Source organism: Bufo gargarizans, chromosome 4 (assembly GCF_014858855.1).
Source record: "Bufo gargarizans isolate SCDJY-AF-19 chromosome 4, ASM1485885v1, whole genome shotgun sequence".
In the NCBI taxonomy this organism is placed as follows: domain Eukaryota; kingdom Metazoa; phylum Chordata; class Amphibia; order Anura; family Bufonidae; genus Bufo; species Bufo gargarizans.
In genome coordinates this window covers 405,082,646-405,154,734 of record NC_058083.1, presented here as the reverse complement: position 1 = coordinate 405,154,734, position 72,089 = coordinate 405,082,646, and the positions used below count along the sequence as shown (strand labels likewise).

Here is a 72,089-nt window from a genome sequence, read left to right as displayed (position 1 = left end):
CTGCGTGAATGGAGGAGAGCATGTAAACGTCACGCTTGTCTCTCCATTTCACCGCGAGCAGTTCTTGGTTACACAAGGCAGCCCTATCCCCCCTTGCAAGACGGGTAGTAGCGAGCCGTTGGGGGAAGCCCCGGCGACTAGGTCAAGCGGTGCCACAGTAGCCAATCTGTTCTAGGAACAAATGCCTGAAGAGGGACACACTTGTGTAGAAATTGTCCACATAAAGATGGTACCCCTTGCCAAATAAGGGTGACACCAAGTCCCAGACTGTCTTCCCACTGCTCCCCAGGTAGTCAGGGCAACCGACCGGCTCCAGGGTCTGATCTTTTCCCTCATAGATCCGAAATTCGTGGGTATAGCCTGTGGCCCTTTCACAGAGCTTATACAATTTGACCCCATACCGGGCGCACTTGCTTGGGATGTATTGTTTGAAGCCAAGGCGCCCGGTAAAATGTATAAGGGACTCGTCTACGCAGATGTTTTGCTCAGGGGTATACAAATCTGCAAAATTCTGGTTGAAGTGGTCTATGAGGGGCCGAATTTTGTGGAGCCGGTCAAAAGCTGGGTGGCCCCTGGGACAAGAGGTGCTGTTGTCGCTAAAGTGCAGGAAACGCAGGATGGTCTCAAATCGTGTCCTGGACATGGCAGCAGAGAACATGGGCATGTGATGAATTGGGTTCGTGGACAAATTCATGCTTTTTTGTTAGACCCATGTTGAGGAGAAGGCCCAGAAATTTTTTTAATTCAGAAACTTGGACGGGTTTCCACCGGAAAGACTGGGCATAATAGCTTCCCGGGTTGGCGGATATAAATTGAGTGGCATACCGATTTGTTTCAGCCACAACTAAGTCCAAGAGCTCCACAGTCAAGAACAGCTCAAAAAATCCCAGGGCCGAACCGATCTGAGCTGTCTCAACCCGAACTCCAGACTGGGCGGTGAAAGGGGGAACTAATGGTGCGGCTGAAGTTGGGGACTGCCAATCAGGGTTTGCCAGCACCTCAGGGACTCTAGGGGGTCTACGGGCCTGTCTGTGCGGTGGCTGGGATGGGGTAACTATTGCACGTGCCACCGTACCAGCCTCAACTGCCCTTCTGGTGCTCGCCACTTCACCATGTTGTACGGCAGTGCTGGTACTAGGTCCAGGATGGGCTACGCTGCTGGTGTATGCCTCACCACGTAATCCGACAGCACCAGCCCCACTCTGCTGCCCTTGAAGCGGATCCTGCGCAACCTGTGGTCTAGAGACACGGGGCCGGGTACGCCTGATGCTATCAGGGACCTCAACCTCCTCGTCCGAACTTTGGGTCAGACTGCCACTGCTTTCTACAGTTTCATATTCTGACCCGCTAGATTCATCAGATGAGGGTTCCCATTCCTCATCCGACTGGGTCAGAATCCTGTAGGCCTCTTCAGAAGAATACCCCCTGTTTGACATTTGGACTACTAAATTTAGGGGTATTCCCTGAGACTACCCAAGAAAAAAAGCAAGCCTGTCTTACAAATGGGAGGCTAGCAAAGTACTGGAGGCCGCTGCGATTGATAAAAAATATCAAAAGTGATTGTGCAGTGATAAAAAATATATATATTTGTGGCGGGGCGGGCATGGGTGAACGCACGTGTGGGCGACCGATCAGGCCTGATCGGGCAAACACTGCGTTTTGGGTGGAGGGTGAGCTAAGGTGACACTAATACTATTATAGATCTGACTGTGATCAGTTCTGATCACTTACAGATACTACAAAAGTACAAATGCTGATTAGCGATATGCTAATCAGCGAATCAGTGACTGCGGTGCGGTGGGCTGGGCGCTAAACGATTGCTAAACTAGCTAACCAAGGGGCCTAAACTATCAGTCAATACCAGTGGAGAAAAAAAAGTGACAGTTTACACTGATCACTTTTTTACCTTTCACTAGGTGATTGACAGGGGCAAGAAGGGGTGATCAAGGGGTTAATTGGGGTGCTGGGGGGTGATCTAGGGCTAAGGTGTAGTGTTTGGTGCTACTCACTGTGATGCCTGCTCCTCTGCTGAGACCAACCGACCAAAAGGACAAGCAGAGGAGCAGAGAAGCCATTTAACACCTTATATTTACAAATATAAAGTGTTAACTGGCTTCTAATTTGGTTTTTTAAAAATCGCCAGCCTGCCAGCCACGATCATTGGCTGGCAGGCTGGTGACGAAATACTACTCTAATTTTAGCCGGCCCGCGATGCGCATGCGCGGACCGGCTTTGATCGAAATCTTGCGTCTCGCGAGAGGACACGCCGGCGCGTCCAGGAGGAATTACAGGGCCGCCGCCAGGACGCGATCCTGGGTCCGGCGGTCCTGTAGCGGTTAACAGTTGTTCTAGAGATGTGTCTGCTGCTAGAACTCTGTGTGGCATTGACCTGGTCTCTAATCTGAGCTGCTGTTAACCTGCGATTTCTGAGGCTGGTGACTCGGATGAACTTATCCTCCGCAGCAGAGGTGACTCTTGGTCTTCCTTTCCTGGGGCGGTTCGCATGTGAGCCAGTTTCTTTGTAGCGCTTGATGGTTTTTGTGACTGCACTTGGGGACACTTTCAAAGTTTTCCCAATTTTTCAGACTGACTGACCTTCATTTCCTAAAGTAATGATGGCCACTAGTTTTTCTTTACTTAGCTGCTTTTTTCTTGCCATAATACAAATTCAAACAGTCTATTCAGTAGGACTATCAGCTGTGTATCCACCTGACTTCTCCACAATGCAACTGATGGTCCCAACCCCATTTATAAGGCAAGAAATCCCACTTATTAAACCTGACAGGGCACACCTGTGAAGTGAAAACCATTCCAGGTGACTACCTCTTGAAGCTCATCAAGAGAATGCCAAGAGTGTGCAAAGCAGTAATCAAAGCAAAAGGTGGCTACTTTGAAGAACCTAGAATATGACATATTTTCAGTTGTTTCACACTTTTTTGTTATGTATATAATTCCACATGTGTTAATTCATAGTTTTGATGCCTTCAGTGTGAATCTACAATTTTCATAGTCATGAAAATAAAGAAAACTCTTTGAATGAGAAGGTGTGTATATATATATATATATATATATATATATATATATTTATATTTTTATATTTATCACTATATATTTGTCAAACATTTTTATATAGATGAGCACACATATCGTGTTTATTCTACATATGTGTCTTTTTATCAACCCTCCTTTTAGACTTGATAAAGGGGTCTCCAGTACCCCGAAACACGTTGTCTTTGAATAAACAGAAAATTGCTGAAACTGAAATATTGCTTATAACCGGTTGTGTTAGTGCGCCCTCTAAGGTCCATACGCTCGACGTAAAGTTTAGCATTTCTTCTTTCCTATCGTTCCCCGAGTGGCAGGGTGGCTCCTGCCCAAGGCGATCGGACGAATCTAGGCTGCACCAACCGTTCTTTTTCTTTACTTGGCCTTCATTGTGGTTGCATCCATTTGGTGCAAGCGCAATAGGTAAGCAAACCATTTCTTACATTAGAAATTCGATTTGCTGAACATACTTACCCTATGAGTGCCTTTCTCTATCCTATTGGCCACTATTTGCTGTACCCCACTAGTGACAGTGACCCAATCTGAGTGTGTACCATTAATAACCACCCTCTGTTTTCTATCACTCAGCCAGTTACTTACACACATACAGACATTTTCTCCCAGTCCGAGCATTCTCATTTTATATACTAACCTTTTATGTGGTACAGTGTCAAATGCTTTGGAGAAGTCCAGATATACGACATCCATTGATTGGTTGCTGTCAAGTCTAGAACTTACCTCCTCATAGAAACTGATTAAATTAGTTTGACATTACCGATCCCTCATAAAGCCATGCTGATATGGCGTTATTTGCTTATATTCACTGAGGTGCTCCAAGATAGCATCTCTAAGAAAACCTTCAAACAGTTTACCCACGACAGATGTTAAACTATAGTTTCCAGGCTCTGTTTTTGGACCCTTTTTTAATATTGGCACCACATTTGCTATGCGCCAAGTCACTGTTGTACTTCTTCCTGGGTCAGACAGGTCACTTTTAATGGGGAATTATAATGATATAAAAAAAAATATTTAATAGCTTTGCTTTCTCCTTGTCCCTCTCTGCAACTCCCCCCTCATCACTCTGTAAAGGGCCGACACCTTCAGATTTATACTTTTTACCATTTATATAATTGAAGAACATATAGGGTTAGTTTTATTCTCTTTGGCAATTAATCTCTTGGTCTCTAGTTTGGCCGCTTTTATTAGTTTTTTACATATTCAATTTTTTTCTTTATAGTTTTTCAGTGCTTCTGTGCAACCCTCCTGTTTTTTGTCATTTATTGCTTTATTTACAGTTCTGTTTATCCACATTGTTTTTTTCTTGTTCCTTAACCTTTTATTCCCATACGGTATGTACCTTTCACAATGAGATTTTAGGATGCTACTTAATCACTAATAAGTAGTCAGACCTGTTAAAATGTGATTTTGCACATATTGCGCCAAAATATTCGTATCAGTGATGCCGATTTTGCAATCGCGAATATATTGGAGTACTCTATCTGCATATAAAGCTATTGTAATGTTCTGCCGTGCCAACCATTTTCTCCAGTCTCAGGAAACTTCTAGCAGCTTGAAAAATGTAGCTATAGTGACCCACACCTGTATTTCGAGTGCATTACACGAATATTACATTGCCGATTTTTTGCGATCAAGAAAATAATCTCGAATTCGCGAATATATGACAAATATTCACAAAATATCGCAAATTCGAATATTGCCCCTGCCACTTATCACTAGTCTTAAGACCTCTGTATACATAATTGGTGGTAATGTAATTGAATGTCTCAGGACCCCTTTTTTCATGATCAGTGGATGTTCCAGCAGTCAGACCCCAGCAATCTGATATTTATCCCCTATCCTGTAGATAGGCAATTGGTCATTATGGTAGGACAACCCTTCTAAATATACTGTAGATTATGTGTAATCTGAGGAGGTTAAGATTTGGTCAATTTCATGCCAGACATTTATGCTTAAAGGGGTTAAAGGGTTTGTCTCACTTCAGTAAATGGCATTTTTCATGCAGTTAATAACTAGCGTTATTCTTTTCCGGCATTGAGTTCCGTCTTAGGGGCTTAATACTGGAAAATAAGTGATCAGTTTTATGCTAATGCATTCTGAATGGAGAGCAATCTGTTCAGGATGCTTCAGGATGTCTTTAGTTCAGTCTTTTTGACTTTTCAGGATGGAGATAATACCGCAGAATGCTGCGGTTTTATCACAGTCCAAAATTTCAGAACACTTGCCAGAATGCCGGCATTTTTTTCCATTGACATGCATTAATGCCGGATCCGGCCCCGAGTGTTCCGGCAAAACAGATTCGGCATTGTGCAGGCTCAGTGAGGAAGCTGGCAGCAGGAGAGCATCCTTCACTCACTGTGCCTGCGCCGAATACTAAACGGGATGGCGCAGGGATGGGATTTACAGGACCATGAGGAGAACTCGACAGTCAATCAACGGGACCTGGGCGTGCCAAAGGGTGTATAGACCGAGCCTCTAGGTGCTGAAGCAACGCCCCAGTAGCACCTAGTGGCTCATTAGCATATTATAAAAGTCTTTATTTTAAGAGAACGGCGGCAGGCAGGGAGTTATACAGCATACTGTTATATACTGCTGACATTAGCACATTGCTAATGTCAGTCAGCTACATAGCGTTATTTCTGATGACAGAAACCCTTTAATAGGGTTAGGCATAAATGTCTTGGTGTGTGCATTGCGTGTTTCTATGTATCAGTAGTGACATATGCATCAGTAGCATGTGACCCATGTATAAGTGTCTTGTGTGTCACATCTGTCCAATGAGTAATTGGTGTGGGCTGCGTGTGTCTTGTTTCTGACTGACTTAAGAGCAGGATACCCATGCATGTGTAAATTCTGCCACATGTATATTGGTGCATTTTGCTGTGAATGTCTCCCATCCCACTTCATCTTTAATATTTCTCTTATCACTGTATGTGCTCATGAATAGAGATGTCCTTGCGGGTCGCCCGGTGGTCGTTTTGCGACGAACTTTGCTCGTTCGCTGTTCGCCGAACCGGTGAACAAATGGCGATATTTGTGCCCGCCATATTCTTTTACATTGTGAAGAACTTTGACCCATGACACATCCATCAGGTGGTACAGGACAGCCAATAGAGACGTTTCAGCACATGGACACACCCCCTACCTTATAAATAGATCTGATCTGGGCGCCATTATACATTCAGTCTTTTGTCAGTGTAGGGAGAGGTTGCTATGTGGAGCAGGGACAGGCTGTTAGGGACACAAATCACTAGCTAATAGGGCCACAAAAGTCCTTTTAAGGAGTACTGTATAGGTGTGCTATTGATAGGTGTGACTTACTGAGGGGTGTAATATACTAATAATATACTTTCTAACATAGAAAGTATATTATAGTGCATTTGTATTGTGCAGCAGTTGTGTGCGGTTCTGCTACGATACCTCAGCTACACAGCATGCTAAACGCTATTGGAACAAATAATTTCTACTGGTGTGATATACCAGTTGCCCCCCCAAAAAACTGATTGAAGCAGGGGTGTTATATACCAATAGTATACATTCTATATAGTGCATTTAGGTAGTGCAGCATTTGTCTGCGGTTTTGCTGCGTTACCGCATCTACAAAGAGTGAAAAACACTATTTGAAGAAATAATATCTACTCGTGTGATTAACCAGTTGCCCCCCCCAAAAAAACACTGATTGAAGAGGGGGTGTTATATACCAATAATATACTTTCTATATAGTGCCTAATTTTTGGGGCCTGTACTGGCCGACAGTTCCATTTTTATCCTGTGACCTCCTAATGTACCTCCAGCCACAGAATCCAAAGTTCTGTGCTGTCAGGTGAATGTCTATTACCTAATTTTTGGGGCCTGTACTGTCTTGTCTCACTCCTCTGTTTCTCATTATGGTGGCGTATGAACCACATTCACCATAAGGACCTTCTAATGTCACAGGGTCATGTGACTGTGCCCCCCCCCCTGTACTGTGCTCCTCACCCTGTATTGTGCCCCCTTATACCTTGCATTGTGCCCTCTTACCACACCCTGTGCAGTGCCCCTAGTCATTCCCTGTACTGTGCCCTCTTATACTCTTTTAACCGGTCACGGTATGGCGGTGTTATCCGGTCAATGTATGGCGGTGGTATCCAATATCTGGATGGCCATAACTGTATCCCTTTCCCTACCATCCTTTTTTAGACCTGGCATGAGCGGAAAAAATTTGCAGATTGCGGTGCTAAGAACCTTTGCGCCACAACCTGTGTCAGAAATACGCCTAAGGGCTCTTTCACACTTGCGTTGTCCGGATGCGTCGTGTACTCCATTTGCCGGAATTACACGCCGGATCCCGAAAAAAAGGAAGTAAACTGAAGGCATTTGAAGACGGATCAGTCTTCAAAATGCGTTCAGTGTTACTATGGCAGCCAGGACGCTATTAAAGTCCTGGTTGCCATAGTAGTAGTGGGGAGCGGGAGAGCAGTATATTTACCATCCGTGTGGCTCCCGGGGCGCTCCAGAATGACGTCAGAGCGCCCCATGCGCATGGATGACGTGATCCATGCGATCACGTCATCCATGCGCGTGGGGCGCCCTGACGTCACTCTGAAGCCCCGGGAGCCGCACGGACGGTAAGTATACTGCTCCCCTGCTTCCCACTACACTTTACCATGGCAAACAGAACTTTAGCATGCTGGCAGCCATGGTAACCATTCAGGAAAAGCTAAACGTCAGATCCGGTAATGCACCGAAACGACGTTTAGCTTAAGGCCGGATCCGGATTAATGCCTTTCAATGGGCATTAATTCCGGATCCGGCCTTGCGGCAAGTGTTCAGGATTTTTGACCGGAGCAGAAAGCGCAGCATGTTGCGGTATTTTCTCCGGCCAAAAAACGTTCCGGTCCTGAACTGAAGACATCCTGATGCATCCTGAACAGATTTATCTCCATTCAGAATGCATGGGGATAATCCTGATCAGTATTCTTCCGGCATAGAGCCCCGACGACGGAACTCTATGCCGTAAAAGAACAACGCAAGTGAGAAAGAGCCCTAACATAGACGCAGGGCCATCTGTAAGGCGACCTAGGCAGCCGCCTAGGGCGCAATTTAGCAGGGGGCAGTTTAAAAAAAAAAAGCGTTGCCGCAATATTTTTTTTTTTAAGTACAGCGGCGGGCCCTCCCCCGCACCGGGCGGCTGCCGCACTGCCCGGGCTGGTGTGTCTATGATTGTGCACTGCCCAGGCACAGCCTGAAGAGAGGGACTGACAGGAGGGAAGCACATTTAATGTAGTGTGGCCGAGCTCTGTTCAGTCCGCGGTACAGGAGCTTTTGTTTCCTGTACCCGGCGGGACTGACAGGAAGTGCTCACTTAGTGTGCACTTCCTTTCAGTCAGGCTGGGTACAGGAATCAAAAATGCTCCTGTACCGCGGACCGAACAGAGCTCGGCCACGCTACACTAGAGGTGGGGGGGGAATGAGAGTGACAAGGGGGGGGGAGTAAATGAGAGTGACAAGGGAGGGGGGGCAAGGGAGAAGAGAGTGACAAGGGGGAGAAGAGAGTGACAAGGGGGGGGAGAAGAGAGTGACAAGGGAGGGGGGGAGAGAAGAGAGTGACAAAAGGATCCGCAAAACACGGAAAGCAGCAATTTTGTGGACCGCACATTGCCGGCACTAATACAAACCGGATTCCAAAAAAGTTGGGACACTAAACAAATTGTGAATAAAAACTGAATGCAATGATGTGGAGATGGCAAATGTCAATATTTTATTTGTAATAGAACGTAGATGGCAGATCAAACGTTTAATCCGAGTAAATGTATCATTTTAAAGGAAAAATACGTTGATTCAAATTTCAACAAAAAAGTTGGGACAAGTAGCAATAAGAGGCTGGAAAAAGTAAATTTGAGCATAACGAAGAGCTGGAAGACCAATTAACACCAACTAGGTCAATTGGCAACATGATTGGGTATAAAAAGAGCTTCTCAGAGTGGTAGTGTCTCTCAGAAGCCAAGATGGGTAGAGGATCACCAATTCCCACAATGTTGCGCAGAAAGATAGTGGAGCAATATCAGAAAGGTGTTACCCAGCGAAAGATTGCAAAGGCTTTGCATCTATCATCATCAACTGTGCATAACATCATCCGAAGATTCAGAGAATCTGGAACAATCTCTGTGCGTAAGGGTCAAGGCCGTAAAACCATACTGGATGCCCGTGATCTACGGGCCCTTAAACGACACTGCACCACAAACAGGAATGCTACTGTAAAGGAAATCACAGAATGGGCTCAGGAATACTTCCAGAAACCATTGTCAGTGAACACAATCCACCGTGCCATCCGCCATTGCCAGCTGAAACTCTACAGTGCAAAGAAGAAGCCATTTCTAAGCAAGATCCACAAGCTCAGGCGTTTTCACTGGGCCAGGGATCATTTAAAATGGAGTGTGGCAAAATGGAAGACTGTTCTGTGGTCAGACGAGTCACGATTTAAAGTTCTTTTTGGAAATCTGGGACGCCATGTCATCCGGACCAAAGAGGACAAGGACAACCCAAGTTGTTATCAACGCTCAGTTCAGAAGCCTGCATCTCTGATGGTATGGGGTTGCATGAGTGCGTGAGGCATGGGCAGCTTGCATGTCTGGAAAGGCACCATCAATGCAGAAAAATATATTCAGGTTCTAGAACAACATATGCTCCCATCCAGACGTCATCTCTTTCAGGGAAGACACTGCATTTTTCAACAAGACAATGCCAGACCACATTCTGCATCAATCACAACATCATGGCTGCGTAGGAGAAGGATCCGGGTACTGAAATGGCCAGTCTGCAGTCCAGATCTTTCACCTATAGAGAACATTTGGCGCATCATAAAGAGGAAGGTGCAACAAAGAAGGCCCAAAACGATTGAACAGTTAGAGGCCTGTATCAGACAAGAATGGGAGAGCATTCCTATTTCTAAACTTGAGAAACTGGTCTCCTCGGTCCCCAGACGTCTGTTGAGTGTTGTAAGAAGAAGGGGAGATGCCACACAGTGGTGAAAATGGCCTTGTCCCAACTTTTTGGGGATTTGTTGACACCATGAAATTCTGATTCAACATATTTTTTCCTTAAAATGGTACATTTTCTCAGTTTAAACTTTTGCTCCGTGATTTATGTTCTATTCTGAATAAAATATTAGAAGTTGGCACCTCCACATCATTGCATTCAGTTTTTATTCACGATTTGTATAGTGTCCCAACTTTTTTGGAATCCGGTTTGTAGAATATGCCTGTTCTTGTCCGCAATTGTGGACAAGAATAGGACATGTTCTATTTTTTTGCGGAACGGAAGTGCGGACCCAGAAGTGCGGATCCGCAATTCCGTGTCTGGGCAGCACATCGTGCTGCCCCATAGGAATGAATGGGTCCGCAATTCTGACTGGAGCCTAAAAGGACGCTATAGTCCCAGAACCACTACAGTTTAATGTAGTGGTACTGGTGTCTATACCCTGTTCCTGCAGAGAAAAGACACTGTGCAGTACTGGTGGTAAAGGAGCACTATAGTGCCAGGAAAACAAACTCATTTTCCTGGCACTATATAGTTGTTAAGAGTGGGGCACCCTCGTGTCCCCCTCCCACTGGGCTGAAGGGGTTAAAACCCCTTCAGCCACTTACCTTTCTCCAGCGCCAGCACCAGGAACTCTTTTCCCCGATCCTCCTCTCAGCTGCGCATGCGCACGCATTCAAAACTATGTTCTGCATCTTCCCACTTTAACTTTCACAGTGAGAATCCCGGAAGCACCTCTAGCGGCTGTCAGGGAGACAGCTACAAGAAGCTTGATTAACCCTAAGGGAAACATAGCAGTTCTTTTAATTTAAATGCTGAGAAAGGGGTGGAACATATGTGTTGTCATGATATGGGCAGATCATCTGATAAGGGGGGGGGGGGGTGGCAATTTTTATCTTGCCTAGGGCGGCAAAAATCCTTGCACCGGCCCCGCATAGACATATTTCTATATTATATAGATTCTAGTGTATAATACTGTGCCCTGTATTTCCCAGTAGAAAATTATCCTTGGGAAACACAGTCCTCATCCTTGACCACCAGGACCAGGTAGTGCTCTGTCAGTACATGGCGGCCTCCCCTCTCCGTCACGCTGCTCCGATTTTTACTGGTGCTTATTCTGATACTAGGGCTGGGTAACCATCCTATTTTTGCCATCCATTTAATGCATACCAAAAATGTATGCGTTAACAGATGCCTCAGACTGATGCCGGAACGGTGGGGTCCGTTCACCATACAGTTCCATGGTAGAAAAAAAAGTTATGCACATTTGTATACATCAAACCTATAGGAAATAAAACATTCTAGGCTCCAGCAGGGCACATTTTTGAGAGTTTCCCTTTAAGATGCATAAAAATGGCCCCTGATTAAAATACATTTTTTTTGTGGGAATTTTTGGCAATGATACCCCTCTGGTACATCACTGTCAATGTTGTGGGACTATTTGTGTACTTTAAGTGTTTGCTGGCTGCAAATATGAGCTGAAGGTTTTTCAGGTTCGCCTGCCATTAAAGTGAATGGTGCTCGCTGCGAACTTGCGGTTCTCGAACATTTGACCGTGTTCGTGCGATCGCGTTCGCAAACCGTCCTGGCCGATGTTCATCTATCACTACTCATGAACACGACTGTTGGATGTTGTGCAGTCTGCAAATTGCAGATCCGCAAAACCTGGATACCGGGTGTGTCCATTCCACATTATGAGGAACAGAACAGCCGGCCTCTAATAGAACAGTCCTATCCTTGTCTGTAATGCCGACAATAATAGGACATGTTCTATCATTTTGCAAAACGGCCATGCGGGCATACAGACATGGAATGCACACAGAGTCTTTTTTTTTTTTTTTTTGCTGCCCCATTGAAGTGAAGTGAACGGTACAGACAAAGAAAAAAAAAAAAGTTTGTATGCAGGAGCCCTAAGGTGGGCCCCCAGAATCAGTTACACTGGTGGGCCCTAAGTACCCCAGTCCGACACTGTCTGCATTTGACCGGACATTCTGGGAGTTGCAATTTCCAGTTGGAAAGGCAGAAAAACCTGAAAATTACTGTTGCTTTAACCTATAACTGTCACCCAGCGCCTAAATACTAGGCCTCAAATTTATAGTCAGCTAAATCTGTCGTTACTGTTGTGGCTGGTCAAGTTATTTAGTGTCTGTCAAAGCACATTTTTTGTTCTGGGTTGAAATACAATTCCCAATTTAGCAATTTCCTAATTTAGTGGTTTCTGCTGTATCAGGCCTACTTTAAATTTATCCCTAAAAGGGTATATCAGATTCAAGGTGCACATAGGGTCATTCTGAATAACTTCACACACATGCTACTGTGCATTTCCAAGTCGAATTCTGTCAGTAAACCTATACCTGTCACCCAGCGCCTAAATACTAGGCCTCAAATTTATATCCAGCTAAATCTGTCGTTACTGCTGTACTGTTGTGGCTGGTCAATTTATTTAGTGTCCGTCAAAGCACAGTTTTTGTTCTGGGTTGAAATACAATTCCCAATTTAGCAATTTCCTAATTTAGTGGTTTCTGCTGTATCAGAGCTATTTTAAATCTATCCCTAAAAGGCTATATAAGATTCAAGGTGCACATAAGGTCATTCTGAATAACTTCACACACACGCTACTGTGCATTTCCAAGTCGAATTCTGTCAGTAAACCTATACCTGTCACCGAGCGCCTAAATACTAGGCCTCAAATTTATAGTCAGCTAAATCTGTCGTTACTGTTGTGGCTGGTCAAGTTATTTAGTGTCTGTCAAAGCAAATTTTTTGTTCTGGGTTGAAATACAATTCCCAATTTAGCAATTTCCTAATTTAGTGGTTTCTGCTGTATCAGGCCTACTTTAAATTTATCCCTAAAAGGGTATATCAGATTCAAGGTGCACATAGGGTCATTCTGAATAACTTCACACACACGCTACTGTGCATTTCCAAGTTGAATTCTGTCAGTAAACCTATACATGTCACTAAGCGCCTAAATACTAGGCCTCAAATTTATATCCAGCTAAATCTGTCGTTACTGCTGTACTGTTGTGGCTGATCAATTTATTTAGTGTTCGTCAAAGCACATTTTTTGTTCTGGGTTGAAATACAATTCCCAATTTAGCAATTTCCTAATTTAGTGGTTTCTGCTATATCAGAGCTATTTTAAATCTATCCCTAAAAGGGTATATCAGATTCAAGGTGCACATAGCGTCATTCTGAATAACTTCACACACACGCTACTGTGCATTTCCAAGTTGAATTCTGTCAGTAAACCTATACCTGTCACCGAGCGCCTAAATACTAGGCCTCAAATTTATATCCAGCTAAATCTGTTGTTACTGGTGTGGCTGGTCAAGTTATTTAGTGTTCGTCAAAGCACATTTTTTGTTCTGGGTTGAAATACAATTCCCAATTTAGCAATTTCCTAATTTAGTGGTTTCTGCTGTATCAGGCCTACTTTAAATTTATCCCTAAAAGGCTATATAAGATTCAAGGTGCACATAGGGTCATTCTGAATAACTTCACACACACGCTACTGTGCATTTCCAAGTTGAATTCTGTCAGTAAACCTATACATGTCACTAAGCGCCTAAATACTAGGCCTCAAATTTATATCCAGCTAAATCTGTCGTTACTGCTGTACTGTTGTGGCTGGTCAATTTATTTAGTGTTCGTCAAAGCACATTTTTTGTTCTGGGTTGAAATACAATTCCCAATTTAGCAATTTCCTAATTTAGTGGTTTCTGCTATATCAGAGCTATTTTAAATCTATCCCTAAAAGGGTATATCAGATTCAAGGTGCACATAGCGTCATTCTGAATAACTTCACACACACGCTACTGTGCATTTCCAAGTCGAATTCTGTCAGTAAACCTATACCTGTCACCGAGCGCCTAAATACTAGGCCTCAAATTTATATCCAGCTAAATCTGTTGTTACTGGTGTGGCTGGTCAAGTTATTTAGTGTTCGTCAAAGCACAGTTTTTGTTCTGGGTTGAAATACAATTCCCAATTTAGCAATTTCCTAATTTAGTGGTTTCTGCTGTATCAGGCCTACTTTAAATTTATCCCTAAAAGGCTATATAAGATTCAAGGTGCACATAGGGTCATTCTGAATAACTTCACACACACGCTACTGTGCATTTCCAAGTCGAATTCTGTCAGTAAACCTATACCTGTCACCCAGCGCCTAAATACTAGGCCTCAAATTTATAGTCAGCTAAATCTGTCGTTACTGTTGTGGCTGGTCAAGTTATTTAGTGTCTGTCAAAGCAAATTTTTTGTTCTGGGTTGAAATACAATTCCCAATTTAGCAATTTCCTAATTTAGTGGTTTCTGCTGTATCAGGCCTACTTTAAATTTATCCCTAAAAGGGTATATCAGATTCAAGGTGCACATAGAGTCATTCTGAATAACTTCACACACACGCTACTGTGCATTTCCAAGTTGAATTCTGTCAGTAAACCTATACATGTCACTAAGCGCCTAAATACTAGGCCTCAAATTTATATCCAGCTAAATCTGTCGTTACTGCTGTACTGTTGTGGCTGGTCAATTTATTTAGTGTTCGTCAAAGCACATTTTTTGTTCTGGGTTGAAATACAATTCCCAATTTAGCAATTTCCTAATTTAGTGGTTTCTGCTATATCAGAGCTATTTTAAATCTATCCCTAAAAGGGTATATCAGATTCAAGGTGCACATAGGGTCATTCTGAATAACTTCACACACACGCTACTGTGGATTTCCAAGTCGAATTCAGTCAGTAAACCTATACCTGTCACCCAGCGCCTAAATACTAGGCCTCAAATTTATAGTCAGCTAAATCTGACGTTACTGGTGTGGCTGGTCAAGTTATTTAGTGTCCGTCAAAGCACATTTTTTGTTCTGGGTTGAAATACAATTCCCAATTTAGCAATTTCCTAATTTAGTGGTTTCTGCTGTATCAGGTCTACTTTAAATTTATCCCTAAAAGGGTATATCAGATAAAAGGTGCACATAGGGTCATTCTGAATAACTTCACACACACGCTACTGTGCATTTCCAAGTCGAATTCTGTCAGTAAACCTATACCTGTCACCCAGCGCCTAAATACTAGGCCTCAAATTTATATTCAGCTAAATCTGTGGTTACTGCTGTGCCTGTATTAGTGTAAAACGGTACTAAATAGATAGCCAGATAGTGTTAGGTGTCTGAAAAAAAAAGGCCTGAATTTGAATTCAATACATTGGGCCAAATAATATTTTTGTTGTTGTGGTGAACGATAACAATGAGGAAAACATCTAGTAAGGGACGCGGACGTGGACATGGTCTCCAAGAGAGCCGTGCCTTCCCTGCACAACCAAGTATCCGATAAAATCAAGTGTGCACTGCGCAACGCTATCTGTACCAAGGTCCACCTAACCACAGATACGTGGACCAGTAAGCACGGCCAGGGACGCTATATCTCCCTAACTGCACACTGGGTAAATGTAGTGGCAGCTGGGCCCCAGGCGGAGAGCTGTTTGGCGCACGTCCTTCCGCCGCCAAGGATCGCAGGGCAACATTCTTTGCCTCCTGTTGCCACCTCCTCCTTCTCGGCTTCCTCCTCCTCTTCTTTCACCTGCTCATCCAGTCAGCCACACACCTTCACCACCAACTTCAGCACAGCCCGGGGTAAACGTCAGCAGGCCATTCTGAAACTCATATGTTTGGGGGACAGGTCCCACACCGCACAGGAGTTGTGGCGTGGTATAGAACAACAAACCGACGAGTGGTTGCTGCCGGTGAGCCTCAAGACCGGCCTGGTGGTGTGCGATAATGGGCGAAATCTCGTTGCAGCTCTGGGACAAGCCGGTTTGACGCACATCCCTTGTCTGGCGCATGTGCTGAATTTGGTGGTGCAGAAGTTCATTCACAACTACCCCGACATGTCAGAGCTGCTGCATAAAGTGCGGACCGTCTGTTCGCGCTTCCGGCGTTCACATCCTGCCGCTGCTCGCCTGTCTGCGCTACAGCGTAACTTCGGCCTTCCCGCTCACCGCCTCATATGCGACGTGCCCACCAGGTGGAACTCCACCTCGCACATGCTAGACAGACTGTGCGAGCAGCAGCAGGCCATAGTGGAGTTTCAGCTGCAGCACGCACGGGTCAGTCGCACTGCGGAACAGCACCACTTCACCACCAATGACTGGGCCTCCATGCGAGACCTGTGTGCCCTGTTGCGCTGTTTTGAGTACTCCACCAACATGGCCAGTAGCGATGACGCCATTATCAGCGTTACAATACCACTTCTATGTCTCCTTGAGAAAACACTTAGGGCGATGATGGAAGAGGAGGTGGCCCAGGAGGAGGAGGAGGAGGAGGAGGAGGAGGAGGAAGAGGGGTCATTTTTAGCACTTTCAGGCCAGTCTCTTCGCAGTGACTCAGAGGGAGGTTTTTTGCAACAGCAGAGGCCAGGTACAAATGTGGCCTGCCAGGGCCCACTACTTGAGGACGAGGAGGACGAGGATGAGGAGGAGGTGGAGGAGGATGAGGATGAAGCATGGTCACAGCGGGGTGGCACCCAACGCAGCTCGGGCCCATCACTGGTGCGTGGCTGGGGAGAAAGGCAGGACGATGACGATACGCCTCCCACAGAGGACAGCATGTCCTTACCCCTGGGCAGCCTGGCACACATGAGCGACTACATGCTGCAGTGCCTGCGCAATTGACCCTTGTGTAGTGCCCACTCCTACCTAGTGGGACACTACAGGGGCAGTGGGAGGATACAGAGAAGAGTGGTGGGCGTGCAGCAGCACTGCCGGGAGGGGCAGAGGGTGGATACGGCTAAGAGTAGTGGGCGTGGAGTAGCACTGCCGGGAGGGGCAGTGGGAGGATACAGAGAAGAGTGGTGGGCGTGGAGTAGCACTGCCGGGAGGGGCAGAGGATGGATACGGATAAGAGTGGTGGGTGTGCAGCAGCACTGCCGGGAGGGGCAGTAGGAGGATACAGAGAAGAGTGGTGGGCGTGCAGCAGCACTGCCGGGAGGGGCAGAGGGAAGATACGGATAAGAGTGGTGGGCGTGCAGCAACACTGCCGGGAGGGGCAGAGGGAGGATATGGATAAGAGTGGTGGGCGTGGAGTAGCACTGCCAGGAGGGGCAGTGGGAGGATACAGAGAAGAGTGGTGGGCGTGGAGCAGCACTGCCGGGAGGGGCAGAGGGAGGATACAGATAAGAGTGGTGGGCGTGGAGTAACACTGCCGGGAGGGGCAGTGGGAGGATACAGAGAAGAGTGGTGGGTGTGGAGCAGCACTGCCAGGAGGGGCAGTGGGAGGATACAGATAAGAGTGGTGGGCGTGGAATAACACCGCCGGGAGGGGCAGTGGGAGGATACAGAGAAGAGTGGTGGGCGTGGAGTAGCACTGCCAGGAGGGGCAGTGGGAGGATACAGAGAAGAGTGGTGGGCGTGGAGCAGCACTGCCAGGAGGGGCAGTGGTAGGATACAGAGAAGAGTGGTGGGTGTGGAGTAGCTCTGCCAGGAGGGGCAGTGGGAGGATACAGAGAAGAGTGGTGGGCGTGGAGTAGCACTGCCAGGAGGGGCAGTGGTAGGATACAGAGAAGAGTAGTGGGTGTGGAGTAGCACTGCCAGGAGGGGCAGTGGGAGGATACAGAGAAGAGTGGTGGGCGTGGAGTAGCACTGCCAGGAGGGGCAGTGGGAGGATACAGAGAAGAGTGGTGGGTGTGGAGTAGCTCTGCCAGGAGGGGCAGTGGGATGCTACAGAGAAGAGCAGCTTCATCACTGCTGACACTCCTACAACCAGGAAGTACAGAAACAGAAAATGCTGGCTGCATGGTAGACATGAGAAAAGCACAGCCTGATCAAAACATGTTTCAAGGTATTCAGCTTTATTAGTCTGTCATATTAGGAGCTATTGTAGTGAGTTTTATAGACCCGGATAGCACTTTTAAATGCTCATATATAATCATTTTGCATTTCTTCTCAGTCAATAAATGTAATTCAAGCAAAAGTGTTCAATGTATATTTGACAATCCTTCAATCGAATGCACACCAAATTGGATGTAACCTGTCGATTTTGCCACCATCTTACGTTTATGGAGTCCCAACTCTCCACTCACAGCAGGGTACACAAAAGGATATACTGCATAGACAAAGGTTTTGGGACACCTACACATTACACCTACAGGAAATTTAAAGATATCACATTATAAATCCATAGGCAATAATATGGAGTTGAGTGTAGACCTACACTACTAACAACAACCAGCAGATGGCAGTGGTTTTATTTGAGTGTAAAATCATGTTTCTCTTTTTTTGCTTGTTCAAGAAATTTCATCCACAAGCTGCAAAAAAATAAATATGCAGTGTGTATAAATAAATATATCCGTCCCGTTTCCGTTATGCACAGGAGGACTCCCCTGCATAACGGAAACGGGACGGATCTGTTATGCAGCCCATAGACTTCTATTATAACAGTATGAATAACGTTATGCATTCCGTCATAGAATTGCGTTATGGTCTGTGGTAACGGAATCCATAACGCAATTCTGCTTTTACCAGTAAACGAATCACTCATCTCTAATAATAACCAAAGTAAACACATCAGTCAAACATTTATAGACTTGGTCATTTATTTATTGTGGAAAAGTGTCCAATATCACATGTTTGTGAGTGGTAAAAGTATGAGGACCTTTAGGATTAGCAGATAATTTGAAGGCGGAATTAAAATCAGGTGTTTTTTAGTTAAAGGGAACCTGTCATCAACTTTATGCTGCCCATACTAAAGGCAGTATAAGGCCTCATGCACACGACCGTGGTGTGTTTTGCGGTCCGCATATCGCGGATCTGCAAAACACCGATGGCGTCCGTGTGCGTTCCGCACTTTGCATGGACAGCCTTTAAAATAAATGCCTATTCTTGTCCGCAAAGCACGGACAAGAATAGGACGTTATATTTTTTTAGCGGGGCCGAGGAACGGAGCAACGGCTGCGGACAGCACATGGCCGTGTGCATGAGGCCTAAAGTAGAGACAGGTGAGTTGATTTCAGCGGTCTGTCATTTAAAAGTTAAAAGTAAGTGGTTGCCGAGAACCAACATCACAATCATTGCAGACTGGGCCTGGAAAAGAGTCACGGCCAAGAGTCATGATTATTCATAACTTCCTGCTCACCTGCCCACCTGCTGATGATTGACAGTCTTCTACCTAGTTTTCTCTCTAGGAAAGAACTGTCAATCTTCAGTAGATGGGCGAGGAGAGCAGGAGATTATGAATAACCATGACTCTTCTCAGGTAGATTTCACTCTTTTCAAGGCCTGAGCTGCAATGATTATGATGCTGGTTCTCAGCAACCACTTACTTTTAGCTCATGAGTGACACACCGCTGAGATCAGCATTTCTGTCACTATTTTATGCTGCCCTCAGTGAGGTCAGCATAAAATTGATGACAGGTTCCCATTAATAGGATGACATTCAGCTGTGAGTGCGCAACTTGTATTAGTTAAAGTACTGGGATCTATCAAAGTCTGATCTTCACATGATGATTTCTGAGGCGCTCAGAAGAGTTGTTGATGCTCATCAGGATGGAAAAGGTTACAAAACTATCTCCAAAGAGTTTGGGCTCCACCAATCCAATCAGACTAAACAAATAGAGGAAATTCAAGACCATTATTACCCTGCCCAGGAGTGGTCAATCCACATAGATCACATCAAGAGCATACCTTCCAATGCCCAATGCTTGATGAGCTGCGGCCCTTCCACAGAAAGGCAAGAAAGTTCTCCAGATATGTGAGTAAAAAATTCATGGGCTAACCCTTTTAACAATGAAAGTTTTCCATTTTCTGGACTCGCAGGTCTGCATGTGTTCTTTAAGCTTCATGCAAATTGCAAATTAACCCACACATACTTTACATCGCCTTACGGTGCCTTCATAAGTCTAGCGCTACTCAGCAACATGTGTAAAAGTTGTCAACATTTTTTATAATGAGAGTCAATGGTGTCACACTGCGACATGCTGTCAATGTGGTGTGACAATCGCAAGAAATTAAAGTCGGATTTTTGTGTGACTGTCGTATCGTAGTCACAGCATGTCACCATTGACTCTCATTATAAAAAAAGTCACGCGACTTTTGTGTAGCTGCACACTTTTTTGTCACGTGACACGTGGCCCGGTGCAGACCTAGCCTAGCGCATATCAGTTCTATTTGGTTACAAATAGGTCCATTTAATAAACAATAGAGGATATTTACTAAGCTAAATGGTCCCAAATTGTTTGATTCCCTATTATTTTCAATGGGAATCTATGCTGTCAGAACTCCTGTTTTCAATCTGCAAGTGGCAAGTCACTTTTTGATGTACTATCTGTTTATTCGTTACGGAAACCGCGACTGGTAGCTGCACACAGATTAGCCTCATTGAATAGGTGCAGTCTGTGGCATAGCATACTGCGAATCTGCAGCCTCAGATTTCTTCTGCAGATTCTGCTGAAAAACCCACTGTATGAGCATATCTTCAGATTGTCAACTCTTTGCTAAATGCCCGTGCGACGTGGTGTCATGGTGAAGGTATGGCAGAAGCCAGACCAGGGCTGGCTAATCGGCCCTGGCACATTCACACACATTATTATTATTTATTATTAAAGCGCCATTCATTCCATAGCCCTGTACATATGATAAGGGGTGCACATACATTTATGCCATTTCCATGCGCAAAAGTTGTCAAAAATTACACCACTCAGGGGGCAGAGTAAAATTTCACCCCAGGCAGACGGAATGTAAGTGGGCACCTTTAATTTATAACGAGGTGCATCAAAGATGGGTGTAAAAATCCAGTCTTTGATAAACAACCGCTCTTAAACATTATTTTGTGATGGTTTATATACAAAAAAAAGTTTTATTGTCACATGCAATACAGAGAAATTCTGCAGACATGAACATTTGAGCTTTTATTGTTTTGGTAGCAGTTAGCACTCTCCATGTAAGCTCAGCCAGCTCAGTGGGTGTGTCTGTGTGCTTATGTGAACACTCCCTTGCTTGTGCCTCACATAAAAAGGAAGTGTCCGTGAAAGCACTTACTTCATATCCCTTACATACAGCAGAAAAATGGCAGGATCCGAGGAGCAAAAGAAAACTAACCTGGAAAAATTCCGGGCTGAAATGAAAAGGACTGTTGAGGAGGCGAAGAACATGACTCCTGAAGAACTGCAAGTTGCTTATAAAGGGATTTTATATCCCAGCCTCCTATGCAGTGAGGCCACTTTTCAGGCTCTGGAGTCCTTTGAAGCAAGAGAAGATGATGTACTGATTGTGACATATCCTAAATGTGGTGAGTGGGGGAAGGGACTATGTGAATTTCCAGGAGGTAGCACTATGTTTATCTAGCTCCCATTCATAGAACATCCTTAGGCCTCTTTCACGTGACCGTATGGCTTTTTCAGTGTTTTGCAGTCTGTTTTTCACGGATCTGATTTCCATTTCTGTTCCGTTATTCCGTATGGCATATACAGTATACAGTAATTACATAGAAAAAATTCGGCTGGGCATAGCATTTTCAATAGATGGTTCTGCAAAAACGGAACGGATATAGAAGACATACGGAATACATTCCATATGTGTTCCATATTTTATTTTAGTTTTTTGCGGACCCATTGACTTGAATGGAACCACGGAACGTGATTTGTGGGCAATAATAGGACATGTTCTCTCTTTAGACAGAACGGAAATACGGAATGCATATGGAGTACATTCGTGTTTTTTTTTCATTGAAATGAATGGTTCCATATACGGAACGCAATAAAGGCCCGTAAACGGAAGAAAAAAAAAAAAGGTCGTGTGAAAGAGGCCTTATGTGAAAGAGGCCTTAGGTCTCCTTCATGTGGTGTTTTATTAAAAAAATTCAGATGTGTGATACATGTATGAGGAAAAAAAGCATTCTAACCCCTTAATACTATATAATAACTTCCTTTTTTTTTCCACTGAGAGCTGTGTCAGGGGTTGTTTTTTGTGATTAATTGATTAAATATCATAATTTTGGGATGCATACAGTTTAGCATTAATTCATCTTTTGGGGGGAGGGATGCAATAAAGTGCTATTTTACCATCGTTTTTTTTTTTTTTCTTTTTTTTTGTTCAACGTTTACCAAGCATAACAAGCTAACGTAAAAGCTAACTATATTCTACAGGTTGGTATAAATACAGTGATACCGAATAGGTAAGGTGTTTGTGTTTTATGCTTTAGAACTTTTGTATAAGGCCTCATGAACACAGCTGTTGCCCAGCCGTTCCATGCATTGGGGACCGCAATTTTCAGTCCCCAATGCACAGGAAACATCAGTGCAGCTACCGCAGACGGATCCAAACCCATTCAACTTGAATAGGTCCGTGATCCATCTGCACCACAAAAAAAAATATAGAAAATGCTCTATTTTTTATTTTTAATTTTTTTTTGCTGTGTGGAGGCACAGAGAGAAATCCCTGGGGTTCTGTGCCTCCATTCAGCATCACACCTTATGGATCAAGTGAACGGGTTCGCATCCGTGATGTGGTGCACAAACGGCCGGTGACAGTGCTGTCTGTGGGTCGCAATACAGGCATGGCCGAGCAATGGCCGTGTGCATGAGGCCTAGCAAAAACTATTTTGGGGGGGATGAAAAAAGTCTGTTTTAACGTACAGTATGTGTGTTAGGGCTCATGCACATGACCGTTATTTTGTTCACATCCATTTCTCCGTTCAGTAGCCCCGCAAAAAAAGAAAATAGAACATGTCCTATTCTTGTCCATTTTGCAGACAAGAATAGGCATTTCTATTATGGGCGGCCTGTTCCGTTTCGCAAATGGCGGCACAGGAATGACATCCGTGGTTTGCCTCATGTGCATGAGCCCTTATTCAGAGAGCCATAATATATTTTTATTTTTCAGTCGATCTAGCCGTATGAGGACTTTTTTTGTAAGACAAGTTGCAGTTTTTTATTGGTAGCATTTTGGGGTACACATAATTTAGCGATTTTATTTGTAATATTTTTTGGGAGGAAGAATACAAAAAACAACAGTTCCACCATGGTTTTGTTTGTTTTCCTTTCTAATTAACTTGGTAAAAAATAAAATACCAACTTTATTCTACAGGTCATGACTACTGCAGTTGTAGAAAAATAAAATTATAAAAAATGTATTTTCTATCTTTTTTATTTTTTGAGGGAGGGGGGAAGCTCACTCCTATAATTTTTTTGAATGACATAGCATTTCAAAGCATTATGGCCTATGTTAACAGGCAACCTATTTTGGCACGCTTCATAGGGTACTTTCACACTAGCGTTTTTCTTTTCCGGCATAGAGTTCCGTCCTAGGGGCTCAATACCGGAAAATAACTGATCAGTTTTATCCTAATGCATTCTGAATGGAGAGCAATCTGTTCAGGATGTCTTCAGTTCAGTCTTTTTAACTTTTCAGGACGGAGATAATACTGCAGCATGCAGTCGGATCCCGCATTTTTTTCCATAGGAATGTATTAGTGCCGGATCTGGCATTCAAATTGCCGCATTGACAGATCCGGTATGCGCAGACCTTGTGAAAAATAAATAAATACCGGATCCGTTTTGCCGGAAAAACTGATCCGGTATTGCAATGCATTTTTCTGAACAGGCATTTTTCAGACTGATCAGGATCCTGAAAAGTCTGAAAAATGCCTGATCAGTCAGAAAAAATGACATACGTTTGCATACAGGCAGGCAGTCCAGTCAACGGAACTGCCTGCCGGAATCAAACAACGCAAGTGTAAAAGTACCCTAAGATGGTCCTATAGGCAGGTGCTTATGGCAAGCCTGGGGCCTTAGTTCGACCTCCGGATTCCACAGTAATGCATTGGTTCCGGTTCCCTCCCTCTGTTAAGCCTCATGCACATGTCCGTGAAACACGGACCGTGTGATACCAGTCTGGATTTCTTCTGAGTGCAGGAGCGCACGGCATCATTGGTTGCTATGACGCTGTGCGCTTCCTGCTGCCGCAGCAGTACAGTGATACACTGGTATGATCTATACCAGTGTACTACTGTACTGCGGCGGCAGCAGGAAGCGCACGGCGTCATAGCGACCAATGATGCTGTGCGCTCCTGCACTCAGAAGAAATCCAGGCCGGTATCACACGGTCCGTGTTTCATGGACTTGTGCATGAGGCTTTAATCAGCTTAGATTTTATTTGTCTTCAATTAGTGACCAGTGCCTGAGGCTGTTAATTAAAGACTCATCACGTAGATTGCAAAGCACACAACACTGTATTCTGCTATGAAGTGCCGCCATAAGAAAAGTGGCACATCAGAAACAATGCCCTCAACGGCTGCCATAAAAAACATGATACAGTGGTTACATTTTACATGAATTTTTGAATTGTATAATTTTATTCATGCATAAACATAAAAACACAATGTAATGCTGTGTATATCCAGCAATGCTATGCACATGGTGCTTGAGCAGACCCAAGGCACTCTGTTTGCCTTTGAGTGACCATATTCTACCCAGGCGAGAAAATACCTTCAGAATATGGCACATGATAGAGCATGGCACAAGTTTTAGTCCTTATGGATTTACTGTATAAGGAATTGAGGAGTAAAGAGCTCAGAGTGGTTCCATATTAAAGTACATATATACTGTTGTATACAGTATGGGCCCATAACATTCCAAGGGTGCTGTATTTTGGATCCCTAATATGTACAAGTAAGGTCATGTGCATAAGGCCTTAAGCCTTGTTTACTCATTTGGTACTGTTTTTTTTTAAAGCGTTTTCTGTTTTTAAAGCTAAAATCAGGAGTGGAAACTAAAAAAGAAAAGTTTAAAGGGGTTGGCTAATTTACATAATTCCCATACTGTACTGTTCTTCAGCTGTCATAGGGAAGGCCCTCAGCTGTCCAGGTATAGGTGGAGTAAACATTGAACATCATCCTACGCATCCATAGGCTGCAAAATGGAGCAGATTGCGTGACTTGTTCACGTGACCATGCACCAGACACATCCACTTGCTATGAATGTCTGCTGCTTTATACAAATGGGGTAACACCGGCGCCTGTTTTAGTGATCGTGGGTGCCCCAGCAGTTGGAATCTCACAAATCAAACACTGAGGGGGTCATTTACGAACATATGTGTGCCATTTTTGTGGTGTATATCTGGTGCCAGGTCTAAAATAGCGCGTGCGGTATAGTCGGGGACAGGCCAGCAGGCCCATCTCATTCATCATTTTCTACGTTTGGTTTAGGCATAGAAAATGGTCTACATGTAAGACAGCAAGGAAGCTGTCTTATATTTAGAATCGGCGGTTATACGCCAAAATTACATAAAGGCCGGAGCCTCTACATAGCTTCGGCAATCCACCGCCAGTGCAGGGGCTTATTAAGACCGGCGTTTAAAACTCCTAACCTCTAGATGGGGGATAAGCTGTTGTCATGGAGCACGCCCTTTAAGGTTTACCAATAAACTATATAAATAGCCAGTTAGGTAAAATCCAATAATGTTCGATCCTGATTAATAGCACATGCAAAAGCTTCAGAAATAATATTTTCCTCATAACCCCTTTGCCTAAGCCTATCAATCAAATCCATGGCTTCATAATCACTATTGATCCTTCACAATCTCAGAAATTGACCATAGGGTTAGGATTTCTTAGTATGTGGTGGTTGGTAACTATTATAATAGTAGTAAGTTACTGTAGTTTACGTTGGTTTCCTATATCCCTGGGTAATCAAATCTTTATATCCAGAAAGTCTACTTCCTCACCTCCAAAGTTAGCTGTAAACTGCACGTTGATATCATTCACACTCAAATATGACATAAATCCATTAAACTATTCTTCTGTGCCGGCCATCATTGAATTGTGTCCAGTAACATGTGTCTAAAAAAGTATTGTTCACACTATAAACATACCACTCCTCCCGAATGGCCCAAAAAAATAATGAATAGGTAGGTAAGTAGGTGCCACTGGCATACCCATACCAGTGCCAGTGCATTGGGTATACCAGTGGGCACCAAAACAAAAAGCATTATGGGATAACAAAAAGCCCAAGGCTTCACATATGTAACTGGGATATGATACTAAGATAGGAGATAAGTTATGGGGCAAGCCCTTTAAGGTTTATGGTACTAATAAACATCATAAATAGCCAATTAATTAAAATCCAATGACCTCTACAGCAGGCATAGTCATAAAGACTCAAGTCTGTAATTGCAAATACAATATATATCAAATTGACCTTATCCACCCATTTTATTAACTGGGCAACAACCCCACTAACACATTTGTTGACTTCTGGGTTGGAAGGAGGGCACTACTCCAATGTTTCTTCAGAGCTTTGCTGGCAACAATGGTGTCCAGTCAGAAGGGTCCAGAACTCGGCTTGATTCACCTGGAAATAAACAGTAACTGCTAAAACAACTGACCCCTGCCTGAACTCAGAACAGGTAAGTACCACATGGCCCTCAAATAGAGTGAATACAGGGAGGAATAAATCAAGGTAATAAGGCCGATGTGGCACTGGTGCAGAAGGCTCATGCCCTCCAGAATAGGCACACATCTTTCCATTACACCTTATCTCTGTGTAGGCTCCACTCCTGGTTTTGGCTAACGATCACTAATGGAAATCTCTCATCACCAACATTGCCATGTGAACTATGCCTAAGGCCTTACTATTGTAAGTCCTGTTCATCTGACTTGTCAGGTTGTCACAGCAGTCATTAGAAGTGCAGTCCCATTATAGATGAAAAAGAGTAGATGTTTCCCAGAAAATTCTTTCTTTTTCACACTCTGCCACTCCTTCCAAAGAAAGCATTGTGATGGTGCGTCCACACCCTTTTGGCTTAAAAAAAAAAAAATGCCATGAAATTCTGACAGTTTTAACAAGTGTTTTTGTGGCTGGCATTTTTTAGTCACAGAGTGATATTTATTTTTTTCTAATAAAGACGTCTATGACAAAACATCTGAAAAAAAAAAAGGCACAAAAAACTGTATAAAAAAAAATTGCAAAACCATCCTTATCTGTTGATAAAATGTTCATGCAGAGAGCATTTTATAGTCTATTCTTTCATTTTTGAAGTATATTTTTATGAATTGGGCCAGTTATGTAATCAGCATGGGGGGATTTATAATCAAGGGGCTTACTGTGATTTGCATTCAATTTACCAAAAGTTGCATGTTTTTTTGATAAATTTGCTTTGTCTTTAATTCTCTCTTTCTCTCCAGCACAATTATAGGAAATTCTTTGTACATTGCATCATTTATTTTATATAGGGAATTCCATGTTAGTATGCTGACTTGAAAAATATCTAAATAATTTTTGTTTTATTGTGTTTCAGGAACAAACTGGTCAATAAAGATACTTCATCAAATGCTATTTGAGCTTCACAACAAAGAACCTACACTAGACCAAGCTATGCTTGAATTTGGCAAACCAGAAAAATATGATGTTAGTTATTTTATAATAAGATTATTTTGTCATTTAAAGGTCATTTGTAATCTATTCAAATGAGCCTATAGGAGCAACGGGGCATTGCCGTTACACCTAGAGGCTCAGCTCTCTCTGTAATTGCTGTGCCCTCTGCACTTTGACAGGGCCAGACATTATGATGTTTTCACTGCCTGGCCCTGTAAATCAGAGTGGAGAAAAAGCAGCAGTTGCAGAGAGGGCAAAGCCTCTAGTTGTGACAAAAACACCCCTGTTGCTCCTAGACGCTCATTTTCATATATTAAAACATTACTTTTCTCAGCAATGTGGGCCATGAGAACAGCATATGAACATAGGTCATATTTCAGAAAGATCAACACCATCCACTTCTTTGGGTCTACTTGTATAAGGAGCTCAGTGCTCACCAGCAAAGTCCTGTGAAAGCTTACAATCTGACAATGAGTGCTCAGTAGGAGTCAAGATCCTCAGCAAAAGTCCACATAAAGAAATATTATAAATGGCACTTCATTCACAGTTCTTTATTATTGTGCAAGAGGTTGTAAATTCAGGGAGGTGATCAGCAGTATAAGGTGACGTCCGTTTTGCGTTGTATAACACTTGTTCATGGGATCCAGCATTCCCATTTAAAGGTACAGTGTACAAATAAAAACGTCAATACAAAACACTACAAAATTACCTAAATATAGAAACATAGAATGTGTCGGCAGATAAGAACCATTGGGCCCATCTAGTCTGCCCAATATACTGAATACTATGGATAGCCCCTGGCCCTATCTTATATGAAGGATGGCCTTATGCCTATCCCATGCATAAATATATTTAAAACATCTCATATTTTAAAAAGGCAAGGATTGGCAGGATCATAAGATGGTATCTATTACAAAATCAGAATGGCACGTAATGAACTGATTTACCAAATGCTGAACTGGTTCCAAACTCACATGTTTACCATATCGCATGTGTGTGCAGAATGAGCAGTGGCCACATTTATACTGTGGTTACTAGTGTTGAGCGCGAATATTCGAATCACAAATTTTAATTGTGAATATCTCCACTTCCAGAATTCGCGAATATTTAGAATATAGTGCTATAGATTCGTATTCGCAAATGGTGCTGATCGCGAATATCGTCACTTAGCAACATTCCTAGCAACCAATAGGAAAGTTGCCTACCCCTTAGTGTTGATCGTGAATATTCTAATTGCGAATATATTACATTGCCAATTTTTGCAATCAAGTAAATGACTGGAGATCACGAATTCTCGAATTTGCGAAATTATGGTGAATATTCGGCCAAAATTTTTCGAAACATTGCGAATTCGAATATTGCCTATGCTGCTCATCACTAGTGGTTACGTACCTTTTAGAAGTAGTAGTACGTAGCTAGTTCTTAATTAGATTATAATATATACCCCTCATCCCTCAGGTTCTTACACCTACAAAATTTAACTATGGGGGGGTTGGTTCACTCTTCAATCCAAATATTCATATTCACTATTGATCCTTCACAATCTCAGAAATTGACCATAGGGTACAGATTACTAAATATGCAATGGTTGATAACTATAGTAGTGAATTACTGTAGTTGACTTTGGTTTCCTATATCCATGGGTATTTAGATGTTTACCTTCTACTCAAATCTTTACATCCAGAAAGTCCACTTAATCACCTCCAAAGTTAGCTGTAAACTGCCTGTTTATATCATTCCCATTCAAATATGCCATTAATCCATTAAACTGTTCTTTCGTGCCCGATAAACATATCACTTCTCCCAAATGGACAAAAATAAATAAAAAAATTGAATAAGTAGATGCCGCTGGCATACCCATAGCAGTGCCAGTGCAATGCATATACCAGCAAACCCCAAGGCTTCACATATGTAACTGGTATAAGACTTCTCTTTTCCAGCTCCATCCAAAAAGCGTCCTTATAGCTCATAGTCATATATCATCAGAATGCTGTATATGGGTTTATAGACTGACAACATCAACAGTTGCCAGCCTGCATGTTCCCTGTCAGTTAAAATGATTGAGGTCATGTAGGATTGTTTTTCTGTCTGTCAAATATGATGGAACACTGTTGAGTAAAGGTTGCAAATTCCAGTTCAAGTAATGTAACATGACATCTTACCGAGCCCCTCCCCGCACATATGGGTCTGCCCAGAGGGCCTTTTAAAGTCTTATGTACTTTAGGCAAAAAATACTAGTTAGGTTTTATAATAATTATTTATATAGTGCCACCATATTCCACAGCGCTTTACAAATTCAAAGGGTTCATGTACAAAACAAAAGTAACTGGCTAATATACAACTGAAACACTAGGAGTCAGGGCCCTGCTTGCAAGAGCTTACAATCTATGAGGAATTGGTGGTGACACATAAGGTAGTTGATTGTGATAAGTAGGATTGGAGCCATTATTGAACTGACAGGAGTGGTGCCGGCCGATCTGCTTCGGGACTGGTGGTGGCCCATCTTGCCACTGTTGCTATCTGTTTGCCTAACTACCAGCATGTTCTGTACGACTGCTGCTGCCTGCATCATGCCACTTATGCCGCTTTCCAAGCAAATATTAATAAAAGCTGAATGAAAAGAGATACATTTTTGTAAAAAGTCCTAGGAGGCTAGAGAGGGTTATATACCAACTTTCAGGGCAATTGGAGCATCTTTGGTTTGGCCCGAATCGATGGCGGTCCAAACCAAACTTTTTTTAAAAAATTCGGCTGCTAGAGATCCAGGATACATCTGCAGAGCTTGATAGTAGAATAGTGCTGCAGGTCACTAGTAGCAGATCTTCCAGTTTGACTAGTGAGGTAAAAGAGGAGTCAGTAAACAGGGTCACAAAACCAAGAGGGACAAACACACTGAATGCAATACACGAGACATTAAATTCAGAAACTGGCCAAGTCAATTTCATGGAGAGCAGGTGTAAGCGGTGTCACCATCCACAAGGATAATTCTGAAAACAAGCCAGAAGTAAGAAACCAGAGAAGTCTGTAGGAGGTCACAGTACGGAGCCTAGAGAAGACAAACACAATCGCAGGCAATCACAATGACAGTGAACAGTTGACTTAAATCCCCCCACCTAGCTCTAGGATTGGACACAGAGACAGAAACCTAATTGGCTCAGTTCCAAAATAAGAAGCCCCTTGTTCCAGCCAAATGACCTACTGTATTGAGTAACTCTTTTGCTCAGTGCACATTAGGGGAAATTTACATATGCTGAGCAGTAGCACCACAGTTATATGTTTTAGGCTACTTTCACACTAGCGTTCTGCTGTCCGCTCGTGAGCTCCGTTTGAAGGAGCTCACAAGCGGAGCAGAACGCTTCCGTCCAGCCCTGATGCAGTCTGAATGGATGCGGATCCGCTCAGACTGCATCAGTCTGGCGGCGTTCAGCCTCCGCTCGCCTCCGCACGGCCAGGCGGACAGCTGAACGCTGCTTGCAGCGTTCGGGTGTCCGCCTGGCCGTGCAGAGGCGTGCAGATCCGTCCAGACTTACAATGTAAGTCAATGGGAACGGATCCGCTTGAAGATGACACCATATGGCTCAATCTTCAAGTGGATCCGTCCCCCATTGACTTTACATTGAAAGTCTGAACGGATCCGCTCAGGCATCTTGCGCACTTTTTTCTAAGTTATTAATGCAGAAATTTTTCTAAGTTATTAATGCAGACGGATCCGTACTGAACGGAGCCTCCGTCTGCATTAATATGATCGGATCCGTTCAGAACGGATCCGATCAAGCGCAAGTGTGAAAGTAGCCTTAGACTCTTTTTGTGACTTAGCAAAAAAAGGGATATGACTCAGCAGGAAAAGTGTGACTTAAAGTGGTCCTCTGGGGTTACTTTTTACCAAGCTTTTACAAAGTGCTTGCAGCCTGCCTCCATAAATAGAAGATTCATAGTTACCAGCTCACCCTCGCTCTGGTCCTCCATGCTGCCTCCACTTTCTGTTCCCTGGTTTGTTTTCTACCAGGGCTGCATGGACATGGTCACATGCTTCACTGCAGCCAATGACTGGCTTCAGAGATGACGTGGCCTCAAGCAGAAGGTAAGTATGAATCTTCTATTCACAGAGGCAGGCTGTGAGCACTTGCTAAAAACTCAGTGTTCCTGAACAACTCCTTTAACATGCGCCAATGTGCACCAAATAGTAAGTTAACCAATCGGTGAAGCAAGCATAGACAAAAGCTAAATTTATCATCAAGCATGAGCCACTTTGATAAAATGCTATACAGAATTAATTCATTTGTCCCATTGCACCTAAGCCTTTTGTGAGCAGTATACTTTAGGAAGATTTCACAATATATACCTTCATCGGAAGGTTCTGTGTATAGGTATTTGAAATACACATATCTCACAGTATACATTCTTTTTGTGGTGGCTGTTTGTATAGAAAGTTCAGGTCTATACAGTTGAATAAAGGGTATTTGGATTCCCAAAACCCCAGTGGAGACCAGAAGTCCATTTTTTTTTTGCCCTTTATTGGGTAACTGGAGCCCATATGATACTGTAGGTTTTATGTTTATGGCTGGAGATCTTTCTGGCAAAAACATAAGGCTTAGACAAAATGGGGATAATATACGAAAGACTGTAATTTTACAAGTCAGTATTAGGCTACTTTCACATCTGCATTTTTGCTGAATCCGTCAGCGAAAAATGCATCCGTTCAGAACGGATCCTGTTGTATTATGTCCAAAATGAACAAGACGGATCCATCACTAAAACCAGTCAATGGGCAATGGATCTTTTATTTATTTTTTGTCCGATCCTTCTTGCTTAGTATTCCATGACGCACACCAAGATGTTCGAGTGGATGTGCATGTATAAGGTGGTTCTTATGACTCTTCCTTGGGTCGGGCTTGTTTTGAACACCAAGATGTTGCTTGAGGAGAAATCTGGAGCGCTGGGCTGTGGTTTTGAGGGGAACACAATTCTTTTTAAATTTGTCTTGTCTTCTGCTGTCTGTGCAAAAATATACTCCAGCCAGGAGTAATACTGGATCTGCGCTACTTTTCTGGCACACATGCCTAATTAGTAAGGCAGCATGTCTCTTGCCTGAAGCCCATCTCCTTCCTCCCATGCCCTGGTGACGTTTTGCAAAAGTCAATATTGTTACAAAATAGGCAAAGAACGTAGGTTTATAACCCCCCCCCCCCCCCCCCAATTTTCACTTCTTCTGTCAGCTTTTGGATGGCTAACAATGCTGTAGCCACTCTTTATTACCATTTGAATGATGCTGCTTGGAATTCCTCTAATGCTGATTTTATTTTTCTCTTAAGTATCTGAAGCAACAACCTTCACCAAGAGTGTTAGCGTCACATCTTACTTATGAGAATATCCCGAAAACTTTCATCGAAAAGAAGACAAAGGTATGCTAGCTGATTGTATTGTATAGTGCTAGTTGCTTTATAAAACATTTAAAAATACTGTATATCAGATTTTCTATATAGTTGGTTAAATATATTTCTTTACATGCAAGTTTTATTTAAAGGTGTTTTTCTGAGACTGTAAAAAATTTGGCTAGAGAAGAAAATGGCATAAAATAACAAAACAAGCAATACTCCCCTGTTAAATCTCCCACAGCTCCAGTGCCGTCACTCTGTGATTTCCTATGGTCTTTTATAACTTTGTTTCAGCAGTGACCTGCCTATTCCAGATGAACGTAATACTGTGGAATAGACTTCCTCAGGACGTGGTCACAGCAGGAACAGTGGACAGTTTTAAAAAGGGATTAGATGAATTCTTGAAAGTAATTGACATTAATGCATATGAAAACGTGTAGAAATCTGAGTCTCACTTCCTTCTGGGATTCGCATCCCCACAAATCCCTTGGTTGAACTTGATAGACTTATGTCTTTTTTTATAACCGTATAAACTATGTAACTATAGGAGTCCTATTACGTATATGTATTACACAATTTGTGAAGGTCAAAAGTTAATAGGATTGCCTGTGTCTTTTATTCAAAATTTATACACTGCAGCTCACACAACCACTTGAATTTGCTTTCCCAAAAAGGAAACAAGGGGTGCAATTTATTAAGACCGGGTTTAATATGCCGGTCTCAACCTGGGTCTCTGCTGGCGTCAGATGTACCACATTTATTAAGAGGTATACACCTTTGAATAACTAACTGTTTTGCATCTCAGGTAGTTCATGCGCCAGAACTGAAAGTTTTTGGGTATTTACATGTATACAATGGAAGAAAAACCGTATGGAGAACTAAAACTCAATGTGATCTCAACCTAAGGGTAAGGCCACATGGTCAGGTTTCTGCATGCAGTTTTGGAAGCCAAAACCAGGAGTGTCTTCAAAAATTTGGAGAAACTGTTCTTTATACTTTTTCTACCTTTTTATGATCCGTTCCAAAACAAGATGCAAAAACCTGATTGTTTGGCCGTGTACTGTTCTATCCAGCTAAGTGAAGTAGTCAAACAAGTTACGCAGGTAATCCTGGGAGGAAAGATGGTTCTTAGATATGGTTTTTTTTTCTACACATTTTAAAGATTACTTTGCCTCTTATTCATGTTCCATGCTGTGTGCTTCTCCCTCACTGAGTAAGCAAGGACACCACATTCACACTAACCTGCTTTCCTGCAGCCATACAGTGTGTCAAATTCAGAGCATATCAACAGTGGCAGTCATTTATCAACCTGGTGTAAAGTAGAACTGGCTTAGTTTCCCATAGCACCCAACCAGATTTCTCATTTAATTTTCCAAAAGAGCTGTCCAAAATAAAAGGTGGAATCTGATTGGTTGGTATGGGCAACTGAGCCAGTTCTACTTTACACCAGTTTGAGAAATGACCTCCAGTGTCTTTAAAGGGATTCTGTCACCTCGTTTTCGGTTATAGAGCTGCGGACATGCACGGCTAGATCGCCGCTAGCATGTCCGCAAAATATACCGGTTCCATAGGGCTGTGTGCTTTTATTTTGTTTAAAAAAATTATTTTAGAGATATGTAAATGAGCCTTGTAAGGTGCCCAAGGGGCTGTACGAAGGAAGGAAGGTTCGGTATATTGCAGACATGCTAGCGGCGATCTAGCCGTGCATGTCCACAGCTCTATAACCGAAAACGAGGTGACAGACTCCCTTTAATGCCTCATTCACACGTCAGTGTTTTGGTCAGTTATTTCCATCAGTGATTTTGAGTCAAAACCAGGTGCGACTCTAAACACAGAACAGGTGCAGATCTTTCCCTTATACTTTATGTCTGTGGAGGCTACAATCCTGATTTTGGCTCACAATCACTGATGGAAATCACTGATCAAAACACTGACGAGTGAACGAGGCATAAGTCTGTGACACTTTATTCACCATCCTAAAAGAAATTGTCTCCAAGATGGAGAAGGCTCCCAGGTGTTATCTTTGTTATCTATGTTGGTGCTATATAAGAAAAAGGAATACATAAAATATCAACCATTTAAGAGAACAATAGAGCTGCCAATCACTCCAGTACTCCACCTATTATTATAATGAGAAAAAGCATGCAGCTAGCATCTTCCCCTCATAGCAGCGTTAAGCTGATAGTGTATTATCATCCTAATTAGGAAATCTTGTTGTTCTGTATTGACTGCTACAGAAGAACATTTAATTTTTAGGTTAACAGTAGTGCCAAAGAACCTGCCAGACATTTTTAAACATTATTTATCCTGAATATATCCCTTTTGACAGTAGTGTTCCTTTAAGAAATGTTACATACTGACCCAAATACTGCTTTTAAAAGGTAATAAATCATAATACATGACTTTGTCTAGCAGTTTTAAAAATGGCCTCTAAAATTACCTGCCATTATTACTGAATAATTTTTTATTTTTTAAATGACAATGTTTTTATTACAGATCCTGATAATTCTTCGGAACCCTAAAGATGCAGTCGTCTCTTATTACCACTTCTCAAACAACAATCCTGTGCTTCCTACATTCAGCTCTTGGGACTTGTTTTTCAAGGCTTTTATAAGTGGAGATGGTAATTTAACAATGTTTGTATTATGTGACTACATACTGTATATACAGATGTAGCCGAGCTAAACTTGACTCTGATAATACATTATCTTTCCCTTGCCATTCTTTGCTTAACGGGTTAACCATCAAATTTAGCTCGGCTGGATCTGTAGGCACTTTTTATATTGAAATAATACTTGGAAGTGCCTAAAACGCACGTCCGGGAGCAAGGAGGAGATTCGGAGGATGGGGGGCGGTGCTGGGCTCCTTCACAGTGGGCATGGCTGGGCTCAGAGTCAGAGAACGCTGGACTCCTCTCTGAAGCATGGACCCATCTAAGGTTCATTTACATATATATAAAGTAGTTTTTTGACACAATAAAAGCACAGAGAGCTACGGGGACTGGATATTGTGGATTTGCTAGCGGCGATCTAGCAGCCTATGTCCTCAGCTCTGTACCTAAAATCCAGGTAACAGGTTCCCTTTAAGTATTTGATTTTTTAAAATTCTTGGATAACCCCTTTTAAGTCAGCCAGAATTAATACAGGGGCTCAGGCTGTATGATAACACCAGTTCATCTACAGACTGCCTGTCTAAAAGTTTTTAAAGAGGACCTGTCCCCACAAAATGCAGTACAATCTGCTGGCACCATGTTATAGAGCAGGAGGAGCTGAGCAGATTAATATATGGTTTTGTGGATAAATATTCAGTAAAACTTGTAATTTATACATTAATATCTCTGCTTTGTTTAACTTAAAGGGGTTGCCTCATTTGAGACATTGGTGGCATACTGCTAGGGTATACCAACAATGTCAGGTAGAACCGTACAAGTGTGGCCGCCCTCCAATCACTTCTATGGGAGTTCTGGAAATAGCCGAGTGATGTCTTGACTATTTACAGAAGTCCTACAGAGGTGAATTGGGAGGTGGCCGTGCATACAAGGTGTGCTCTACATTCACTTCTATGGTACTTCTGAAAATAGCTGAGTAAGCTTGCTCAGCTATTTTCGGAACTCCCATAGATGTGAATGCAGAGAACTCCGCACATGTCTGGTTCACGTACAGAGTTGGAGTACCGGAGAATCCTTCAGTGGGCCAAATCTCATAAGTCATATTTTAGCCCCAAAGGTCCAGGAGCAAAATCCCATTTGGAGCTAATCATTTGGCACTAGGGTTTAATTGTTTGATTGAAAACCCGCGGGGGGTGGGGGGGTGGGGTGGGGTTGTTATCAAAACTGGTGTAAAGGAAAACAGGCTTAATTGCCAATAACAACCAATAAGAGTTCATCTTTCATTTTTTGGGGGGGAAAGTAAAAGGTGGAATCTGATTAGTTGCTATAGGCAACTAAGCCAGTTCTATATTACACCAGTTTAATAAATCTCTCTCCTAGACTTTATTGATGATATAGGGGTTGGGCCCTGAGAATAATTTATTCTGGTGGGCCCAAGGAATCCTATTCTGACACTGCGTATCTATCTGACATTGGTGGAATGTCTTAGATGACACAACCCCTCAAGACTTCCCCTGTAAACAACTCTCCGCACATGATAGCATTACCTGCGTAAAAGTGTATACAGAGATAGCTGTCACTGATAGCTGTAAACTAGCCTTAGGGCTCATTCAGACAACCGTATATTTGCTACATTTTTCAAGCTGCTAGAAGTTTCCTGAGACTGGAGGAAACGGTTGGCACGGCAGAACATTACAATAGCTTTATATGCAGATAGAGTGCTCCAATATATTCGCGATTGTGCAAATCGGCACTAATGATGCGAATATTTTGACGCAATACGTGCAAATTCACATTTTAGCAGGTCTGACTACATATTACTGATTGGTGCACTAAGTATTGTTGTGAACTTGGTACATCACAGCGCTATGTCTGCAGCATGTATGTATGGTCAGCTACACTATATCACTATCTAACCTACACTGACTATCTCCCACTAACTATCTGTATTATATATATATATATATATATATATAAGCTATCTAACTATCTATCTAATGTAATGAGTGGAAAGCACAGAGCACAGCAATGACACTGCGGTCTCTCTCAGAACTGCAAAATACTGCATACAAGGGCTGCTGGGGAGGTTCTTATATAGTAAGGGGTGGGCAACTTTCCTATTGGTTGCTAGGGATGTTGCTAAGCTCAGACAAAGACATTGCAGCCTTCTCATTGGCCCACAAGCAAGAAGCAGGGAGGGATCATGGGTTCAGATGAAAGAAAATCTAGAATATTCGCAAATACAAATATATAGCACTATATTCTAAATCTTTGCTAATTCTCAAAGTGGCGATATTCGTGATTTAAAATTAGCGATTCGAATATTCACGCCCAACACTACTTTTACTCAATGACTGACAGCAATCTGCATACTCAGGCCATCAAGATCTCCAGAGATTTCAATCCATAGATTTCAAGTTTTACAGAATTTTTCTACATAAAAATTGCTCAGCTTCCCCTGATCTATAGGAATTTTTTGAGAATAGATATAAGTAGAAAGTGTACATTTCCTGAGACAGCTGTGGTTGGCATTAAAGATAAGCCATGTGCGCCCGAGCTGCAATAGCAGACATAGTCCAATGACAAGTGTGCCACTGTTGCTTATTCAGACTATTTGTTAATCTCGTATAGCCCCTATTGCTAAAAGAATGTAAAGAATGTCTTTCTGAAAAAATGTAAGCCTGCCTTCATCTATAGCAGTGCAATATTAAGTGAGCACAAGTAAGTTTACAGGAAACTTTTTGGCATCCTGATACATTGTTCATGTAATTCTAATGGCCTTTGCTCTGAATGCTATACACAGTGCTGCTGGGTCATCTCTTTTACTACAGGATGACTTATTGTTTGTTTGCTCTTTGCCTTAGTAATTTATGGATCGTACTTTGACTATACTCTGGGCTGGGAAAAGCATATTGATGATGGGAATATACTGGTACTTACATTTGAAGATATGAAAGCGGTGAGTAAAGTACTTTTATACACAGTCTATATCCTATATAATAAAAGCGCAGTGTGAGTGCTCTGTGTCCGTGTGTGTGTCACCAGTTTTGCACTGGGCATGCACGGCGGGGCAACCAATCAGGACACAGGGCTCCACACACGGCCGCGCCGCCCACAACATCGTGCCGACCAATCAGGACATGGCGCTGACACTCTGCTTCAAAGAACTGTTTAACCCCTTCCATGCCATGGACCTTAGGGACCCCTGTATTGAAGGGGCTAACCATCTGCGGCCCGATGCTTGAAGGGTTAATGTCCCCCCCCCGCACACAACACTCCCCCCCCTTTTCAAGATGCAGAGCCTGCAGCACCCCTGCCCCCCCTTTTCAAGATGGCAGCCCCCCCCCTTCCTTTCAGGGTGGCAGAGCGGCAGTGGGATAGAAACGGCCGACATCGGTGCTAGCACCGATTTCAGCCATTTAACCCCTTCCAAGCCGTGGTCCTTAGGGAGGGGCTGTGGCAGCGGCCGATGCTTGAAGGGTAAACTGATGCAAGATGCTTTGGTAGCCATGCTGGTTCAGTATGCCTTCAATTTTGAATAAATCCCCAACAGTGTCACCAGCAAAGCACCCCCACACCATCACACCTCCTCCTCCATGCTTCACGGTGGGAACCAGGCATGTAGAGTCCATCCATTCACCTTTTCTGCGTCGCACAAAGACACGGTGGTTGGAACCAAAGATCTCAAATTTGGACTCATCAGACCAAAGCACAGATTTCCACTGGTCTAATGTCCATTCCTTGTGTTCTTTAGCCCAAACAAGTCTCTTCTGCTTGTTGCCTGTCCTTAGCAGTGGTTTCCTAGCAGATATTCTACCATGAAGGCCTGATTCACACAGTCTCCTCTTAACAGTTGTTCTTGAGATGTGTCTGCTGCTAGAACTGTGTGTGGCATTGACCTGGTCTCTAATCTGAGCTGCTGTTAACCTGTGATTTCTAAGGCTGGTGACTCGGATGAACTTATCTTCTGCAGCAGAGGTGACTCTTGGTCTTCCTTTCCTGGGGCGGTCCGCATGTGAGCCAGTTTCTTTGTAGTGCTTGATGGTTTTTGTGACTGCACTTGGGGACACTTTCAAAGTTTTCACAATTTTTCAGACTAACTGACCTTCATTTCTTAAAGTAATGATGCCCACTCGTTTTTCTTTACTTGGCTGCTTTTTTCTTGCCATAATACAAATTCTAACAGTCTATTCAGTAGGACTATCAGCTGTGTATCCACCTGACTTCTCCACAACGCAACTGATGGTCCCAACCCCATTCATAAGGCAAGAAATCCCACTTATTAAACCTGACAGGGCACACCTGTGAAGTGAAAACCATTTCAGGTGACTACCTCTTGAAGCTCATCAAGAGAATGCCAAGAGTGTGCAAAGCAGTAATCAAAGCAAAAGGTGGTTACTTTGAAGAACCTAGAATATAACATATTTTCAGTTGTTTCACACTTTTTTGTTAGGGCTCTTTCACACCTGCGTTCTTTTCTTCCGGCATAGAGTTCCGTCGTCGGGGCTCTATGCCGGAAGAATCCTGATCAGTTTTATCCTAATGCATTCTGAATGGAGTGAAATCCGTTCAGGATGCATCAGGATGTCTTCAGTTCTGGAACGGAAAGTTTTTTGGCCGGAGAAAATACCGCAGCATGCTGCGCTTTTTGCTCCGGCCAAAAATCCGGAAGACTTGCCGCAAGGCATTGATCCGGATTCGGCCTTAAGCTAAACGTCGTTTCGACGCATTGCCGGATCCGACGTTTAGCTTTTTCTGAATGGTTACCATGGCTGCCAAGACGCTAAAGTCCTGACAGCCATGGTAAAGTGTAGCGGGGAGCGGGGGAGCAGCATACTTACCGTCCGTGCGGCTCCCGGGGGCGCTCCAGAGTGACGTCAGGGCACCCCACGCGCATGGGGCGCTCTGACGTCACTCTGGAGCGCCCCGGGAGCCGTGCGGACTGTAAGTATACCGCTCCCCCACTCCCAGCTCCTACTATGGCAACCAGGACTTTAATTGCGTCCTGGCTGCCATAGTAACACTGAAAGCATTTTGAAGACGGATCCGTCTTCAAATGCTTTCAGTACACTTGCGTTTTTCCGGATCCGGCGTGTAATTCCGGCAAGTGGAGTACACGCCGGATCAGGACAACGCAAGTGTGAAAGAGGCCTTATGTATATAATTCCACATGTGTTAATTCAAAGTTTTGATGCCTTCAGTGTGAATCTACAATTTTCATAGTCATGAAAATAAAGAAAACTCTTTGAATGAGAAGGTGTGTACAAACTTTTGGTCTGTACTGTGTGTATATAATATATATATATATAATATCTGTCTAATGTAATGACACAGCAAAGCATAGAGCACAGTAATGACACTGCTGTCTCTCTCAGAACTGCAGAAAATGGCTGCTGGGAAGGTTCTTATAGAGTAAGGGGTAGGCAACTTTCCTATTGGTTGCTAGGGATGTTGCTAAGCTAAAGAAAACATTGCTGCCTTCTTATTGGCCCACAAGAAAGAAGCAGGCAGGGATCATGGGTTCAGATGAAAAAAAAATCTAGAATATTCGCGAATACGAATATATAGCACTATATTTTAAATCTTCGCAAATTCTCTTAGTGGCGATATTCACGGTTAAAATTCTTGATTCGAATATTCAACACTATTAGAAATAAGAGCTAATGGAAAGGTCACATTGTAAAATTGTAGTAATGCGGTACAATCACTGTTGAATATGCCACTTATGTAGAACAAATTCATATTGTAAAATTTAATGCAGTTTTTACAAAAGCTTTTCTTTCCCAAATACGGAATGAAAAAAAAAAAAACAACATAATTATAAACTCATCATATGATAAATAAATAAGGAGATGCACATGGTAATAATTAAAGAGGGAGACACAGAACAGAAGCACTCTCAAAGCACTAAATGCGAAATCTATATAGAAATCATACCAAATTTGTTATGATGAATATGAGGTTATTAGCAAATATATTTTGATCAAAAAGTATCTGCTCCCACCGACCACAGCAAAGTGACCTCAATCCAGGCTGGAACCTACTCCTGTTTAATCCCTATCTTTCTGCCAGTAGGCATGTAATTTCAGGAGAGCAGACCCCAGACATATACTGTGTTGCTACAATTGTTACCTCTGTGTGCCATAGGCATCCAATTGGAGGAAGAGTAGACTCTGCTAAATGTATTACCTTGCTGTGGTGGGTGGACACAGATATTTTTTGATCAAAATATAGTTGTAAAGAACATCAAAATCTTTTTTATATCAAATGTGGTATTTTTTATTTTTTCATATATTTTCCATGGAATGGACTATGTCTCATGCAGACAACTATATTACAGCTTCATTTGATATACTGTAGAGCTATAATGGGGTTCTGTTTGTGCTGCCTGTGTCCTTTAGGGTCCATTCACACGTCCGTTTTTTCTTTCCTGATCTGTTCCGTTTTTTCAGGAACAGATCAGGACCAGATCTGGACCCATTCATTTTCAATGGGTCCTGGAAAAAATCGGACAGCACAATGTGTGCTGTCCGTTTCCGTTGTTCCGTTCCGCATGTCCGTTTAAATATAAAACATGTCCTATTCTTGTCCTGAAAAATCGGATCCTGGTACAATACAAAGTCAATGGATCCGCAAAAAACGGATGACATTCGGATGTCATTCCGTATGTCATCCGTTTTTTGCGGATTCCGTTCCTGGAAACACATAACAAATTTTTTATTTTTATTTTTTTCAATTTTTTTTCAAAGAAATCCAAACAACTTTATTTGATTATTGAAATGTATACATGTTTCCGTTTTTTGCGGATCCGCAAAAAACGGATGACATACGGAAACATTTTCAGGAGCAACGGATCCGCAAAAAACGGACCGTTTTTCAGGATGAAAAAAAACAGGACGTGTGAATGGACCCTTACAGTATCTTTTAGATGTCTATGGTTTCATATGGAAAGAAAACCTGTGTACCATGTTAGTCAGTAGATTGATACCTTTTTAATGGCTAACTAATAAATGGTAACTAAAAGCAAGCTTTTTGAGACTACTCTTCATCAGGCATGGTATAAGACACCAGAAGAGTAATGTTGGGCGCGAAAATTCGAATCACGAATATTAATCGCGAATTCTCGAAGTGCCTATACTCGCGATTAATATTAATTTAGAATATAGTGATATATATTTGTAATTTCGAATACTGTATTCTATAATTTTTAATCAGTAACCTCCCTTCTTGCTTGTGGGCCAATGAAAAGGCTGCAATGTATTTGTCTGAGCTTAGCAACATCCCTAGCAACCAATAGGAAAGTTGCCCACCCCTTACTATATAAGAACCTCCCCAGCAGCCATTTTCTACAGTTTTTTAAAGTTCTGAGAGAGATTGCTGTGCTCTCTGCTTTCCACACTACATTAGATAGATAGTTAGATAGTGTGTGTGTGTGTGTGTGTGTGTGTATATGTATATAATCATACATACATAGTGTGATAGGTTCTGCTGTCCATAAATACATTCAGCCCTGCTAAAATGTGAAGTTTCACGTATTGCGCCAAAATATTCGCATCATTCGTCCCAATTAGCGCAATCGCTAATATATTGGATCACTTTAACTGCATATAAAGCCATTTTTAATGTTCTGCCGTGCCAACCATTTTCTACAGTCTCGGGAAACTTCTAGCTGCTTGGAAAATGTAGCAAAAGTGACCCACGCCTGTATTTTGTGTGCATTACGCGAATATTACATTGCTGATTTTTCACAATCAAGAAAATAATCTCGAATTTGCGAATATATGACGAATATTTGTGAAATATTGCGAATTCGAATATAGCCCCTGCTGCTCATCACTACAGAAGAGTCACATATTTACACAAAAGAGGACATAGTAACAGTGTGGTACATGAGACATGTGATGTAAGATATTACTATCAATATGAAGAGAGGAGGAAACTGTTGTAGTTTATATATAAGCAGGCTCTGACTGGCCCACAGGGGTACAGGGGAATTCCTCGGTGGGCCCCTGAGCAAGGTGGGCCCCTAGTCTCCCACCCCCTGCACAAGTGGCACATAACACATTAGATTTAGTACACTACATGCATATATTCAATGTACAGCACCTCAACCAGCTTATGTTCATATAAAAAACTTGTTAGATTATTTATTCTATTTGAATGTAGCTGTACAGTGGGCCCCCAAAATACATTTTACTGGTGGTCCCTAGGTACCCCAGTCCGACACTGTATATAAGGAATGTGAAAGGTTTTATGTTCTGCTTGAGATTTGGTCTATGGTTGTGATGACCCCCACTTGGTCTGAGGAACACATTTCTTAAAGGGATTGTCTCACTTCAGCAAATGGCATTTAACACTTAGAAAAAGTTATTACAAGGCACTTGCTAATGTATTGTGATTGTGCATATTGCCTGGTTTGATTCATTTTTTATTGCATTGTACCCTGCCTGTATCCAGGTATTATAACCACCCTCCAATCCAGTGACTGTGCTTGCACACTGTAGGAAAAGGAGCAAGCCTCCCTGGCTGTCAGGACACGGGGAGTGCACAAAGGCTGATGCAAGCATGGCCACCCCTGTATTAATTTTGTCTACATGATAAATGCCATTTGTGCAAGCGAGACAATCCAATTAAGTGATGTAGAAGGAATGTACACCTCAGACCTGGCAGGGGCATCAAAATCATGAGCAATATCTCAACCAAAGGGCACAGAAACGTTCACACTCCTTATCTGTGAACTGCTCCAGTCTCTTCTTATATTGATAGTTTTGTTTTATATCACTTACCTCATTTACCACACTGTTCCTATGACCTTTTGTGTATAAATATGTGAATCTTCTGATATTGATATACCGTGCCTGATGAAGATGCCTAAGTGGCCTTGAAAACTCTGCTGTTTTTTTTTTTTATCATCTATTCGGTTAGCCATTAAAAGGTTTTATATGGGCATACATAGGTTATTTCTGTTGCATTTTGTAGGAATTTTGACATAAGAAAGGGGCATGATCCATTGGATGCTGTATCTACAGAGGTGTTCTCCTCAAGAAGTCATGCCCTGTGCATGGCACTCTATGGGGCATCTATTGCAAGAGGGCATGTAGCATATTATGTGCATGAGGCCTAAATGGGAAGAGTAAAGCAATACACGTCTATTTGCTTTATGGTGGCCCAATGCATTAGGTAGAAGTTTGTTGATGGTTGAACATACAATCATCTTGTACACACAGCCATACACATTTTAGTCCATATTGGCCGTTACAGTTGTTCAGACTGACCATACATGTTAAATTAAATTGGTCGATATACTGTATGAAAGATCTTTCTGAGAACCTTTCTGTCTAATGACTAATGTGTATGGCTGCCTTTAGGCTCAACTCCAACTTCAAAAGTGTGAACGTTTGTCTAAACTGTGTTGATTGATTATTAATGAACATTTCATTGGAAATAACTTCATACTGATAGAATGTGGGGCAACACAAGTAGGCTGGCACAACAGAAGTAGGGGGGCTCACAATACTGTAGTGAAGCACAAAATACCATCCCAGTAGAACCAAGTACCACAGTGCTGCACAAAATGCTTCCTCCCTCACCACAGTATTCAATTGTATCACTGTACTGAGAACAGTGATACAGTTGAGTTCAGGAGTGCATTTGGAACCATTGGACAGGTGCGTCAGATCAGCCGGCAGCCATGAAGCAGGTTCAAGCGCCCCCTTGTAGGGTCTAGGGCCAGTTTGCCCCTGGAAGCACTTCTTACCCAAACCACAAGGCTACAGTGGTCATGGCCCATGTTTTTTTAATTTCCAGTGGTGTGAATAATGATCTGTAATAATGTAATAATGGTCCCTGTAATAAAGGAGTATTTTATTAAGTGCTCTTTTTATTCAATTACATTTTCTAAAAGCATTGTACTGCTTTTCTTAAAGGATCTCCCTGCAGAACTGAGAAAAATTAGTGACTTCTATGGGTTAAATCTGACTGATGAGCAAATCCAGAAAGTTGAAGAAAAATCTACTTTTAAGTCCATGAAAGAAAACTCTGGTGATACACATGGGAAACTTGGAGATGTTTTCTTCCGGAAAGGTAAGTAGTTAAAGAGTAACTAAACTTTTATAATAATTTTTAATATGTTGTCCCTAATCCCCTAAATATTTTTTTTCTAATATACTTTATTAATTTTCTGTTTTTACTGTACTTTTATATCAGCATACCATTGAGTGTGTGCTTAAAACAATGTTCCCCCTACACTGCTGATTGCTCGGCAGTGTACGGAGTACTCATTTTATGCATGAGCAGCAGCAGTGCAGGGTGTATGGGCAGGAGCGCATATTGCTGCTCCTGCCCGTGCTCCCTGGACAATTACTAACTCTTGGGGTCCCATATACTATGCCAGGATTAGCTGAGCGGAGCAGTTGTCTTAGCTTAGCGCAGCAAGCAGAAGCCTGCTCCGCTCAGCTAATCCTCCTGGCATAGTATATAGGTACAGGGTACCTATGTACTATGCCAAGAGTTAGTAATTGTCCGGGGAGCACGTGCAGAAGCAGCAATGAGTACTCCTGCTCGTACTCCCTACGCTGCAGCGGCCCATCCATAAAATGAGTACTCCGTACTCCATGCACTGCTGAGCAGTCAGTGGTGTAGGGAGAACAGAGTTTTAAAGAGGACCTTTCATCAATATAATTTTATTTAAATGACCCCCCTACCTAATAGTCCGGCATCCACTGATGTTCCCCCTTTTTTTTTTTTTTCAAATCGACCCCCGAATCTTGAAATAACAGCCTTTTTCTTCTGCTGCAGCGTCTGTCAATCAGACGCTTTTTTGTAGGGGGCGTTGCTCAAGTCTTTTCTTTGCTATTCTCCTTGGCTGAGAGCGCAGCCAATCGCAGCGCTCCTCTCTCAGCCAGGGAGAAGGAGCTCAAGTTCTCGCGAGAATCGCGAGAACTTGAGCTTCCTAACATCCGGTTCCAGCGCCATCTTGGATTCCCCTGACGAGGATCGCGGCGGGTGAGGAAGCAGCGCAACGAGCGGCAGGGTAAGTATTAGAATATACCCCTTTTGCTCGATGTCTAGGGGTATATTCTAATACTTACCCTGCCGCTCGTTGCGCTGCTTCCTCACCCGCCGCGATCCTCGTCAGGGGAATCCAAGATGGCGCTGGAACCGGATGTTAGGAAGCTCAAGTTCTCGCGATTCTCGCGAGAACTTGAGCTCCTTCTCCCTGGCTGAGAGAGAGCGCTGCGATTGGCTGCGCTCTCAGCCAAGGAGAATAGCAAAGAAAAGACTTGAGCAACGCCCCCTACAAAAAAGCGTCTGATTGACAGACGCTGCAGCAGAAGAGAAAGGCTGTTATTTCAAGATTCGGGGGTCGATTTGAAAAAAAAAAAAAAGGGGGAACATCAGTGGATGCCGGACTATTAGGTAGGGGGGTCATTTAAATAAAATTATATTGATGAAAGGTCCTCTTTAAGCGCACACTGAATGGTGCGCTTTAGGGTTATAAAATTATAGTAAAAACAGGAAATTAATAAATAAAATATATTGGAAAAATTTTATTTAGGGGATTAGGGAAAACATATAAAAAATTATTATAAATGTTTAGTTACTCTTTAAAACTTCTATAGATTGTGTCTTTATTTTGCTTTTTGGGTCTTTCTTAGCCTAAATTCATACCACGTGTGAGATAAAATTTTATCATATCTGCTGATAAAATCTCCTATCCTATGTGGCACACATTTGGTTCAGTTCCCACAGCCCAAAGTGTATGTTCAGAAGGCTGCATCCATACCACCTCTAAAAATGTGGCATAAAATGCATTTATAGTAATAATGCTCAAGACTGAGATCAGTACACAGAGACAGTATGGTAGTGCCAAGAGGCCATACGTTTTCCTAATACAGAGTTAAGCAGCCTTCCAATGCCATACTCATGAAGATACTCTCTCCTAGAAACAGGGCTTTTTTTAATGTCATAAAAGGGTAAGAAGAGTAATTAGAAAATGATCTGCCTCAATATTTTTAGGCTGGTGCCTATAACTATAGGCTATTTACATATACATAATTGCATTTGGACTGAACCTGTTAATGGAGAACCTAAGGAAGGTACTAGAACCTGCTTTTGAGTATTTTATTTTTAAATATAATTTGCCCACTTTGGGTCCATTAATAATTTGACTCCTCCTTTGTAGTTTTGTGGACAGTACTACTAGGCACTGTTGTATTTGTTAACGTCTTTGGCGCCAGCTAAGTAAGCAAAGTCATCACTGCTATTGACCCTGTGGTCATATTTATCTGCCTAATGGTAGAGTACTTGTCTAACTAAGCAAAGAAGCTTTAAAACAAATCATTTATGACCCTGAATTGTGCATTTTTATCACGTCTCACCTTAACTAGAGAGAATTCTCAGCAATATAGATTTCCTGTATGGTAACATATTAAGTATTGTTCTTTTGTGGAACAACACTATTTACTCAAAATCAGATAATCCTTTAGAAGTGACATTAGATTATTTTATAATCATTCAGTAACTAGAATCATTTGATAATCTGGCACCTGTAAGGAATTTTACTGTACAGTGGTCCCTCAAGTTACAGTATTAATTGGTTCCAGGATGACCATTGTATGTTGAAAGGATTGTAACTTTAGTAATCGGTTCCAAAGCCCCAAAATGTCATCCAAAATAACAGAAAATGAAGATTTAAGGAAAATAAGCAGATAACTAAGGCAGATCCTTACATACTAGCAACTAATACAGCTATTTTACCAGGGAAGTGGTCTTGATTGGTTGGATCTGAGTCTGAGACATTGTATGTTGGGTCCATTTACGATGGGTCAGAAAAGACAATTGTATGTTGAAAATATTGTATCTTGAGGGACCATTGTATTCAGTTTAATCCCAATCCTACCATTAACATATTTTACATTTGAAGTATATAGTGGCAGCAATAATGCAAACTATTCAAATCTATTTTGTTTCCTTTTTTTCCCAAGGGGAAGTTGGGGACTGGAAGAGTCTTTTTACCGAGGAACAGAGCAAAGAGTTGGATGCCAAATTTGAGAAGTATCTTGCAGGAACAAAACTTGGAGAGAGGATAAACTATCCCAAATATTGTACATTTTAATCAGAGGCATTGCATTTTGATTTTCTTCTCCGATGATACTTGAATAGTTTAATAAAAATTTGTTTTATGAATAAATTGTTGTATTTTAGGATTACTAGTATTGGCAGATTGGTCTCCATTTTAGAGTGTCTTATAAAGACAATCTCTTTAAATAGTAAAGATGAATATAAGAAACTTTGTAAAATATTTTATTACAGAAAATTCCTCTTTCTACTCTTCTTTTTCTCCTCTCTTCCTCCTGTACTGATTAATAAAGGGATTCTGTCACCAGATTTACCCTATTAAGCTAGCTGACATTAGCGATGTGCTAATGTCAGCTGAACCTAACTAGCCTATTCCTACTTTTATCTATGCCCCCGTTACGCCAGAAATCTAACTTTTATAATATGCTGATTGGCCTCTAGGAGCAGGGGGGGCATTGTTCCTGCTCCTAGAGGCTCCGTTGTCCCACCTTTGTCCCCTCCCTCCAATTCCTGATTGATAGGACCAGGCAGCGCTCGCATCTGTCTGCCAGCCCTGCGCTCTGGTGAAATCGTGTGCCTTTCAGTATTTGGAGCAGGTGCGGTGAGGAAAAGACACTTGCAGGCTGCCAGCTCCCTCACCGCACCTGCTCCCAATACTGAATGGCGCGAGATTTCACCAGAGCACAGGGCTGGCAGACAGATGCGTGCGCTGCCGGGCCTGTGAATCAGGACTTGGTGGGAGGTGACAAAGGTGGGAGAACGGAGCCTCTAGGAGCAGGAACAGCGACCTCCCCTGCTCCTAGAGGCTAATTAGTATATAATAAAAGTTAGATTTCTGGCGTAATGGGGGCATAGATAAAAGTAGGAATAGGCTAGTTAGGTTTAAATGACATTAGCACATCGCTAATATCAGCTAGCTTAATGGGGTTAAATCTGGTGACAGAATCCCTTTTAACCCTTAATTCACAAATGAATCTGTCTTGACAAATAAAATGGATTTTCAGCTCACAGAGGAACCACATTACATAAGTCCCATATACATCTATGGCGAGCGGAAGGGGAGCAGGAGTGAGTCAGAGGCCGAGACATAAACAGACATGCTACTGTTGGTTCTAACAAGTTTTCTGATTCATTCCAGTGCTGGATTCACAACTACATTGCTCAGTACTGCGCATAATGCCCTTCATGCCCATACTGCTTATGAATGTGTGCTACAGACAGGGTAGGAGGATCTCCTCAATGTGTGCTTTTGTATGGGAGATATCATAGCAGCTACTCTCCACTCACTGGCTCAGGGAAAACTGACAGAGAAAGAGCCTCCAGAGGGGAAAACTGGGTAATGAAGGCAGTAGAGATGAGGGACATTCTCAAAAATTCGGTTCGACAAATTTTTCAGAAAAATTCACTTTGATCTGAATTTATTTGCGGCAAATTACGTTAAAAAAGTCTATTTCGTGCTTGCTTCGGCAGCACATATACTAAAATTGGAACGATACAGAGAAGATTAGCATGGCCCCTGCGCAAGGATGACACGCAAATTCGTGAAGCGTTCCATTTAAAAAAAATATTAAAAAAAAAAAATATATATAAAAAAAAAGTCTATTTCCGGGCTGCAGAGAGCCTTTATGGGGGTGTATAACACTGTGCCTTGCATTAACATGCATAAGGAGTCTGCTGTGGTAGTGAAATAATACTGTGAGTCCGTATGACATGCAGAAGACAGGCGTCGCTCTTAGAATCACTGTATACTTCAGTTATTTGGTCAGTTTTGGCCCCGTGACTGCCCAAATAAGTGAAGTATTAACTCAGCCTTACAGATAAATGTTAGCGTCAAGAAGCTCAGTAATTTTACAACCTCGTCAGCTGATTCAACATAGAGGGTGTCAGCAGTAAGTTTGTGTTGATATCACTGGTTAATTTGCCTTCCTCTGATCCGTCAGAACAATAACCCACAAAAAAATGGATCCTATCTGTGGAGCATACGCCTTCACTCGGTCAGCCTTTGCTCAATAATCCATCATTATTGCTAATGCCCAAAAAAAAAAACACGTGACACGTGAATGGAATATCTGCATGTCTTCTGTGTTTTGTACCGACTCCTGCTTTTAGCTACCAAATCATAAGTCAATTCTGATGGGACCAAACAGGCCTTACAGATGCTACACAGACAGGATCCACTGTGTCTCATTTTTCCTTCTTTCTGACAGATCAGAAGAAAGGTCAAATAAATTATGTCAGCCACGCCGAAAGCCAAAATAGTGGACCAGTCATGATGTGGGGAGGGTGGGAACAGCATGAGAAGTCCACAGAGTGGACCTATGACATAGTGGTCAGGTTAAAGCAGCATGAGGAGACCACAGAGTGGCCCAATGACAGGGTCTGGAGGTGGAAGAAGTATGAGGAGGCCATGGAGTGGCACAATTACCTAGTCTGGAGGTGGTGGCAGCAGAAGCAGCATCAGGAGAAGGCCACCGAGTGGCACAATGACAGAGTCTGGAGTTGGCAGCAGTATGAGGCCACTGAGTGGCACAATGACCAAGTCTGGAGGTGGCGGCAGCAGCATCAGGAGAAGGCCACCGATCGGCCCGAAGACAGAGTATGGAGTTGGCAGCATCAGGAGAAGGCCACCAAGTGGCACAATAACAGAGTCTGGAGGTGGCAGCAGTATGATGAGGCCACCGAGTGGCACAATGACAGAGTCTGGAGTTAGCGGCAGAAGCAGCATCAGGAGGATACCACAGAGTGGCAATGTGACATAGTGTGGATATGGCAGCAGCATCAGGATACCACAAAGTGGCAAGGTGACATAGTGTGGAGATAATAGCACCATCAGGATACCACAGAGTGTCAAGGAGACATAGTGTGGATATGGCAGCAGCATCAGGATACCACGAAGTGGTTAAGGTGACAGTGTGGAGACGGCAGCAGCAGCAGGATACCACAGAGTAGCAAGGTGACATAGTGTGGATATGGCAGCAGCAGCATCAGGATTTCTCAGAATGGCAAGGTGACATAGTGTGGATATGGCGGCAGCAGCAGCATCAGGATACCACAGAGTGGCAAGGTGACATAGTGTGGATATGGCAGCAGCAGCAGGATACCACAGAGTGGCAAGGTGACATAGTATGGATATGTGAGCAGCATCATAATCAGGATACCACAGAGTGGCAAGGTGACATAGTGTGGATATGGTAGCAGCAGCAGCATCAGGATACCACAGAGTGGCAAGGAGACATAGTGTGGATATGGCAGCAGCAGCATCAGGATACCACAAAGTGGCAAGGTGACATAGTGTGGAGACGGCAGCAGCAGCAGGATACCACAGAGTAGCAAGGTGACATAGTGTGGATATAGCAGCAGCATCAGGATACCACAGAGTGGCAAGGTGACATAGTGTGGATATGGCAGCAGCAGCATCAGGATACCACAGAATGGCAAGGTGACATAGTGTGGATATGGCAGCAGCAGCATCAGGATACCACAGAGTGGCAAGGTGACATAGTGTGGATATGGCAGCAGAAGCATCAGGATACCACAGAGTGGCATGGTGACATAGTGTGGATATGGCAGCAGCATCAGGATACCACAGAGTGGCAAGGTGACATAGTGTGGATATGGCAGCAGCAGCATAATCAGGATACCACAGAGTGGCAATGTGACATAGTGTGGCTATGGCAGCAGCACCATCAGGAGACCACAATGTGGCCCGGTGACAAAGTGGGGCGGCAATACCAGTACCCGCTGACGAAGTTGTGTGAAAGAAGGAGCACTTGGCATCAGATGTGTGGCATCAGCCGATTGGCAGCATCAGAGAAGTAGCTGAGGCAGGTAGCCAGAAGAAACTGGTCTCTTTTTATAAGGTTTGGGTAAGGCGGCATGGATGATCTAATCAGATGCATCAAGAATTGGTGAGTGGAAATCCTGGCTGATCCACGCCCGATTCATCTTGACAAAGGTCAGTCTCTCCACATTTTGGGTGGACAGGCGAGTTCTCCTCGGGGTAACTATGGCCCCCGCCGCACTAAACACCTGCTCTGATGCTACTCTACTGGCCGGGCAGGCCACCTTTTTCAGTGAAAACTCTGCTAGTTGCGGCCACAAATCCAGTTTGGCTCCCTAGTAGTCTAGCGGATCTTTAATGTGAGTTGGCAGGGTATATATACACACCCCTGTTAAAATGTCAGGTTTCTGTGCTGTAAAAAAAATGAGAAAAAGATAAATCATTTCAGAAATTTTTTCCACCTTTAATGTGACCTATAAACTGTACCACTCAATTGAAAAACAAACTGAAATCTTTTAGGTGGAGGGAAGAAAACAAAAAAATGTTTAATAATGTGGAGATGTAGCTGTGTTCAGAATTAAGCAATCACATTCAAAATCATGTTAAATAGGAGTCAGCATACACCTGTCATCATTTAAAGTGCCTCTGATTAACCCCAAATAAAGTTCAGCTGCTCTAGTTGGTCTTTCCTGAAATTTTCTTAGTTGCATCCCACAGCAAAAGCCATGGTCTACAGAGAGCTTCCAAAGCATCAGAGGGATCTCATTGTTAAAAGGTATCAGTCAGGAGAAGGGTACAAAAGAATTTTCAAGGCATTAGATATACCATGTAACACAGTGAAGACAGTCATCATCAAGTGGAGAAAATATGGCACAACAGTGACATTACCAAGAACTGGACGTCCCTCTGAAAAAAACTGGTCTGGGAGGCTACCAAGAGGCCTATAGCAACATTAAAGGAGCTGCAGGAATATCTGGCAAGTACTGGCTGTGTGGTACATGTGACAACAATCTCCCATATTCTTCATATGTCTAGGCTATGGGGTAGAGTGGCAAAACAAAAGCCTTTTCTTACAAATAAGAACATCCAAGCCAGGCTACATTTTGCAAAAACACATCTAAAGTCTTCCAAAAGAATGTGGGCAAAGGTGTTATGGTGTGTTTTGGCCATTTATATCCACTGTATGTACTGCACATGGTTCTGGTATTTATGTAGTTAATTCTGGTGCTGTATTTATGTAGTCAAATTGGTTCTGGTACTGAATTTATGTAGTGAACATGGTTCTGATGCCATTTTGGTGTGTTGAGCAAGGTTTTGGTGTTGTATTCATGCAGTGAACTTAGTTCTGGTGCTGTATCTGACCTATAAGGTTTTACCGTACCTTGAGACTAAAAGTATATTTTAGCGAAATGGAACCTAGACCGGTGACTACCACTGATCCCCCAAGCACATTATCTTTAGAATCACTAGGCCTCAGGAACAAGAGCTCATTCATGCCTCCACGTACAAACACCCAGTAGAAACATTCATCTCCTTTGCCCAAATTGCTATACATGAGATCCTAAAGGATAATACACAAGGCCACTACAAACATACCAACAACTTAACAGTAGAAGAAAAGATTGCCCTAAATTCCCTACAAGCACAAAACGACATCATCATTAAACCGGCCAATAAGGGTGGGGCCCTGGTCGCAATGGACAAAACGAAATACATGAGCGAGATCAGGAGATAATTAAGTGATGACACAACATATGAGGTCCTGCGTCATGACCCAACAAGACAAGTTCAAGAACTGATATCCAATATCCTCACTACATATACCAGCCTAGAAGTAATTGACTCCAAAACAGCCACATTTCTTACTAAACAAAATCCCATCACACCGGTATTTTACACTCTATCCAAGATTCACAAAAACCTACAAGAACTCCCAGGACGCCTAATTGTGGCCTTCACCGATTCAGTTTTTTCCCCATTGGCCATTTACCTTGAAAAGATCCTCACTCCACTGATTAAGACGTCCAGATCGTTGATACAACAGATTTCATTTCTAAATTGCAACAATCAGCCAAAACACTGATCTGTAAATTGGTCACATTAGATGTTAATAGCTTATACACGTCTATTGAACACGATAAGGGTATTCAGGCCACGGCCAGACTCCTGCACACACAATCTGAACTACACTTGACACAGCAGGAATTTTGCATTGAATTATTAAAAACCATATTAACAAAAAAATTCTTCATGTTCGGTGATACATACTATGGCCAGAAGAGGGGTACCGCCATGGGATCCAATGTGGCCCCTCCATATGCAAATGCCTATATGATGGCCTTTGAAGAAGATCATGTATATACACATCCTTTATTCCACCAATTCTCTGTCATGTGGCTTTGCTTCATTGATGAAATTTTTTGCATATGGAGGGGCCCCACCTCCACCATTGAGGAATTTATCCAGGACCTCAATAAAATCTACCCAGAATTGTGTTTCACTAGGCATGTCAACCAGGAAGAAATCAGCTTCCTGGACACGATGTTCAAACTTGACCTAATGGGCAACATAACGCTGGATCTCTTCAACAAACCCACAGACCGCAATAGTCTTCTCCATTACAATAGTTGCCATCCCAGGGCCACCAAAAATTCTCTCCCTAAGTCACAATTTATACGAGTTAATCGCAGTCTCCAGTAACGACATGAAAGAAATTAGACTTAACCCCTTAAGGACTTAGGGCGTGCCGGTACGCCCTATTTCCCGAGTCCTTAAGGACTCAGGACGTACCGGTACGTCCTAAGTTTAAATAGTGATTGCAGCGCCCCGGGGGTTAATCTGAACAGGATGCCGGCTGAAATAATTCAGCCGGCATCCTGTCACAACGCCAGGAGGGGTCATGTGACCCACCCGTGTCGGCGATCGCAGCAAACCGCAGGTCAATTCAGACCTGCGGTTTGCTGCGCTTTTTGCAGTTTCTGATCACCACGGTCCCTGACCACGGGGATCAGAAACTTTAGAGTGCCTAAAATAAAGATTTTGAACCCCCCCCCTGCACCCCTGCATGATTTTATGCCGGCGGGTGGTGCAGGGGGGAGTGTCGCAGGTGGTGCGGGCGTTGCGGGAGGTGCGGCAGGCGGGATCGCGATCCCCCGCCCGCCTCCCCTTGAAAATTCGTTGGTGTACAGTGGTTATACCAGAGTGTCAGCACATTGCTGACACTCTGGTATAAACGGCTGACATCTGTGCTGATGTCTGCCGTTTAACCCTTTCCATACTGCGGTCCGTACGGACCACGGTATGGAAAAGGTTAACTGTCAGGGTCAAGGGGCTCCCTCCCTCTCCCATCGGGGGGCTGCTGTGCCTTTGCAGCCCCCAAACAGGATGGGGTCACAGAGGGAGGGAGCCCCCGTCCTTACCCTTCCCCGTCTGTGCAGTTCTGGCCACTACTGAGCAGACGGGGAAGGTTCCCATGGCAACAGGACGCCTTCTCAGGTGTCCTGCTGTCCATGGTGCTGAACAGATCTATGCTAAAGGCATAGATCTGTTCAGACAAAGTGTAAGTAAAATACAGTACAGTACAATATATATTGTACTGTACTGTATTATACAGACGTCAGACCCACAGGATTTGCAAGAACCAAGTGGGTCTGGGTCAAAAAAATGTAAAAAAAAAGTTAAGATAAAAAAAACATTTATCACTGAATAAAAAAAAAAAAAAAAAAATACACTACACATATTAGGTATCGCCGCATCCATAATGACCTGATCTATAAAACGGTTATGTTACTTTCCCCGCACGGTGAACGCCATAAAAATAAAAAAATAAAAACTATGAGAAAATTGAAATTTTGGCCACCTTACTTCCCAAACAAGGTAATAAAAGTGATCAAAAGAGTCGCATGTATGCCAAAATAGTACCAATCAAACCGTCATCTCATCCTGCAAAAAATGAGACCCTACTCAAGATAATCGCCCAAAAACTGAAAAAAAAACTATGGCTCTTAGACTATGGAGACACTAAAACATTTTTGGGGTTTTAAAAATGAAGTTATTGTATAAAACTTACATAAATAAACATTTTTTATACATATTAGGTATCTCCGCGTCCGTGACAACCTGCTCTATAAAATTACCACATGATCTAACCTGTCAGATGAATGTTGTAAATAACAAACAAAAAAAGTGGCAAAAAAGCAATTTCTTGTTACCTTGCCGCACAAAAAGTGTAATATAGAGCAACCAAAAATCATATGTACCCTAAACTAGTACCAACAACACTGCCACCCTATTCTGTACTTTCTAAACTGGGGTCACTTTTTTGGAGTTTCTACTCTAGGGGTGAATCAGGGGGGCTTCAAATGGGACATGGTGTCAAAACAACCAGTCCAGCAAAATCTGCCTTCCAAAAACCGTATGGAATTCCTTTCATTCTGCGCCCTGCCGTGTGTCCGTACAGCAGTTTACGACCACGTATAGGGTGTTTCTGTAAACTACAGAATCAGGGCCATAAATAATGAGTTTTGTTTGGCTGTTAACTCTTGCTTTGTAACTGGAAAAAAAATTGTAAAATGGAAAATCTGCCAAAAAAGTGAAATTTGGAAATTGTATCTCTATTTTCCATTAAATCTGTGCAACACCTAAACAGTTAACAAAGTTTGTAAAATCAGTTTTGAATACCTTGAGGGGTGTAGTTTCTTAGATGGGGTCACTTTTATGGAGTTTCTACTGTAGGGGTGCATCAAGGGGCTTCAAATGGACATGGTGTAAATAAACCAGTCCAGCAAAATCTGGCTTCCAAAAACCATACGGCACACCTTTCCCTCTACGCTCCGCTGTGTGGCCGTACAGTAGTTTACGGCCACATATGGGGTGTTTCTGTAAATGGCAGAGTCAGGGCAATAAAGATACAGTCTTGTTTGGCTGTTAACCCTTGCTTTGTTAGTGTAAAAAATGGGTTAAAATTGAAAATTAGGCAAAAAAATGAAATTCTCAAATTTCATCCCCATTTGCCAATAACTCTTGTGCAACACCTAAAGGGTTAACGAAGTTTGTAAAATCAGTTTTGAATACCTTGAGGGGTGTAGTTTATAGAATGGGGTCATTTTTGGGCGGTTTCTATTATGTAACCCTCGCAAAGTGACTTCAGACCTGTAGTGGTCCCTAAAAATTGGGTTTTTGTAAATTTCTGAAAAATTTCAAGATTTGCTTCTAAATTTCTAAGCCTTGTAACATCCCCAAAAAATAAAATATCATTCCCAAAATAATTCAAACATGAAGTAGACATATGGGGAATGTTAAGTCATCACAATTTTGGGGGGTATTACTATGTATTACAGAAGTAGATTTTTGGTAAATTAGGTATTTTATTATGCAAAAAAAATAATTTTTTTAACTTCATTTTACCAGTGTCATGAAGTACAATATGTGACGAAAAAGCATTCTCAGAATGGCCTGGATAAGTCAAAGTGTTTTAAAGTTATCAGCACTTAAAGTGACACTGGTCAGATTTGCAAAAAATGGCCAAGTCCTTAAGGTGAAATAGGACTGAGTCCTTAAGGGGTTAAGGGCCCTTTAGGCCCCTTTCACACGAGTGGGACGGATTAGGTCCGGATGCGTTCAGGGAAACTCGCACCATTTTGCAAGCGAGTTCAGTCAGTTTTGTCTGCAATTGCATTCAGTTGATCAGTTTTTTCCTCACGGTTGCAATGCGTTTTGATGCGTTTTTCACGCGTGTGATAAAAAACTGAAGGTTTACAACCAACATCTCTTAGCAACCATCAATGAAAAATGCATTGCATCCGCACCTGCTTGCGGATGCAATGTGTTTTTTACGCGGCCCCATTCACTTCTATGGGGCCAGGGCTGTGCGAAGAACGCAGAATATAGAACATGCTGCAATTTTCACGCAACGCAGAACTGATGCGTGAAAAACCACGCTCATGTACACAGACCCATTGAAATGAATGGGTCAGGATTCAGTGCAGGTGCAATGCGTTCACATCACGCATTGCACCCGCGCAGAAAACTCGTTCGTGTGAAAGGGGCTTTACACAGGCCGAGAATCTCATAGATCATTGCTAACAATAGTTTATAGTAATGTTTGTTAGCAACGATATAGCAGTGCAAACGGTCATTCATCGGATAATTGGATAATTTGTGTGAACACAAAAAAAATCTCCTTTCTCGGTGGCAGATTGTGCTGTGTAAACACAATCTGCTGCTGGGAAACAACAAATCTGTATGGGAAGCAATGGCATTACTGTTCGCTCCTCCCCATACTCTGGAGTAGATAGCTGCATGTAAATGCAGCGTTTTCCTCTGCTAGCGACCAGCAGATTTTCGGGAAGGAATGCTTCCCTACCGACAATCTGCTGGTACCTTGTCTCATGTAAAGCGGCCTTTACACTTGTAAGTGGTAGAAATGAGAAACCGATAGTCAAGGCCATCCAAGGTCAACAGAGTGAATGTACACAATACTTTACTTGAGGCTGTTTGTATGTTAATTGCATTGTTCTAGTCTTGTCATCTATTTCCTTGGTTTTCAAAAGCTTCTCAATGACATACTCAATGACAAATTTGAAGAATTTGGGAGTCATTTATCATGCTGAAATACGCCTATATTAGGAGTATTTCAGGCGCAGAAAGCCGGGAGGCCCTCTCATTCACCGTTTCCTACTCCTTTTTCAGGCATAGAAAAAGGTCTAAATGTAAGATTTACATTAAGAACTGGCGCTGGATGCGCCTCTTCATAACTTCGGCGGATCCACTGCCAGTTTAGGGCTTTATTATTAACACCACCGTCTAAACCACCTATGTTAATAAATGAGCCCCTTTGTGTATTTTTAGGGAGATATACCAAACTACACATTACCTGCAAGGAAATCTGAATCTTATATTTACTGTATACAGAAAATTCGTAACCTTGAAGGCTGTTCATAAGGTGATCTGGCTAGTCAAGACATAGGTTGTGAGTAAAAGTCTATATGCTAATGCAACTTTAAACAGCCTATATATTTATTTACTCATTTTCTTGGATACATTAACCCTTTCATGACCAAGGGTCATTGATACCCCCGTGACCACGTCTAATTTTGCAAATCTAACCTGCGTCACTTTATGTGGTAATAACTTTGGAACGCTTTTACTTATCCAAGCCATTTAGAGATTATTTTCTTGTGACACATTGTACTTCATGATAGTCATAAATTTGAGTCAATATATTTGACCTTTATTTATGAAAAAATCCCAAATTTACCCCCAAAATTTAAAAATTCTAAATTTCCAAAAATATTAATTTCTCTGCTTTTAAAACAGAAAGTGATACCTCATAAAATATTTATTACTTAACATTCTCCATATGTCTACTTTATGTTGTCATTATTTTGTAAATGTAATTTTTTTTTTTTTAGGACGTTAAAAGGCTTAAAAGTTTAGAAGCAATTCTTAAAACTTTTAAGAAAATTTCCAAAACCCACTTTTTAAGGACAATTTCAGATCTGCAGTCAGTTTGTGGGGCTTACATAGTGGAAACCCCCCATAAATGACCCAATTTCAGAAACTACACCCCTCAAGTTACTCAAAACTGATTTTACCAAATGTATTACTCTTTTAGGTGTTCCACAAGAATTTAAGAAAAATGGAGATTACATTTCTAAATTAAAATTTTTGGGCAGATTTTCCAATTTAATCAATTTTTTTTCTTTAACACATCGAGGGTTAACAGACAAACAAAACTCAATATTTATTACCCTGATTCTGCGGTTTACAGAAACACCCCACATGAGGCCGTAAAACTGCTATACGGGCACATGGCAGTGCGCAGAAGAAAAGAAACACCATATGGTTTTTGGAAGGCAGATTTTTAGATGCCATGTCCCATTTGAAGCCCCCCTGATGCACCCCTACAGTAGAAACTCCTAAAAAGTGACCCCATTTTGGAAACTATGGGATAAGGTGCCATTTTATTGGTACTATTTTGGGGTACATATGATTTTGAATTGCTCTATATTACGTTTTGGCACAGTTTTTTGGCACAGGATAGATCATGCACTATTTTTATAGAGCAGGTTGTTACGGAGCAATGATATCAAATATGTCTACTTCTTGTTTGTTTAAGTTTTACATAATAAAGCATTTTTGAAAAAAAATATGTGTTTGTGTCTCCATTTTCTGAACGCCTTGTTTTTTTTTATTTTTCTGTCAATTGTGCAGGGGCTCGTTTTTTGCAGAAAGAGTTGATTATTTTTAATTGGTACCATTTTTGGGTACATATGATTTTTTGATTATTCATTATTACACTTTATGGGGTAAGGTGACCAAATTGGTTGTTTTGGAACAGTTTTTATTTATTTATTTTTACAGCGTTCGACTGAGCAGTTAGGTCATGCAACATTTTTATAGAGCAGATCATTACAGACATGGTTACCTAACATGTATACTTTTTCTTATTTATTTTTTACACAATAATAGCATTTTTGAAACCAAAAAAATTATGTTTTATTGTCTTCATAGTCTAAGAGCCTTTGCTTTTTTATTTTTTTACCAATTGTCTTAGGTAGGGTCATACACCTTTTTGATCGCTTGGTGTTGCAATTTTTGTGAAGTAAGGTGACAAAAAATGGCTTTTTTGGCACTGTTTTTATTTTTTATGTTGTTCAGCTGAGGTTTTGGTCATGTGATATTTTTTATAGAGCTGGTTGTTACGGAGGTGGCGATACATAATATGTATACTTTAAAAAAAAATCACTTTAACACAATAATAGCATATTTGAAACAAAAAAATAATGTTTTAGTGTCTCCACATTCTAAGAGCTATAGTTTATTTTTTAAGCGATTTTCTTATGTAGGGGTTCATTTTTTGCAGGATGAGGTGACGGTTTTATTGGTACCATTTTGTAGTACATACGCCTTTTGATAGCTTGGTGTTGCAATTTTCTATTTTTATGTTGTTTATCAGAAAGGGTGGATCATGTGATATATTTGTAGAGCCAGTCGTAACGATGCGGTGATATCTAAAATGTGTTGTTTATATATATTTTTTTTTTTTTTCATTTTCTAATCTCTTATAAATGAGCAGATATAGAAAAAGGCAATTTTTTTTTTTTTTTTTTACTTTCACACTTTTTTTTATCAAGTCCCACTTGGATCTTGAAGATCCAGTAGGGCTGATGGCTGTACTATACTTTGCAATGCTCTTGCATTGCAAAGTATAATTCTATCAGTTTTACACTGATACATTGCAACACTAGAGGCCTTTGCAAGGCGTCCGGTTGCCATGGCAACCATTGGGCGCTGCCATTGCAGAGTGGCAGCCCGATGGTTGAGAGAGGGAGCTCACTCCCTCTGTTAACCCCTTGGATGCCACTGACAGCGGCATAAAAGGGGTTACAGCAGAGTGTAAGCATACAGCTGGCACTCGCTGTTGATGGCGGCGGCTCAGGAACGGAGCCGCCGCCATCACAAATAGCAGGGGCACGGAGCAGGGGGCGGAGCAGGGGGACCCACCAGGGGCGGGGGGATGAAAATGAGGGCAGGGCTGGCACAGATGGGGGCAGGGCATGGAGGAAACACAGCCACAACCTACGGACACCAGGGAAGACATGAAGGGGCAGACAGGCCACGGAAAGACATCAGGTGGCACAGATCGGGTACCCATATTGGGGGCACACAGCAGCCATTTTAACACTGCCGTGATCCGATTGGTTAGTCTGCACAGGCTAACCAATCGGAGCGATTGCTGGCAAGGAACCACTCTGATTGGTCCCTTTCCTGCAATACTGGACTGTATGCTGTCCGTGACAGCAGCAGTCCAGGGGCAGAAGCTTTAATCCAAGCGTTTTGCAGCGCTTGGATTAAAGAGCTCTCATAACGTCTATACACGTGCTATAAAGTAAGTGATACAATACTTCTTGTGTTATCTCCTTATCTATACTGGGCTTTATCTTTGTATTTTTCATTGGACATTGAGGGGCCATCCCAGAACAATGTACAGTACATATATTGGGAAAACTGACTCCAGTGACAACTCAGTTTGATTCATTACTTCTTATTTCCTCCTAAACCTGAAACTGAACCATTTGTAAATAAGGATCACTTGACATGGCTGCAATATGTCTGTATTTTAACTTGCGTAATATAGACATAACATCCACCCAAAACAATTTTGCATACCTGGGACTGGATGTTTTAGCCACAAAGCATAAGTGTAAATGCGGCAATATAACAGACATGTGAAAATGCCCTAATTGGCTTTAAAAGATATATCATGTATGTTATGCTATGCACCTATAAAGAACTGGTTACTAATGACTAAGGGCTCATGCACACGACCGTATGCCCTCCGAGATATATGGTCCGTGAGCTGGCCATATGTCCCGGAGTGGCATTGATGCGCACGATCAACATAGATTGCTGTTCACATTGGGCTGCCCGCGGAACTATTGTCCTGCACTCATATGATCTTATGAGTGCAGGACAATGGCCCCGTGGGTGGCCCGACATGCACAGCATCATTATAATCTATGATGCTGTGTACTCCCGTGTGCACGATGTATGCCGCTCCGGGACATATTGCCTGCTCGAGGACTGTATGTCTCGGAGGGCATACGGTCGTGTGCATGAGCCCTAACTGTGAGGAAATTCTGCTGGATTTATTAATCCTGTCTAATAAATAGCCAATGGAAACTTAAATAGTCACTTACTTTTTACACAACTGTGCATAAATCAATAGTACAAGCGATCGTAAGACACTTTGTACTATATATCTTATCAGAGTAAAATGCCTTGCTCTAGAGTTATCAGCTAGTTCTTCCCCTCGCAACATTTTCTGGCGTATATCTGTTGCAGATTGCGGTGCAAAGGTTATTTGCACAGCAATCTGCGAGTTTTCCATGCCAGGTCTTAAAAAGGGGGGTTATGATGTGGGTGGGGAAGGGGGCAGGCTGCCAGGCCCATCTCATTCATCATTTTCTATGTCTGTTTTAGCCATAGAAAATGTTCTAAATCTACACCAGCAAGGAAGCTGGCGTAGCTTTAGGCCGGCAGTGGATGCGCCGAAGTTATGTAGAGGCCGACCCCTCTACATAACTTCTGCGGATCCACCGCCAATGGAGGGGTTAAAGCCAGCATCTAAAGCAATCTTAACCCTTAGACTCCTAGCACCATACATGTGCAGTGCTGGGAGATTCTTTAAACATGGCGCCTGCTCGCGTGTGCATCGGGCACCATAGCCAGCAGGTCTCTACTGTTTCAAACAGCAGAGGCCTGCAGCTAATGTCTGTGACTGGCAATAATGCTGATTGAAGTCATTTAAGCCTTTATGATGTGGTGAAGTGTGACCACAGCATCTGAATAGCAAAAAAAAACCTAGTAGCTGGCACTTCCGGGTTAAGACCAGCACCCTCATGTGGCGATCAGGGATTCCGGTCATTAATTCTAATTTGCTGAATCTCTCTGAAGAGACCCGGCTTATTAGAGCTGCAGTTCCTATGTTGGCCAGCAGGTGGCAGGCCAACATAGGATATCTGCAAAATCAGCTTGTTGAAATAAATCTGGATATTGTAGCATCCTGGAGTGGCTATAAAAAAAAAGTATAAAAAGATTAAAAAAATATAAAAAAAATATAAAAATTTAAATCAACCCCCTTTCTCTAGAATACAAAAATAAATACATAAACAATAAAAACAAATATAAACATCATGGGCATTGCCGCATCCAAAAATTAAAATATTAAATATTTAGCCCATACGTGGAATAGCTCAGTTGACATAACTATAAAAAAAATATATATAATTATGTGGGTCAGAATATGGTGATGCAAAAAAATTTTTTTAAGTTTTATTTTTTTTCTCAATATTGAAACACAAAAAAAAAACACACAGATGTGGTATTGTTGTAACTACTGACCCAGAGGATGAAGGGCACAGGTCAGATTTTCCACATAAAGAACACCATAGGGACAAAATCTATAAAACTGTGGCATAATTTATTATATATTTTTTTTTTCTTCCCACTTCCCTCTACTTTGTATGCCATATTATGAAAAAACAAAAAACCTCAGTTATCCAAGGGGTTAATAAAAACCAGCAAACAGCAGAGACCAGCTGCTAATGACTGCAACCAGCCATAATGCTGTGATCAAATGTGATCATGGCATCTAAAAGCTCAAAAACCCAGAAGCGTGCGCTTTCAGGCTTTTTACCAGCATCATCTGCAGCCAATGAGGATGCCAGTAATTAAATTTAATATGCTGGGTTTCTGAAGAGACCCAGGGTATTGAAGCTGCAATTCTTTTTTTGACCAGCAGGTGGCAGGCCAACATAAGAAATAAGCAATTCTCCTCTCATCATGGATCTATGAAAACCACGATGGTTCAGAATAAAAAATTTATAAATAATGAGTTTTGTAGCCTCAACATGAGCTACAATACCATAAAAAAGTTTAAAAAAACGGATAAAAAATATATAATTAAAAAAAATATACAAAAATGTAAATCATCCCCCTTTCTATAGAAAAAAAAATACATAAGTAAAAAATCTAAACATCATGAGCATCACTGCGTCCAAAAATGCCCGTACTATTAAGGCTACTTTCACATTAGCAACAGCCTTCTCTGGCAGGTGAACAGCCTGCCGGATCCGTGCCGCCGGAAGTCCACTCCGACCCCAAACATGCCGAGAGGCGGCCAGAACAAAATTACAACAAAAAATGAAACCGCAAAAATGAAAAAACCTCTGATATCCTAAGGTGTCTTTCAGACGAGCGTTGCGGGAAAAGGTGTGGGTGCGTTGCGGGAAAATGCGTGATTTTTCCGCGCGAGTGCGAAACATTGTAATTAGAGTTGAGCGAACACCTGGATGTTCGGGTTCGAGAAGTTCGGCCGAACATCCCGGAAATGTTCGGGTTCGGGATCCGAACCCGATCCGAACTTCGTCCCGAACCCGAACCCCATTGAAGTCAATGGGGACCCGAACTTTTCGGCACTAAAACGGCTGTAAAACAGCCCAGGAAAGGGCTAGAGGGCTGCAAAAGGCAGCAACATGTAGGTAAATCCCCTGCAAACAAATGTGGATAGGGAAATTAATTAAAATAAAAATTAAATAAATAAAAATTAACCAAAATCAATTGGAGAGAGGTTCCATAGCAGAGAATCTGGCTTCCCGTCACCCACCACTGGAACAGTCCATTCTCAGATATTTAGGCCCCGGCACCCAGGCAGAGGAGAGAGGTCCCGTAACAGACAATCTGGCTTCATGTCAGCAGAGAATCAGTCTTCATGTCATAGCAGAGAATCAGGCTTCACGTCACCCACCACTGTAAGAGTCCATTTTCATAAATTTAGGCCCAGCACCCAGGCAGAGGAGAGAGGTCCCGTAACAGAGGATCTGGCTTCATGTCAGCAGAGAATCAGTCTGCATGTCATAGCAGAGAATCAGGCTTCACGTCAGCCACCACTGCAACAGTCCATTGTCATAAATTTAGGCCCAGCACCCAGGCAGAGGAGAGAGGTCCCGTAACAGAGGATCTGGCTTCATGTCAGCAGAGAATCAGTCTGCATGTCATAGCAGAGAATCAGGCTTCACGTCAGCCACCACTGCAACAGTCCATTGTCATAAATTTAGGCCCAGCACCCAGGCAGAGGAGAGAGGTCCCGTAACAGACAATCTGGCTTCATGTCAGCAGAGAATTAGTCTGCATGTCATAGCAGAGAATGAGGCTTCACGTCAGCCACCACTGCAACAGTCCATTGGCATATATTTAGGCCTAGCACACAGGCAGAGGAGAGAGGTCCCGTAACAGACAATCTGGCTTCATGTCAGCAGAGAATCAGTCTGCATGTCATAGCAGAGAATGAGGCTTCACGTCACCCACCACTGCAACAGTCCATTGGCATATATTTAGGCCTAGCACACAGGCAGAGCAGAGAGGTCCCGTAACAGACAATCTGGCTTCATGACAGCAGAGAATCAGTCTGCATGTCATAGCAGAGAATGAGGCTTCACGTCACCCACCACTGCAACAGTCCATTGGCATATATTTAGGCCTAGCACACAGGCAGAGCAGAGAGGTCCCGTAACAGACAATCTGGCTTCATGTCAGCAGAGAATCAGTCTGCATGTCATAGCAGAGAATGAGGCTTCACGTCACCCACCACTGCAACAGTCCATTGGCATATATTTAGGCCTAGCACACAGGCAGAGCAGAGAGGTCCCGTAACAGACAATCTGGCTTCATGTCAGCAGAGAATCAGTCTGCATGTCATAGCAGAGAATGAGGCTTCACGTCACCCACCACTGCAACAGTCCATTGGCATATATTTAGGCCTAGCACACAGGCAGAGCAGAGAGGTCCCGTAACAGACGATCTGGCTTCATGTCAGCAGAGAATCAGTCTGCATGTCATAGCAGAGAATGAGGCTTCACGTCACCCACCACTGCAACAGTCCATTGGCATATATTTAGGCCTAGCACACAGGCAGAGCAGAGAGGTCCCGTAACAGACAATCTGGCTTCATGACAGCAGAGAATCAGTCTGCATGTCATAGCAGAGAATGAGGCTTCACGTCACCCACCACTGCAACAGTCCATTGGCATATATTTAGGCCAAGCACACAGGCAGAGCAGAGAGGTCCCGTAACAGACAATCTGGCTTCATGTCAGCAGAGAATCAGTCTGCATGTCATAGCAGAGAATGAGGCTTCACGTCACCCACCACTGCAACAGTCCATTGGCATATATTTAGGCCTAGCACACAGGCAGAGCAGAGAGGTCCCGTAACAGACGATCTGGCTTCATGTCAGCAGAGAATCAGTCTGCATGTCATAGCAGAGAATGAGGCTTCACGTCACCCACCACTGCAACAGTCCATTGGCATATATTTAGGCCTAGCACACAGGCAGAGCAGAGAGGTCCCGTAACAGACGATCTGGCTTCATGTCAGCAGAGAATCAGTCTGCATGTCATAGCAGAGAATGAGGCTTCACGTCACCCACCACTGCAACAGTCCATTGGCATATATTTAGGCCTAGCACACAGGCAGAGCAGAGAGGTCCCGTAACAGACGATCTGGCTTCATGTCAGCAGAGAATCAGTCTGCATGTCATAGCAGAGAATGAGGCTTCACGTCACCCACCACTGCAACAGTCCATTGGCATATATTTAGGCCTAGCACACAGGCAGAGCAGAGAGGTCCCGTAACAGACGATCTGGCTTCATGTCAGCAGAGAATCAGTCTGCATGTCATAGCAGAGAATGAGGCTTCACGTCACCCACCACTGCAACAGTCCATTGGCATATATTTAGGCCTAGCACACAGGCAGAGCAGAGAGGTCCCGTAACAGACAATCTGGCTTCATGTCAGCAGAGAATCAGTCTGCATGTCATAGCAGAGAATCAGGCTTCACGTCAGCCACCACTGCAACAGTCCATTGTCATAAATTTAGGCCCAGCACCCAGGCAGAGGAGAGAGGTCCCGTAACAGACAATCTGGCTTCATGTCAGCAGAGAATTAGTCTGCATGTCATAGCAGAGAATCAGGCTTCATGTCAGCCACCACTGCAACAGTCCATTGGCATATATTTAGGCCTAGCACACAGGCAGAGGAGAGGTTCATTCAACTTTGGGTAGCCTCGCAATATAATGGTAAAATGAAAATAAAAATAGGATTGAATGAGGAAGTGCCCTGGAGTCCAATAATATATGGTTATGGGGAGGTAGTTAATGTCTAATCTGGACAAGGGACGGACAGGTCCTGTGGGATCCATGCCTGGTTCATTTTTATGAACGTCAGCTTGTCCACATTGGCTGTAGACAGGCGGCTGCGTTTGTCTGTAATGACGCCCCCTGCCGTGCTGAATACACGTTCAGACAAAACGCTGGCTGCCGGGCAGGCCAGCACCTCCAAGGCATAAAAGGCTAGCTCTGGCCACGTGGACAATTTAGAGACCCAGAAGTTGAATGGGGCCGAACCATCAGTCAGTACGTGGAGGGGTGTGCACACGTACTGTTCCACCATGTTAGTGAAATGTTGCCTCCTGCTAACACGTTGCGTATCAGGTGGTGGTGCAGTTAGCTGTGGCGTGTTGACAAAAGTTTTCCACATCTCTGCCATGCTAACCCTGCCCTCAGAGGAGCTGGCCGTGACACAGCTGCCTTGGCGACCTCTTGCTCCTCCTCTGCCTTGGCCTTGGGCTTCCACTTGTTCCCCTGTGACATTTGGGAATGCTCTCAGTAGCGCGTCTACCAACGTGCGCTTGTACTCGCGCATCTTCCTATCACGCTCCAGTGCAGGAAGTAAGGTGGGCACATTGTCTTTGTAGCGTGGATCCAGCAGGGTGGCAACCCAGTAGTCCGCACAGGTTAAAATGTGGGCAACTCTGCTGTCGTTGCGCAGGCACTGCAGCATGTAGTCGCTCATGTGTGCCAGGCTGCCCAGGGGTAAGGACAAGCTGTCCTCTGTGGGAGGCGTATCGTCATCGTCCTGCCTTTCCCCCCAGCCACGCACCAGTGATGGACCCGAGCTGCGTTGGGTGCCACCCCGCTGTGACCATGCTTCATCCTCATCCTCCTCCACCTCCTCCTCATCCTCGTCCTCCTCGTCCTCCAGTAGTGGGCCCTGGCTGGCCACATTTGTACCTGGCCTCTGCTGTTGCCAAAAACCTCCCTCTGAGTCACTTCGAAGAGACTGGCCTGAAAGTGCTAAAAATGACCCCTCTTCCTCCTCCTCCTCCTCCTCCTCCTCCTGGGCCACCTCCTCTTCCATCATCGCCCTAAGTGTTTTCTCAAGGAGACATAGAAGTGGTATTGTAACGCTGATAACGGTGTCATCGCCACTGGCCATGTTGGTGGAGTACTCGAAACAGCGCAACAGGGCACACAGGTCTCGCATGGAGGCCCAGTCATTGGTGGTGAAGTGGTGCTGTTCTGTAGTGCGACTGACCCGTGCGTGCTGCAGCTGAAACTCCACTATGGCCTGCTGCTGCTCGCACAGTCTGTCCAGCATGTGCAAGGTGGAGTTCCACCTGGTGGGCACGTCGCATATGAGGCGGTGAGCGGGAAGGCCGAAGTTACGCTGTAGCGCAGACAGGCGAGCAGCAGCAGGATGTGAACGCCGGAAGCGCGAACAGACGGCCCGCACTTTATGCAGCAGCTCTGACATGTCGGGGTAGTTGTGAATGAACTTCTGCACCACCAAATTCAGCACATGCGCCAAGCAAGGGATGTGCGTCAAATTGGCTAGTCCCAGAGCTGCAACGAGATTTCGCCCATTATCACACACCACCAGGCCGGGCTTGAGGCTCACCGGCAGCAACCACTCGTCGGTCTGTTGTTCAATACCCCGCCACAACTCCTGTGCGGTGTGGGGCCTGTCCCCCAAACATATGAGTTTCAGAATGGCCTGCTGACGTTTACCCCGGGCTGTGCTGAAGTTGGTGGTGAAGGTGTGTGGCTGACTGGATGAGCAGGTGGAAGAAGAGGAGGAGGAAGCCGAGAAGGAGGAGGTGGCAACAGGAGGCAAAGAATGTTGCCCTGCGATCCTTGGCGGCGGAAGGACGTGCGCCAAACAGCTCTCCGCCTGGGGCCCAGCTGCCACTACATTTACCCAGTGTGCAGTTAGGGAGATATAGCGTCCCTGGCCGTGCTTACTGGTCCACGTATCTGTGGTTAGGTGGACCTTGCTACAGATGGCGTTGCGCAGTGCACACTTGATTTTATCGGATACTTGGTTGTGCAGGGAAGGCACGGCTCTCTTGGAGAAGTAGTGCCGGCTGGGAACAACATACTGTGGGACAGCAAGCGACATGAGCTGTTTGAAGCTGTCTGTGTCCACCAGCCTAAATGACAGCATTTCATAGGCCAGTAGTTTAGAAATGCTGGCATTCAGGGCCAGGGATCGAGGGTGGCTAGGTGGGAATTTACGCTTTCTATCAAATGTTTGTGAGATGGAGAGCTGACCGCTGGCGTGTGACATGGTTGAGACGCTTGGTGACGGAGGTGGTGGTGGTGGTGTTGGTGGTACATCCCCTGTTTGCTGGGCGGCAGGTGCCAACGTTCCTCCAGAGGCGGAGGAAGAGGCCGAGGCGGCAGCAGCAGAATAGGCCGAGGCGGCAGCAGCAGAAGAGGTAGCAGGGGGAGCCTGAGTGACTTCCTTGGTTTTAAGGTGTTTACTCCACTGCAGTTCATGCTTTGCATGCAGGTGCCTGGTCATGCAGGTTGTGCTCAGGTTCAGAACGTTAATGCCTCGCTTCAGGCTCTGATGGCACAGCGTGCAAACCACTCGGGTCTTGTTGTCAGCACATTGTTTGAAGAAGTGCCATGCCAGGGAACTCCTTGAAGCTGCCTTTGGGGTGCTCGGTCCCAGATGGCGGCGGTCAGTAGCAGGCGGAGTCTCTTGGCGGCGGGTGTTCTGCTTTTGCCCACTGCTCCCTCTTTTGCTACGCTGTTGGCTCGGTCTCACCACTGCCTCTTCCTCCGAACTGTGAAAGTCAGTGGCACGACCTTCATTCCATGTGGGGTCTAGGACCTCATCGTCCCCTGCATCGTCTTCCACCCAGTCTTGATCCCTGACCTCCTGTTCAGTCTGCACGCTGCAGAAAGACGCAGCAGTTGGCACCTGTGTTTCGTCATCATCAGAGACATGCTGAGGTGGTATTCCCATGTCCTCATCATCAGGAAACATAAGTGGTTGTGCGTCAGTGCATTCTATGTCTTTCACCGCTGGGGAAGGGCTAGGTGGATGCCCTTGGGAAACCCTGCCAGCGGAGTCTTCAAACAGCATAAGAGACTGCTGCATAACTTGAGGCTGAGACAGTTTCCCTGGTATGCATGGGGGTGATGTGACAGACTGATGGGGTTGGTTTTCAGGCGCCATCTGTGCGCTTTCTGCAGAAGACTGGGTGGGAGATAATGTGAACGTGCTGGATCCACTGTCGGCCACCCAATTGACTAATGCCTGTACCTGCTCAGGCCTTACCATCCTTAGAACGGCATTGGGCCCCACCATATATCGCTGTAAATTCTGGCGGCTACTGGGACCTGAGGTAGTTGGTACACTAGGACGTGTGGATGTGGCAGAACGGCCACGTCCTCTCCCAGCACCAGAGGGTCCACTAACACCACCACGACCATGTCCACGTCCGCGTCCCTTACTAGATGTTTTTCTCATTGTTATGGTTCACCACAACAACAAATATATTATTTGGCCCAATGTATTGTATTCAAATTCAGCGGGATATAAATTTGAGGCCTAGTATTTAGGCGCTGGGTGACCGGTATGGATTTAGTGACAGAATTAGACTTGGAAATGCACAGAAGCGTGTGTGTGTGAAGTTATTCTGAATGACCCAATGTGCACCTTGAATATTATATACCCTTTTAGGGATAGATTTCAAATAGCTCTGATATAGCAGAAACCACTAAATTATGAAATTGTTAAATTGGGAATTGTATTTAAACCCAGAACAAAAAATGTGCTTTGACGGACACTAAATAACTTTCCCAGCCACAACAGGACAGCGTTAACGAGAGATTTAGCAGGATATAAATTTGAGGCCTAGTATTTAGGCGCTGGGTGACAGGTATGGGTTTAGTGACAGAATTAGACTTGGAAATACACAGTAGCGGGTGTGTGTGAAGTTATTCTGAATGACCCAATGTGCACCTTGAATATTATATACCCTTTTAGGGATAGATTTCAAATAGCTCTGATATAGCAGAAACCACTAAATTATGAAATTGCTAAATTGGGAATTGTATTTCAACCCAGAACAAAAAATGTGCTTTGACGGACACTAAATAACTTTCCCA

The 72,089-nt window shown here is 43.2% G+C and overlaps 1 protein-coding gene and 1 non-coding gene across 2 annotated transcripts; both read left to right on the top strand.

The window, feature by feature from the left end:
* Positions 1-21,079: 21,079 nt before the first annotated feature.
* LOC122934484 (sulfotransferase 6B1-like) lies at positions 21,080-48,615 on the top strand. Its single transcript, XM_044289969.1, has 7 exons — positions 21,080-21,358; positions 27,364-27,473; positions 32,753-32,842; positions 35,312-35,438; positions 38,288-38,382; positions 45,350-45,506; positions 48,410-48,615. The coding sequence occupies exons 1-7, from the start codon at positions 21,136-21,138 to the stop codon at positions 48,538-48,540; spliced, it is 933 nt and encodes a 310-aa protein (XP_044145904.1). The 5' UTR covers positions 21,080-21,135; the 3' UTR covers positions 48,541-48,615.
* A 1,342-nt stretch (positions 48,616-49,957) lies between these two features.
* LOC122937014 lies at positions 49,958-50,064 on the top strand. The gene has a single exon (XR_006389440.1). It is a non-coding gene; the product is annotated as a U6 spliceosomal RNA (small nuclear RNA).
* Positions 50,065-72,089: the final 22,025 nt, after the last annotated feature.

Excerpts from the sequence above, each read along its gene's own strand:
- LOC122934484 (XM_044289969.1), top strand. The coding sequence starts at position 21,136 with ATGGCAGGATCCGAGGAGCAAAAGAAAACTAACCTGGAAAAATTCCGG. Across the intron at positions 21,359-27,363 it reads TGTGACATATCCTAAATGTG|GAACAAACTGGTCAATAAAG; the intron begins GTGAGTGGGGGA and ends ATTGTGTTTCAG. Across the intron at positions 35,439-38,287 it reads GGCTTTTATAAGTGGAGATG|TAATTTATGGATCGTACTTT; the intron begins GTAATTTAACAA and ends TCTTTGCCTTAG.